Source organism: Sorex araneus, chromosome 3 (genome assembly GCF_027595985.1).
Source record: "Sorex araneus isolate mSorAra2 chromosome 3, mSorAra2.pri, whole genome shotgun sequence".
Classification (NCBI taxonomy): Eukaryota; Metazoa; Chordata; class Mammalia; order Eulipotyphla; family Soricidae; genus Sorex; species Sorex araneus.
The window spans coordinates 103,768,739-103,840,827 of NC_073304.1; the positions used below are offsets into that span (position 1 = coordinate 103,768,739).

Genomic DNA, 72,089 nt, shown 5'->3' on the forward strand with positions numbered 1-72,089 from the left:
CGGGCACTGCTCCTGCTATTGCCCTGTCAGATACCCCCACTCCACTGACAGGGCACCTGGCACCTTTGGTCTCTGCCCACTCAGCAGAAACTCAAGTTCAGTCTGAGCCTGGCTCTCTCTCAAACGACCCACTTCCTGTTCAGTCCTCCGGAACATCTCGTGCCCCAGCCCAATCTGTTCTGGGTCACCTAAGTGGCTTCTGTCATTAGCTTTGTGGCTCTGGGCAACCACAGCACCAAGACAAGTTCCCACAGGATCACGGCCTCCGAGATTCAGTCTGTGGGGCCTAAGCCTGACACCAACATGCGCTCAGCCCTGCCCATCATGAAAGAGAAAGAACAACTCCACACCCCCACCCCCACCCCCAGGAAACATTCATCTCCCAAGGATGACCGTGTTTTCCAAACTCACCCAGAGAGTATTTTTTTTTTAATTAAGGGAACATCTAGATACAGTGTTTCAATGTCACTTGAAGAAAAATGATGAGGCAAATCAAGTAGTTTCTTCTCTGTGCACATTTCCCAGCCCTTTTCATTGTCTTTTGCAATTTCAACTCTCCTGTGGAAACCAGAAATATATTTTTCCTCCAAGGGTTGGAAAGTCCAGAAAAACAACAACAACTGAAGTTTTATTCCTTCGGGCAAAGAGTAGACAGGAACTGAAAGCGCACGCATTGAGGGTTTGTATGAGACAGAAGTGGGGCTCACAATCCCATATTTTTGTGTCCATGATTGGCAAGACCCACATCTTAGCTAGTTTGGCCACCGGTGACTCTGACATCCTCTCAAAGGCCAAGCCTTCCCCATCTTTGGGAAAGTCTCTTCAAGAACTATCTGTGAGAAAGAGTATCATATACAGCCTTTTGCAATTTCAACACAGCTGTGGAAACCATTCTGCAAGGGTTGGAAAGTCTATCAGGCCCATCGAGAAGAGCAAGTGATGCAACCTACTTCTGCCATCATTATCACTCCAGTGTGTCGTCACTATCCCTTGACTTGAGGGTGAGGAAACCAAGAAGATCCTGGGAAGGACAAAACTTGATACTTGCCCAGGCACTTGGGACTGGGCAGAAGAGCAAGATGCCTTCTCAGACTTTCCCACCCAGAGTTAATGAAGGAACTTGACCTAGGAGAGAGTCTTGAAAGTCAGGAAGTCAACCCACATGGCTACCCAAGTTTAATGGCAAATAAACAGGAGAGTGTTGGTTCAGCTCCACTGGAACACATCCAGTGTAAAACTGGGCTCGAAATAGAAGGGAACATTCTGTGATGGAAAAGGAAGCAATTTTATTGCTAGCTTGAACTAGGGTCCAAGTCCACACTGACACAGTGGCTTCAAGACAAGGACCCCAACTCTAGTTTCAGAGAGCATTATATACCATATGCTCACAAAAGCCACTTACTCTTTGCGGTTAACAAAAGACTATTATGGCACATGGTGACTGAGCCCACTTGCTGGGCCCAGGGACTTTCCAAGTGGGGTCTTGGTTAGCTAGTTTTGCATTGTTTAATTTCTGAGAAACCAAAACTGCTTCAGTTCCAGGAACTGAATCTGAGGCCTAGCTACTTTTTCTCATTTCTGCCACCTGTCATGGTGCTGCCATTGCTTAATATGTGGTTCATCCATTCACCAGAAAGAGAAAAATTTAGAATGAAATCTTTCAGGGACAAAAGACCATGAGTTACGTAGAAGTCAAAGAGAACACAGTTGTGGTGGTCACCAAAGTGGCCATAAAACAGGTCAAAAGTTAGAATGCCCTGGCTTGGGATATCATCTTGGGTCCGAGTGTTCAGATCAGGTCCCAAAACACTAATCAGAAACTGAGTTCTGTTCCTTCAAGGTTCAAAAATGATGTCTTAATATCAACAAAGTCTGCAGCTGCACAAGATCCAAATGAGCCATATCTTTCAGTAAAAGTTTCTAGTAAATTCAAACTCCAAACAAATGGACATCCAGATCAAAATTCGCAGTGCCATGCCATCAAATCAGTCCCCAAAGAATCTCATATAGAAGTGTTTCTTCAAGACATTGCAACAAGTGTTTTGCTCCAACACAAACTGACATGTGGAGGAGGATGAGAAAACTGTTTGTAAGAGCGATGTGGCAACATTTGATAAAAGGGGGGATGACAGAAGGGCCCAGGCAGGCATAAAGACAGTTTCTACGATTGAAGGTTCCCCAAACAAGTGAGAAGTGCCCCACTATCCCACTGAGGGAAAGAGGAGACACTCAGCAGGAAATTCTTCCTGCTATAGCTAGAAAATAAGTTTAATGTGGCAGGTGGCAACTTGAGAGAAAGCCCTTTCTGCATTGTCTTAATTTGAATAAAATGGGTCAAGTACTGGAAGACGTAGGTCAAAACTAGTCAAAACGTCAAGTCTGTATCAGTAGCTGCAGCTCATAGAATTGCAACAGTTGGTCTAATACTGGTGCTGAAATTGGGGCTTCAGCACGAAGTCTGTGCCTCAGAGGCAAACCAAGCAAATATTCACTGTATCACTGTCATCCTGTTGTTCATCGATTTGCTCGAGGGAGCACCAGTAATGTCTCCATTGTGAGATTTGTTGTAACTGTTTTTGGCATATGAGTATGTCACATGTAGCTTGCCAGCCTTTGCCGTGCAGGCGGGATACTCTCAGTAGCTTGCCGGGCTCTCCAAGAGGGGCGGAGGAATCGAACCCGGATCAGCTGTGTGCAAGAGTAGCCCAACAAGTGGTATAGAAATCGGGGCTTCAGCAAAGTCAGTGCCTCAGACAATCAAAACTGTCAGACCCCACCCAGCAGTCAGTTCTTATAGTCAAACAGGACCGCACCAAAAAAACTTGAGCAGAGATATGCTCTATCATCAGCAGGTCCCTCCTCAGAGCCACAAAAATATTACCAACAACAATTGTGCCAAAGATGGGGTCTGCTGACTCAGGAGTTAAGTGTTCACAGACAGACCCAGCCTGCAAATGACCAGTGTTTCCTGAATCTCTGATCAGAGTCACAACCTCCCAGTAAGGGGTCTTAGAAAAAGTATCTGATTTGGTCAACAGAGAACATCCTCCTCCCATTTGGGTCAACAGGAAGCTATTCCCAAGAAGAAATTCAGTACATGCAGGGAAAAGCAGTATATTCCATGTTAATACACCTCCCCTGTTCTAAAAGTCATCCCAGAATACTGCTACCCAAAATAAACTTGGTTTGTTGTGTTTAGCTTTGGTTTATTTTTTTAATTATTTATTTTATTGAATCACATGTGGAAAGTCACAAAGTTCTTAGGCTTATGGCTCAGTTATACAGTGCTCAAAAAATCAGTCCCTTCACCAGTGCCCATATTCCACCACCAAAAACCCTCCCACCCGCCACTCCCCCACCCCCGACTGCGTAACTGATAAATTTCACTTCATTTTCTCTTTACCTTGATTACATTCCATATTTTAACACAAAACTCACTATTGTTGTTGGAGTTTTACCCCCCCCCCAAAAAAAAACAGCCCTAATGACAAGGAAGCATTTGATAATTAGTTTTCCATTGCTGAGAATGAAGAGATATGCAGTCTCTAAAACTGGCCGCGCGGTTTAAGATTTCTGTATTTTAGTATTTTAGTAATTAAGTCCAGGGAGATTTATGTTAGAAATTACATCATTTCCCTTCCTGGGGCAGTATGGGGCAATGGCTGGGACCAAAAGTAGTCTAGCTGGCCTCCAGATCGTGGACGATCAGCAGCAAAGAGGCCGCACAAAAGTGTGGTCACCTGGTTGAATCTCGGCGGAGCGCCAGCTGGTATCGGCCCTGGCCCGAGACTGCCCAAGAGTCCCACTATTTCAAGTTCATAACACTTTTTATTTTTCTCCTCCCCGTGCCACCAAGTTCATACCTGTTTAACAGTCCTCATAATATGGTGGACGCCACGCCGCTTCTCCCCAAAAAGGGGGAAAAAAGAACGAGAAAGAAGGATATTTCCCCTCCTCAGCCGGTGTGGGGCAATGGCTTAGTTCACAGTCTAGAAACATGGCTGCATAGCTTTGGTTTCTTTGTGAGAGATGTGGCCTTTGTCTTTTCCTTCCCAGCCACCTTTCTGGAACTTCAAGTGTCTCGGGATCAATTCACATGTACTCCATCTTCGGCTATAGCTCCATAGCTGGGTGTTTGGTTCTGGTTCTGTTCTGTTGAAATTTAAATGTGATTTGGTTTCTATTAGTTTGTACATGTGTTTGACATTTGGCTTTTGTTATGCTTGAAATATAGTTTGTTATATTTGATTCAGTAATGCTGCCTGGTCTGTGCATGTTTTAGAATGTGAAAAGAGGTGGCTATAACACAAGCTCCTAGGTGCTCTGCTCTCTCTCACTGCCTGCTCTGGTGTCCTTGTAGCTTGTAGCTGAAAGGTATCAGTTGCCACCCTCCCCACTTCCTCAGGGCAAATGAGAACCAGGAATGGGAAAGTCTTATGTCTTATGCTGTCTTATGCTGGTTATAGTTTTTGAAGGTCAGAAGTTAATCATTTTAGAGTTAAACATTTTAAATGCTTTATGTCTGAAGAGTATTAGGAGAAACATATTTTTGTGGTTAAAAGGAACTTAAGATTTAACACAGTTTGGTAGAAAGTTCTGACTTGAGGGAAAATTGGTTTTAGATTAAAAAAAAACATGAGGCAGAGAACTAGAAGGACTATTTGACCTTCAAATTAAGGTAAACATGAATAATCTAAAATTCGGTCCCTTTTCTCTATACCATGTTATTTTTATAGATGCATATCACTTGTATCACTTTTATCACTTGTCATCCCACTGATCTTCAATTTGCTCGAGCAGGCACCAGTAACGTCTCCATTCGTCCCTGTCATGTGCTAGTGTAGCACAATGATATCTGCTTGCTCCAGGAACAGGAAGAGCCTCAAACCATTCATTCAGGGTTTTGATGAAGAAGTCTGACCATCTAGTTGGTGGGCAGCCAGGAATTCTTTTGACATCCCATGGAATCCAGTCGGTAACAGCTCTAGTCCAGCGATCGTCTCTGAATTGTATTATGTGACCCGCCCATCTGATTTTTGATGCCTTGGAAAATGAGACAGCATCCCTGATTCTTAACCGTAGATGGAGGTCGAAACTCTGGATTCCTTCTCTCACTTGAGTGAAATGTGATACTCCAAGCATAGCTCTTTCGATTTCTCTTTAGGATACCCGAACAGCATTCTCATCCTTCTTAACACTGCCATATTGGGGGCTCTTTTGGTGTCAGGCAAATTATTACTGTTTTTGGCATATAGAATACGCCACGGGTAGCTTGCCAGGCTCTGCCGTGTGGGCAGGGTACTCTTGGTAGCTTGCTGGGCTCTCTGAGAGAGATGGAGGCTTTTAGGGTTGCCTCCAATTGCCCTTACATAGATGCATATATGTTTCAAATATACACACCTAACTAGTGTATAAGACTATCTTAGCTGTGTAGTAGAAGGGAAAAATTGAGATTAACTATTTTAAATATGAGAGCCAACCTATTCAACAACAAATTTTATTGTTGGGCTTGTTTTGAAGACTTCCCTTCAGCTGTGTTCTCCTCAGAAAGGTCTGTTGAAATTCCAGGTACTGCTCCCGGGACTCTCGGACCATAGGCCAAAGTGTGCCCAGTTCCTGCCTCGCAGTACCCAGATTGTGCAGTGGGTATTAGAGGCAGCCCTACATGGTGTCCACTTTAATTCTTAAGACAAAGGCAAATGGGTCACAGGTTTTCTTTCAGGGGAGAGCAGCTTGAATCCGTTGAAACTTGAAGCCATGATACGCAGGTTATTATCATTGTTACACCTGTATTCAGAGCATCTAGTCCATGTCCTAGAGTGATGCAGACAGGCCCTCCCTGCAGCTAGCTGCCTTTGCAAAGGGACAAGCCAGCAGTGGCACTTAGAAGGCCAGCAAAGACATTCTACATGTCCAGCAAGCCTTTATCCCTTATGTAGAGAGAAGCCAGCTTCTTTTATTTTTTCATTTTTATAAAAAGCATATCAGAAGCATCCATCAAGGACCTGATGGTGCAAGTGCAGAAGATCAAGTACGACATCATTGGTCTGACCTAAATGAAAAGACATCAATCACGTCACGCCATTTTCGACATTGGAGAAGAATTGTTCCTCGGAACATGCGACAACAGAGGTGTCCGCTGTGTTGGTGTCCTTGTCAACACGAACTTGGCCATGAGCATTGATTCATTCAAATGCCTAACAATCCGAATCGGACGATTACGCTTGAATAGATGTGGCTCACTACCTGCAGTTTCTATCTTCGTTGTCTACGCACCAACTTCCAACTATGATGAAGAAGAAATTGAGAGGTTCTACATGGAACTGTATAAGTTTTATAAAGAAGACCACACCTTCTACAAGATCATTGTTGGTGATTTTAATGCCAAGATAGGTCCAAGAAGGTCGCCTGAAGAACTCCATATTGGGACCCATGACATAAAATGGAACGATCAGGGTGAGAAATTGTCTGAATTCATCATGTCGACCAAGACCATCCATGGTAACTCATAGTTCCAGAAGGCCAAATCTGGACATGGGAGTCTCCCAGTGGACAGTTCTACAATGAAATTGACCGCATCATACTCAATCAAAGGTTTTGCCTGACTGATGTCGCTGTTGTCCCAAAATTCCAAATGGGATTGGACCACTGTCTCCTTCATGCAAAATTCTACTTCACAGAGTGGGGAGAAAGGTATGCAAAATTTAAGTCTAAGACAGCAACTCCCAGAATGATCACCAACTGGGAGCTCTTTGGCACTATTGCAGCAATGTGGGAAGATGCCGTCCTTGACAACATAGACGAGGAATACGATCGACTGGTTCAGCACCTCCATGACTGTGCGAAGAATGCCGAAAGTGAGAAAGCCACAAACAGACGTCTGTCTTTAGAAACTCAAGCTCACTCGTCAACGTGGTTTGGCAACCACAAGCTAACGTCCGAGCTCGCAAAGCTGTGCAGAGATGCGATAAAGGAAGACCTCAAAGAGGGAAGAGCAGCAGTCTTGGCCGATGCAGCAGAAGCCAGGAAAAGTATTCGCAACACTCGCTTATCCTTTGCCAACTACAAGACCAAGATGACTGCCCTCCAATGTCCTGATGGATCTATCACATCTTCCAGAAGGGCAATGGAGAGGATTATTCATGACTTCTACTCAGATCTCTTTGACAGCCATGTCCACCTGCCCACATACCAAATTCTGCAGGATGAATATGTCATTCCTAACATCCTCCCTTCCAAAATCTGATATGCCATTTCCTTGGTAAAGACGCATACAGCACCTGGTCCAGACAAGGTCAGACACGAACACCTGAAGAATCTGCCACCAGTACTCATCAATACACTGGCTCAGCTCTTTACATGCCACCTGTCTGAATGCAAGGTTCTGTCTCAGTGGAAAACCAGTAGGACCATTCTGTTGTACAAGAAGGGAGACATCCACAATATCGGCAACTATCACCCAATCTGCCTGCTGTCTGTCATCTACAAGTTGTTCACTCGTGTCATCCTGAATAGTATGTGGGCAGAACACTAGACGAAGGACAACCATGTGAGCAAGCCGGGTTCTGAAGTGGATTCAGCACAATAGACCATATTCACTCAGTGAAGTTTCGTGAGAGTTCAAGATGCCACTCTGTCTAACGTTCATCGACTTAAAGAAGGCCTTCGATTCTGTTGAGACTGAAGCGGTCATCGAAGCCCTAGCCAAACAAGGTGTTCAAACTCAGTATATCAAAATCCTCTGCGAGCTGTACTGTGGATTCACCACCAGGATCTCACCATTCTACAAGGAAGTGATCACTGATGTCAAGAGAGGGGTGCGGCAGGGTGATACTATTTCATCGAAACTCTTCAGTGCCACCCTGAAGAACATCATGAGACGACTGGAATGGGAAGGAATGGGAGTGAAGATAGATGGTTGGCAATTACACCACCTCCACTTCGCTAATGACATGGTTCTCATGATGCCAAACATTAGCCAAGCGGCACAAATGCTGGCTGACTTCGGCCATAAGTGTGGAAAGGTCAGATTGTAACTGAATCTCAACAATACAATGCTCATGAAAAACGAACTAGTCCCTGAAGCTCCGTTTGCTCTCAATGGAACGAACATCTCTGAATGCAGCAGCTATGTGTTCCTGGGTCGAGAAATCAACATGAGGAATGACTTGGTGCCAGAACTGCAAGGAGCAAGAGAGCAGCATGGAATGCCTTCAAGAGTGTCGAAGTGGTTAAGAGGACAAAGAACCTCTGACTCCGGGCACATCTGTTCGATTCCACCATTCTTCCTGCACTAATATATGCCTCAGAGACCTGGGCCCTACGCAAACAGGATGAGAACACTATTCGGGTATCCCAAAGAGGAATCGAAAGAGCTATGCTAAGAGTATCACATCTCACTCAAGTGAGAGAAGGAATCCGGAGTTCTGACCTCCGTCAACGGTCCAGAATCAGGGACGCTGTCTCGTTTGCCAAGGCATCAAAAATCAGATGGGCCGGTCATGTAATGCGATTCAGAGACAACCGCTGGACTAGAGCTGTTACCGACTGGATTCCACAGGACGTCAAAAGACCACGTTGGCCGCCGACCAACTAGATGGTCAGATTTCTTTGTCAAATCCCTGAATGAATGATTTGAGGCTCTTCCTGTTCCTGGAGCAAGCAGATATCATTGGGCTGCACTAGCACGTGACAGGGACAAATGGAGATGTTACTGGCGCCCGCTCGAGCAAATCGAAGATCAACGGGACGACAAGTGATACAAGTGATTTTTAATTTTTTTACAGTTGCAAATATATCTTTAATATTTTACAAAATTCTTTTTTTCAGTTTTTATTTTTTTTAAATGAAAATTCACTAAAATTATGAACTTTAAAATTGGAGGACAGGGTGTTTCTTTCTCCTTTCTTTACTTGAACTAAGGTTAGATCACTGCAAATTTACTCTAAGTATCTTTCATTTTTCTTTTGCAAGGGTAAGATGTTATCTCCAAAGTGGTGCTCAATGGCCATTCCCAGTGATACTCAGCCAAGTATCAATGACGAAAGGTCTTAATATGTGGTTTGGACCACCAGGACGACACTTGGTGATCTAGAGAGGCCTTTAGGGCTGAATCCAATGATGCTTAAGTGGCCATGTGGTACTGGGAAACCTCACTCAGGCCAATTGCATACATTGCCATTCTCTCTGTCCACTGCCCTGTCTCTCAGTCCTCACTCTGGGTATCTTAATTATGGGTGTTTCTCAAGGAAAGAATTAGGATGTTTTACTCTATTGGGACACTACTCTGCTTTGTTCCAATGTAAACATTCTTTACAATTGAGAGGGAAAGAAGAAGAAGAAATCCTTAAGGCCTCACTTCATGGTGTTCATCCAATTTTCTAGGCTTTACACTGTCCCTGTTGTATACCAGAAGACAATGTAAAAGATTCACATTTCACAGAAAGGTCTCTGAGATTTGGCTGTGACTCTGACCCTCCTTCTCGGTCCCACCCCATCCACAAAGGTCTATAGGGCCCAGTAGCCATGATTCACACTGAAGTAAAAATACCTGAGTAATGATTTCTAAGTGTTCATGCACATGTTGTTTTTGCCATTGCTCATATGTGTTTTGTGGGTATTGATTGTGAGGATGTGATTGCATATGTTTTTGTGGATCTGCATTTGTGTGTGTGTATATTTCTAGCCAGCATCTTTTACTTGAAAATTCTTTCTCTCTGTTGGGTACAGCAGATCTCATTGGGTGGTGGTTTTTTGGTTGTCATTTGTTTTCATGATAGTTGTGAATCAAAGGCAGCAGAAGCATTTTTTTTTTCTCCGCGCCCGCACCCCCAGAATGACTGACGAAGAGGATGGAGCTGCTTGGGACACCGGCAGCCCACCAGCAACCTGCAGTATGTGACTTGAGAGTCTCCGCCAGGTCCCCCGTGCGGAAATCTCTCTCTCTCTCCTTCAACTTTTTCCCTGGACTTTAGACAGAAACCCAGAACCGCGCGGCCACTGCCGCACGACCTAATGTCATCTTAGTATCAGCAGTATGTAATGGTTCCTTCTTAATGGGTCGGACTTTTGTGGGTGATCCTAACAAGAATAGTAAGTATTTTGTTGAAATATTGAAGGCAATCAAAATGGTAGCCATCTCTCTAGACTGAACTAAGCTATATCCCCACGCCGGCTGAGAAGAAATATCCTTCTTTCTCGGGAAGAAACGTGGCGTGGTGTCAAACATAGTGTGATGTCCATTAAGCAAACAAACCTGGTGGCGTGGGAATGGGAAATAAGGGGAAAAATTAGGTACATGGACCAGCGGGACGCTGGTGGTATCTCGAGCTGGAGCCGATATCAGCGCAAGAGCTTTGGTTCCAGAAACTGCTTCCAGACACTCTACTAGACTATCAACTAAGCCAGAGCCCCACGCCGGCTGATGACGGGAAATAACCATCCTCTTCGGTTTTTTTCCCTTTGTCAGACAGCGTGGCGATTACTAAACAGGCGTGAACTCGGTGGCGCGGGGCAAGGGGGAAAAAGAAAAGTTATGTAACAAACAGCAGGACTTAATATCTCTATATGCTTAGTAATGGAGAATTATCAAATGCCTCATTGGCAATAGGACTGTCTTTTTCTTTTTGGGGGGAAACCCCAGCAACGGTAGTGAGTTGTGTGTTGAAACATGGGATGTAATCGAGATAAGCGCAAATGAAGTGAAACTTATCACGTACAAGGGTGGGGACTAGGGAGGTGGGAGGGGGCGGCAGATATACTGGGGGGGTTGGGGATGGAAGATGGGCACTGGTGAAGGGAGGGGTGTTTGAATATTGTATAACTGACATAATCCTGAGAACTTTGTAACCCTCCACTTGGTGATTCAATAAAAAAAAATAAAAAATTAAAAAAAAAAAAGGCAGCAGAAGCCCGGCCCTTCCTGAGCACTCAGGTGTGCTTGCATGGGGCTCTCCTGTCCACTGCCCTGCTGCCAAGACATGGCATGGTTGTGTGTGCATTTCCCTCAGTCAAACCAGTAACTGTTTCCAGACAGTCTGACTGTCTGCTAAGCTAAAAAAAGATCGGGACAAATATCTGTATTTCAGAGTTGTGTAGAATAGGAATACAATAAAAATATTAGTCTTCTTAAAGATACAAACTGCAGACAATTATTCTTAGCTTTTAGATCTCATTATATGTCAAAGAGTCGATAAGCAATGATGGGAAAATGTAGTGAAATAAAATATTTGGGGAGAATACAAAGAACAAATGTGCTGTTTGCACGGGAAAAGTGAAAGGAACTTGGTAGGTTGAGAATATGGAATTTTGTGAAAATAGGCCTTGTCAGGGCTGAAGCAATAGCACAGCAGGTAGGTTGTTTACCTTGCATGCTGCCGACCTGAGTTCGATTCCTCTGCCCCTCTCAGAGAGCCCGGCAAGCTACCGAGAGTATTTCCCCCGCACGACAAAGCCTGGCAAGCTACCCGTGACGTATTTGATATGATAAAAATAGTAACAACAAGTCTCACAATTTGTTGTGAGACGTTACTGGTGCCCACTCAAATCGATGAACAATGGGAGGACAGTGCAGTGCTACAGTGCAGGCCTTGTCAAGGAGAGTGATCTTTTAAAAACTGGGGACTTTTATGTGGGTAAGCAAAATAATGAACTGCTTTCAGAATTTTAAAATAAAAGAAGAAATTCAGGATAATCTGTGTCAGAATAGCTTCATGGATTTACATCAAGATGATTTGATTTTCAAATTTAATCTCATTTGCAATGTTCAATTTTGTACTGCTTTGGGCAGCTGTATCACTGATTGCATATGTTATTCAGCAGTCATTGCTGACAGTCCTAACTTATACGGAACTTGCAAGGCTTATGAAAAACTGGCAAATACAGTAACTGATTAAATCTTAAGAATTATTGGCAAAGATTTTTTTGCATAAGAATGAATAAACTATTGGAGATGAATATAATTTGGTTTCAGACCATTCCATATGTTTGTTTTATGCATAAGAGAATCAAGAGACTTGAGTCTTTAAGCTGAAACAATGTGGAAGAGACTGCAACATGAGGTAAGTGAAATATTTGCTTTTCTCCCTGCTTTTTGCCTTTACTATATATTGGTTTCATGACAATGTCTTGTTTACATAGACAAAGGAACACAGACAATTCTGTCTTTGTAATAAATAATTTGAGAGTAATTATTAAAAATGTATTATAAATTAATTTATTGTATTTTATTTTCCCCCAAACTCTTTTTTGGCAGAGACTGTAAAAACATTTATAGTACATCGATCAAACCTACTTCTGGCAAAGTAGTTCCGAGTACACACAAACACATATGCACTGACACATGCACACACATGTGTACACATGCACAGAGCTCCAAGTGCTCCTTTTAGAATAGCCTGCAGCCCATTTGGAGCCAAGGGAGCTCAGCTATTCCTGCCTTCTCCATGGACAGTACCACAATCTTTGGAATTTTCTGCAAATAAACAAGGTATCATCTCATAACACATACCTTTACACCAGCACGAAGATGGCCCTTTATATTTCTGCCTATTAAAAAAGTGGTTACGGCTGGAGCGATAGCATAGCGGGTAGGGCGTTTGCCTTGCATGCAGCCGACCTGGGTTCAATCCCCAGCATTCCATATAGTCCCCTGAGCACCGCCAGGAGTAATTCATGAGTGTACAACCAGGAGTAAACCCTGTGCATTGCCAGGTGTGACCCAAAAAGCAAAAAAAAAAAAAAGTGGTTAAAAAATCCAAGCCGCTGGGGCTGGAGCAATAGCATAGCAGGTAGGGCATTTGCCTTGCATGCGGCTGACCCAGGTTCGATTCCCAGCATCCCATATGGTCCCCTGAGCACCACCAGGAGTAATTCCTGAGTGCAGAGCCAGGAGTAAACCCTGTGGATTGCCAGGTGTGACCCAAAAAGAAAAAAAAAATTCAAGCCATCCCACGATCATTTGTCTCCAGCACTGATATAAAAAATACTTATTCGGTTGAGGATAATTAAGGCAAGTTCAGGGCGTTGCAATTGTACTGTGGGTCTCCTTTATTGCTACATGTTCTCTATAATTTAGATCTCATCAAAGCCAAAAACTCTGGGTAAACACAAAGCTCTATTAAAGTGCCAAGGACAAGGAGAGAGGCGGTCATACTTCAACCCTCTCACAGCTCTGGAGAACTCCTGGGCCTGTCCTCAAACTGTCTGTATCATTAGGGACCCCACCAGGATCCCTGCAATCTCTCAGAATGCACAAAAATATGGATAGAAATCAATGAAATAATTATGAAAAAAGTGCCTGGCCTCACCTTGGCACCAATGCCTGCCAATCTGCTACATTGATTTGTTATTTAAATTGTTTCATGATTTAGAGTTTTTGATGTATATTATGATATCATCAGCAAAAAGTGAGAGCTTAACTTCTTTTCTATTTGAATAATTTTGATTTCTTTATCTTACTGCTTGCTATGGTGAGGCTTCCACGACTCTATTGAGTAACAGTACAAAAAATGGAAATCTTTGCATTATGTAACAATTTCAGAGGAAAGGCTTTCAATTTTTGGGTTATATTATGTATTTCCCATAAATGGACATTGCTGAATGCATGTAAGGGGAGCAAGAAAAGTCAGAGAGGAAGTAACAGGATTAGGGGTTAAGTTCCTTGAGCTCATTTGTTGTGTAGAGGTGTGGTACAGGCATATACATAGACACATGAAGTTTTATATACATATATAAAACTACAAAGACTGCAATACTGTGAACACAAATCTAAACTAAACTAAAATAGTCAATCTTGGAAACATGTCACCAAAAAGATGGACTTGCAGGTGAAAAGGAATCTGGGGATACTTATGGAGGGACTAGGGCTGAAACAACTGTAGTCATGAAACTCAACTGTGAGTAACTACATAAACTATGGTTCCTTAATATATGACAAGAAAATAAGTCCAAAAAGAATAAGTACAGTTAAATTGAAAGAAAGAAATAAAATAATGTTTACTTAGTTAAATGAAATGGCATTTATAAGTTAATTACTGAAAATAAATTACTATAAAATATAAGAAAGAAATCCAAACTGAAACACTGGAATTGACATCTACAGAAGCTGAAATAAAACATCTGTAAAGGTTTAAAGGCACATTTGATAGCAGAAAATAGTAAGCCTAAAGATGGGTTAATACGACTATAATCTGAAGAACAAGTAAAGAATCAAAAAATGAACATCCCCCAGGCATAAGTACATAAATATATTTAGACGGAAAGTTTCAGGAGCAAAGGAGAACAGAAGAAGAAACGTATTATAGAAGTAATGGTTGAAGTCTTCCCAAAGATGAAAAACTTGAATCTACAAATTCTAACCACTTAGTAAAATAAAAACAAAGATATATACTCTTAGACATAACTTAAATACATTCAAACGGAAGAAAAACAAATGAAGGATATTAAGTCATGGATAAGAGAATTGAAGTAGGATCAAATAGTGATTTTAAGACACAAACGTTGGAATGAAGGCAGTGGGATGGATATTCAAAGACCTAAAAGAGAAAGTTCATAAACCAAGACTTCAATGTCTAGCAAATCTTCCAAAATGATGGCGAAATGTATTTTCAGATAAATTTAGATTAGCTTCCAGCAGTAAATCCAATTAACAAGAATAAAATCAGTGTTTTACTATGAAATACTGGACTGTTATATTGAAAATACTGAATTGTTAATGAGTTTACAGCTGTAAAAAGTTTAGAGACTTTAGAAACAAAAATACTATAAAATTAGGAAAAAATTATTCATAATTTTAGCAAGTCCAATTTGTTTTATACTTTATATTGATAAATTATAAATATTAATTTTTAATATAAGTTTCTCTGAAAATACAGGTTGGAGTCTAGTGAAATGTATTTTTCAACATTTCAAAATGCAGAATACCTAAAAATATTTGAATCGTAGATAATATAACAAAGTTCAGTAGGGCACATAAATCTATATCATATATCAGGGTTTCTGGGTTTCTGAAAAGCAAAACATCCTTTTTGGGAAAGTTGGAGGTAAAAACAAAGTGCAGTCTGAGGGAAACGTTTCCTGAGAAATTAAAAAAAAAGGTTCAACTTTAGGTCTTTCAGAGTATGAAATTGGCATACTTCAAATAGTGATCACATAAACCAGAGAATAACCAGTTCCAGGTGGAATAAATAAGAAATGACCTTAGATCTTTCTGGCACTGAGAAGGTAGTGCAGGAAAGACAGAGAGGGTGCACGAGCAAAGGGAGGGGCTGTGACTATCCACCTCCTCTTGCTGCAGTCACTGTTGCTGGCAGGTGTCCTTTGTGACAGGTCACAGGACAGTGATGAAGGTCTGAGATTTTACTGCCCAAACTGAAGCCCAAGGCTCATTTGTCTAATGGTAGTCATTTGATTCAGAGAATTTTTTCTCTACTCTGAAAAGCATTATTCTTGATTGCTTAAATTCAAAACCAACTAACTGGGTGACTAACGCAATCTTTCCCATATATTGTGCAGCGCTATCTTTTTTGTAATGTGGCCTTTATCCAGAGGAATCCATCCATACACCTGAATCACCTAGAAACATCCATGAATTAAGAAACCATAGAAAACAGACAACCCAAGAAAACAAATTTCTCTCTTCCCTTATGTTATTTCTGCTTTTCTGAACCAACTGGAGACATACCTGGGGTTGGGAAGACGAAAACAGCTGTTCTCAGGAAAGAATAAACCTGATCCTCTAGAGAGAAGCCATTATAGGCAGTCTAGAATTTCTATCCAAAGATTAAACAGTGGGTGTCCTGAGAGGCTCCTGGGAATGGTCCCAAATTTAGTGATCAGCAACCAATAACAGGAGAAGTTAGAGTTGGGGTGTCTGGGAGAACCCCAAACCCATGGAGTCTGACCCCAGCATTTCTCCAGTGGTGGCCGACAGAGGTCACTGATAAGAGTCCCTGACTACTGGCCCCATAAAGCAGATCCTCGCTGACAGGTCTAAGCACCCAGAAGACTGAAAACATATGTGTTTCTTGAGCAGCAGAGCAGGGAGGAAAGGAATACATGGAGGGAAGAATCCAAGGAAGAATCCAAGGGAGGGAAGAACCCAAGGAATCTCATAGAGAGCCTCCCCTGGGTGTTTCTTCTCTAGACATAAGTGAAGGGAAGAAAACCACAGAGCTCCTGAATTAGTGAAGACCCATGTTGTTCATGAATACTGAGGGTCTGTAGCTAGTACAGAGAGACAGCTGAGAGAATGAGTCCCAGGGCCTGTCTTTATTGCCTTTTCAGGATTCAACAGAGTCCTATAAAAGGAATAAGAGAAAAAACCTGGGAAATCATCAAAGGTAAGATGCTGCCATAGCCAGAACTTGGGATCATCTTCCCCTGGAGTTTGACTTCTGGCCCAAAAAGGTGGTCAAATACAGAGTCCTCCCTAAGGAAACACAGCACTAGGATGATTCCCAGATAGAAAAATAAGCCTTGACACATCCCTGATTTCCAAACTCAGAACCAGGCCCTGAGCAGCCTGGAAATAATGCTGCCCAGTGGGGTGCATGGCTGGAGTGGACCCATACTTCTGGCCAAGGAGTTTGGACACAGTTCTACTGGGAACAAGTTGATTAGCTCTCCTCAAACTCCTGGGGGGTAGAGGGCTGCCTCTGCCCTTTGTCCCCACAGGATAAAATCCTCATGAAAATGAATTATGGAAGCAGTTCTTAAGTGACAATGCACCCTCATAAAATGGCCCAACACCTACAAGGCCATGGGGCCTTGGACACTGACCACTGGGTCTCCAGAGTCAGATCCCATGTAGAGCCATGTTCATGTTCAGAGTCTTCTTCATCAGGTTCACTCAGGAGGTACAGGATAATATTGGTGAATTTCACTTTAAATGTGAGTCCAGCTTGCTAATTTGTGAATGTTGGGTAGGGCTTTTTTTCTCTGTCTCCCTGGGTTCAGAATGCCACTTCTGATCTTCCCCCATCCCTCCTTCCTCTTATGTTCACAATTATCCAAGCTGAAATCCTGTTCAATCCCTCCACAAAGTATTCTAAACTCTGCTGTTTCCTGTGCTCTTGTCCAACGGATAACAATCTTTCTTCTCCATCCCTTGCTCCTCTCAAAACCCAAGCACTCTGCAGTATGACACTCTCCTTGACCCTCTTTCTTTGTGGCTTCCTGACAGACCCTCTTCCCTTCTCCAGGAGCATTTTCCAGGCCACACAATCATTGGCTCTGGTAGATCCCCACATCCTTGCAGCAACTTCTCTCCTGGGAACAAGCTACCCAAGCCGTTTCTCTACTGAAAATACTACAGTCATGGCTTTGGATTTCTTAGTTCACATCTCATCAGTTCTCCTGCCAAAACATCAAGCACATTCCTTCATTCCTTTCTCATTTTTTTGAAAGTAAGCTTTTCTGTTTGTCCCTCTATACAGACCCCTTTGTGATCTAGAGCTCGGTAGGCTGTGGGCTGCTCTCTGGCAAGTCTATAGAAAGTTTTTTGAGGGCAGCTTTAGGAGAACTGGACTTCCTGAGCTTGAAAAATAAAACCTGTATGCCGGCTCCTGAGGGTGGGTGGAAAGCTCAAGTGGTGTGCCAAACTGTCGTGTAGTGCAAAGGCATGTGCGACACTCTCAGGAAGCTGCTCGTAGACACCTGCCCTAAGTTCCTGCTGGGCCTGCTGGATGCAGGGAAGGCAGAACTCCAGAGGCAAGGTGAGATCACCTTCCCTGGAGGTACAGGATTGTGCTGGGGAATTCCACAATGTAAGTCCCAGTAAGGACTAGAGATGGCACCATGTGCTGGGCCAGAACTGTGCTTGGTGCTGCCCCAAGCACATACAATCCTTGCCTGCACAGAGAGGTGAAGCACAGTGTAAATTCACAAAGTAATCCTCGGGGGCTGCTGCTGCTGCTGCTGGACACGTGTGTGCATTCGGTGACCCTCAGCCGCCTCCCCGCATCCCCAGGGCTCCCCAACAGAGACACAGAGAGGCAGATGGGGAGACAGGGAGGCTGGGGACCACAGTCTGATGGCAAAACTGGCCCTTTTAATGCAGAGTTGCTAGCATACTTATAGAACATCTAAGGGGGCTTGAAGGAAGGACAAGTGTGATTGGTCACTTACATAGATAAACATTTGGCAGAGGAAATACTCTTAGGGAGATCCACTCAAGAAGACACTCTGTCTCCCAGGGACAACTACACTGCTTTTATGTTTAATTATATAAGTTATCAATACTTGCAGTTGTTTGGATAAACACAGTAAGAGACAAAGATCCCAACACTTAGTTCTCTGGGCTGAGAGCAAGCAAGGCTTTTAACACTTAGTTGGGCTCTGAGAGCAAGCAAAGCTTTTACCGTAAATCCCAGACTAAGTCCTCAGGCCAGTTCAGCTAGTCCTTCCCCATGGGGGTCCTGTCTCTTAGGTTGTAACAATTTGCATCAAGACCATGCATTTATGCTTTCTAGAATGCCTCATTTAGATGCCGGGTAGTTTTGCCACTTGCATCCATCCCAGTCCCACGGCTGGACCTCCCTCTTGGGATGTTAGGAACTACAGAAACTGAAGCTTGAGTCAAGTAGTTATGACCAAGCAATTATGCCCAGGAGTAGATATATTATAGTGTCAATCAACTCCCAAATATTAGGACCATAGCATTAATGGTCTTTCTGTGTTTAACCAAAGAACACTGCCATATAGTAAAATATAAAAAGGCTACAGGGGAAATAGAAAAGCAGGTACAAACATATAACACTTCAACTACAAAGCAGTACAAATACAAGTTCAGAATTACCAGAAAGTTTTGGCTTACAAGTAATCAAGACTGACTTGTGGAACTGTGACAATGAGAGGTAAAATACAAGGGAAAGGTTAAAGATAAACTTTAACTAAGTTAGGGATGCTAGCAAGGGCATGCTAAGCTTCTCTGGGAGGAGGAAAGGGGTAATTCACCGGTGAAGTCTAAAACACTTAGGGTTGATTTCCAACACACAGTGAGGCTGACCCCAAATTTCCTCCTGATAAAGTCCCAAGAATAAGAAGCAGCAGTAAATCATGATTTAAAAAGGAGTGAAAGGGTTCCCAATAAAACTCAGAGGTGTCTGAAGGTCTTCATGAAAATCAGTACCTGACACTTGTCACTTCCTTTCGAGTGAGGCCTGAGTCCTGGCTGTCCCCTGGCCCCTGGACCTGGCTGCTTTCTGCTCGTGTGCCACGTATCAGGATTCTACCCCAGGACCCTCTGGGCCATGTGAGTGCAAGGGGAACAGGAGCAGCCAGGAACTCAGCGAGGGAACACCCTGCCCAACGTTGATGGCATGTGGTATCTCCGGGTGACTATGGATGTGGCAGTCAAGGAGGCAGCTGGTCTGGCCTGCAGAGTGAAGCACAGCGGTCTGGGAGGACAGGACATCGTCCTCCACTGGGATAAGACGCCTGGGTCCCACTGGAAAACGGTCTGTCCTGACCTCCCTCTGGCCCAGGGCTGTGGGGGTGGAGCTTATCAGGGGCAAGAAAAGAGGGGGCAAAGGGGAGGAGTGGAGAGGCATGGGGAAAGAGTGGGAAGAGGATAAAGAAAAAGAGAGGAGGAAAGCAGGAAGAGAAGCGAGAGAGTGACAGATGAAGAGGGAAGAGAGAGGGCTTGTAAGTGGAGGAAAGACGGGTAGCCAGAAGAACTAAGAGAGAGAAAAGGGAAGGGGGGAAGAGACAGAGAGAGTGGGAGGAAGCAAGGAAGAGAGGGAGGTGACAGAGGGCAAGAAAAAGGGTGGAAAGGGAGACAGAATAAAAAGTGGGTGACCAGGATGGGAGAATAGATTATTTCTGGGACTCGGGTGGCAATAGGACTAAAAGCAAAGGCCTTAAGGTGCGAAGTCACAGTGTCAAGGACCAATAGGCAGGTGAGTGATCACGGCGCACCTGAGCCCTCTGCTGGCATGGATGTGAGAGGTGAGGAGTGCTAGGCTACCCAACGTGAGTGGAAGGCCATCTGAGGTAGCATCCTCGTGTACTTCCGGTTCCAGGATGTCCCCCGTCCACCAGCTGGGTGGTCTGGGCCTTGTTGGTGCCTGCCTTGGCCCTTCTCTTATGCCTCACCTTGTGGGTTTTGAAGCGCAGGTGAGTCTTTGTTCTTAATCTTTGTCCACCCTCCCACTTTCCACCATTCATGTTTATATCCCTTTAGTCTCTTTTCCTACCACATGACCATAGCCAGTTTAAGGTGTGCAGAGAGGAGGCTGTATTAAGCACACATTTCCACACAAGGAGTCTAGAATTCCTTTCCTCTTGTTCAGCCCCAGACTTTGACAACCACTGTTTAACTCCCCACTCCCCACCTACCTTGTTGTGCTTCTATTTGCTTTGGGGTTATGGTGCTGGGGATACATCTCTAAGCCTCAAACAAACTGAATCACCTCCAGGCCCCTTTCCTCTTTTTCAATATGAGTGCTCTAGGGATATCCCCTCAGGCATAGTTCTTTCTCTAAAGGACTGAGCACACAGACCATAATGAATGTGCTCAGATGCTGGTGTGCTGGAGCAGGTATCAGAGTTCCCTGCATCTGTAATGCTGATAGCACCTTCTGGGTAGACAGAGCACTTTAAGTTCAGCTGCTCTGCCAAAGGGCCCTCCAGTTGATTCCTCCTATACGTTGTTACAAATAACAGACTGAAGTGCAAACGTGGTTCTGCAGCCTCCTAGGTAAACTGATTGCTTTCTTCTTGACAGGGCTTATCAGATTATCCCCTGAGCTCTCAGCCGAGCTGGTTCCAGAGCTAGGAGTAAGTTCATAGAGATCACCCCTTGTTAGGATCCTCATGTTCACTGGGTAATTTTCATAAGTGCCCAACTGAGAGTCCCTGAAGGATGTGAGCTGGTATGACTCAGGTGGCAATGCATCATCAGAGCTGTGTTCATTCTGCAAGGCACCCCAAAGTCTGCAGAGGGGAGAGGTGTGGAAGAAACACATTCTCAAAATCAATGAAATATGGTGTCTTCCCTTTGGTTTCCTGTGTGAAGCTTTTTTTTATTGTTGTAACAAACATCATTTAATTAATTTTATTGTTTAAAAAATTGAAAAAACAAGGTGTTTTCATTAATGGTTTAACGTCAATGGATCGCAACTAAACAATTACCTAAAACTTACATCCAGAGTAGGGGTACAGATCACTTTATATAACAGTATTTCTGGAAAATACAACACCTTGTGGGACAAAAAGAAGGAGTTTCTTACTGGGTTGCTTTGCCACAATTCACTGGGTGGGAAGGGTACAAAGCAGGACACTTGTTGCTAGGAATCAGACCCACAGTACCTGTGAGGCTCCGGGAGAGAGGACATGTCAGCTGGACCTCACAGGTCAGATATTGTCCATACAGCAAACAGAAATGGCATAGCAGAAATGGCATAGCAGGCCAGCATCTGCCTACCCAAATGACCACAGCAGCTTCTTTGACAAATGGTATTTCAGCAGAAGTAGGAAAATGTAATGTGTGAAGTTTAAATTGCAGTTTTTCCTCTCCATTTCTGTGAACTTCCTTGCATCTGCAAAATTCTTTTGACTTAAGCAATGCCTTATCTGATGCATCGGGGTAGTAGTGGGAAACTTAGGAAGGAGGCAGATAGCTAAGGGCCGTTCCTCTGAGTGACCCATTCTAGGAACCGGAATGAATAGATCAGAAATCATAAAGAGCAATGGATCGTAAATCATAGGTTGGAGATGAATAAGTCATAAGACATAAAGCCAACCCAAACAGAACAGAAAGTCCGGGTCAACTTGATTACCTAGGCAGACAGAGCCACAGAAACAATTAGTAAATATCTATATGCGACTGAAAGTAGAATGTGTTAACCACAAAGATTCCTATCACTCTAACACCCAAACATGTGATCTTAAAAATAAGTTTACACACGGGGCACCCCAGGGGGGGGGCAGGTGAGACCCCTCCCCGCCCCAAGGGACCCAGCTCTGGCAGCCAAAAACCTCTAGAACTCAACCACTGACCTGCTCACAGCCACTCTCCACAAGCTTGAACCAAGCCTCACCCAAGAGTGTGCCTTTTCCTGGACCTTTTCTGCAGTGAACGTGGCTGCAAGACATTTCATAGAACACACCATACCCATACTCCTCCAAGAGCACTGCACCACACTTGATAGGGATTCAAAGTAGGAGGCAACCAATCTTAAAGGGATATATAATATTATTTTGGTTCTGCTTTGGGGCAGGGGTTGGGGTTCAGGATGAAAACACCCAAAATATGGTGGTGGCAAGGTGTATTGGTGGTGGGATTGGTGTTTGAATATTAAATATAATCAAATATTGTGAACTACTTTAAAACTTTTTTTAAATTAAAAAAGGTTTATTCTGGTTTGCAGTACAGATAATGAGAAATTATCATATTTGTTCCTTAATATGTTTTTATCACTCATTTTTTATCCAAAGTGATCATTTCCAACTATCTTTGTCATAGTGGTCCCTTCTCTATCCCAAATGCCATCCCCCCAACAATTGAGGTAAGCTTCCAACAGTGGAACAATCCTCTTGTCCCTTGTTTTCTACTGTCCTTGAGTCTCATATGATGCTTTTTTTTTTTACTATTTATTTATTTATTTATTTATTTTTAATTAGAGAATCACCGTGAGGGTACAGTTACAGATTTATACACTTTTGTGCTTATACTTCCCTCATACAAAGTTTGGGAACCCATCCCTTCACCAGTGCCCATTCTCCACCACCCGTAAACCCAGTGTCCCTCCCACCCTCCACAATCCCATCTCCCCCCCACCCCACCCTGCCACTGTGGCAAGGCATTCCCTTCTGTTTTCTCTCTCTAATTAGCTGTTGTGGTTTGCAATAAAGGTGTTGAGTGGCCGCTGTGCTCAGTCTCTAGCCCTCATTCAGCCCGCAACTCCCTTCCCCCACATGGCCTTCGACTACAATGTAGTTGGTGATCGCTTCTCTGAGTTGACCTTTCCCCGGAACGTGAGGCCAGCCTCGAAGCCATGGAGTCAACCTCCTGGTACTTATTTCTACAGTTCTTGGGTGTTAGTCTCCCACTCTGTTATTCTATATACCATAGATGAGTGCAATCTTCCTATGTCTGTCTCTCTCTTTCTGACTCATTTCACTCAGCATGAAACTTTTCATGCCCATCCACTTAACTACAAAATTCTTGACCTCCTTTTTTCTAACAGCTGCATAGTATTCCATTGTATAGATGTACCAAAGTTTCCTCAACCAGTCATCTGTTCTGGGGCATTCGGGTTTTTTCCAGATTCTGGCTATTGTAAACAGTGCTGCGATGAACATACATGTGCAGATGTTGTTTCAATTGTACTTTTTTGCCTCTCTGGGATATATTCCCAGCAGTGGTATTGCTGGGTCAAATGGGAATTCAATATCTAATTTTTTGAGAGTCGTCCAAATTGTTTTCCAGAAGGGCTGAACCAGTCGGCATTCCCACCAGCAGTGAAGAAGGGTCCCTTTCTCCCCACATCCTCTCCAACAGCGGTTGCTTTTGTTCTTTTGGATGTGTGCTAGTCTCTGTGGTGTGAGGTGGTATCTCAAGGTTGTTTTGATCTGCTATGATGCTTTTTTTCTATCCCACCAAAGAGTCCAATCATTCTATGTCTATCCCTCTCCTTCTGACTCATTTCACTTAGCATGATACTCCACATGTCTATCCATTTATAAGTGAATTTCATAACTTCATTTTCCTAACAGCTGCATAATATACTAGTCTGTAACTTTGAATCTCGTGGTGACTTAATTAAAAAATAAAAAAATAAAAATTTATTGTAAAGACAAGTTTTATTGACTCATAAGTTATCTGCAAAATTTAGTTTATATTGAGTGTGTGCATCAAAATCCTTTTCGACAGGAACATACAAACATTACATCAATAATCAAACACATCTCGCCCGTGTGGAGAAGCTCTCCCATCCCACCCACCCGCTGTCTGGGGCTCTGAAGCCCCCAGACCCCGCCTCGCGCCTCTCAGTCACCTCACTGCCCGCCCTGACCCCCTCCTCCTCTTGCTCAGGTTGTTAGGGGCATGTCCTCACGTCAGGGGGCATGGCCGCAAAGGGGGGCGTGGCCTCCTTCTGGAGAGGCCGCAGTTATTTCTCCCATCCCTTGCATTGTGCTTTGGCCACAATAGATACAATCTATTCCTCTGAAGAATACCCTGGTCATCTTAGTCACTATATGTTAATAGTCAACTAGCCTATCCTATCCCAATTTCACATAAACTGTCAGTGAACACATCAAGCTGCACATAGAGTCCTTTGTAAAAAGTCATAGCCCCACATCTTCAATTGAGGACCCTCTCAAGCTAAGGAGAGCGCCTGACAGTAAAGCCCATAACAACATAAAGAAACAGCGAAAATCCCCACCACCAGGAGAGATGGAAGAGAGGATCTCAGAAACTTCAGCAGGGACTTCCCAGAAATACAACCTCCTCTCAGATAAAGACTTCAGAGAGGAAATCAGAAAGATGGTTGACGAACTCAAACCAACTATGGAACGAACATCCAATAAATGAAGGGAGGATATGGATGCAGCATTGGAACGGTCCACCAAGATAGTCCAGGAAGAAATGAGAGTAGAAATTTCAAAGCTATGAACAGAAGTCACACAATTAAAAGAATCGGTAGATGAAATAAAAAAAAAACTCGGTAGGAGCCCTCAAAAGTAGAATGACTACAGCAGAAGAAAGAATCAGTGAGCTTGAAGATGAGCTGCAGAAAGCATATAGACAACAAAAAATAATGGCAAAAGACCTCAAAATGGATCTAGAGCAAATTAGAGTCCTAGAGAATGACCTCAAGAGAAACAACATAAGAATCATTGGAGTACCAGAAGCACAGGGAACCAATCCCAATGAAAAAAAACACAATTAAAGACATCATTGCTAAGAAATTCCCAGAGCTAAAGAATGCAGGCATCCAGATTCAAGGAGTCCAAAGGGTGCCAGCTAAAAGGGACCCAAATAAAAATCCCCAAGGCATATCATAGTCAGAATGATGGATGCCGTGGATAGAGACACAATACCGCAAGCAGCAAGATCAAAGAAGGAATTCATATACACAGGAGCACCCCTTAGATTCACAGCAGACCTATCAGAAGAAACCGTCCAAGCCCGAAGACAATGGTGGGATATAGTGAAAAAACTTAATGAAATGAACACCTCACCAAGAATATTTTACCAGGCTAAACTCTCAGTTAAACTTGAAGGAACCATACACTATTTCACGGAGAAGCAACAGCTCAGAAACTTTATAGACACAAGACCAAACTTAAAAGAAGGACTGAAAGGGCTACTATAAGACAAGGGGAAAAAACCTACAAGAACAACAAACTCTACAGAAAGATGGCACAAAATTCCATGACAATAATTTCTCTTAATGTTAACGGTTTAAATGCACCAATCAAGAGGCACAGAGTGGCAAAATGGATTCGGAAACTAAATGAAACTTTCTGCTGCCTACAAGGAACACATCTGAATAGTCAGAACACACACAGACTCAAAATCAAAGAATGGAAAACAATCCTGCAAGCAAACAACTCCCTCAAAAATGCTGGGGTGGCCATACAAGTATCCGACAACATAGATTTCAGGCTAAAAAAGATCAGAAGGGACAGTGAAGGTCATTTTCTATTCATCAAGGGATATGTACAACAGGAAGAAATCACATTCTTAAACGTATACGCATCTAATGAACGAACAGCTAAATACTTAGAACTCCTAACAGAATTTAAGGAGGACATAACTAGCACCACAATAGTAGTTGGAGATTTCAACACTGCCTTATCACCTCTGGATAGATCGACAAGAAAAACACTCAGCAAAGAAACAATGGCTCTGAAGGAAGAAATGGAGGAGACAGGGCTAATGGCCCTACACAGGGCTATACACCCCCAAAAGAAAGAATACACATTCTTTTCCAGCGCCCATGGAACATTTTCCAAAATAGACCACATTCTGGGTCACAAATTATACCTTAATAGAATTGGGAAGATAGAAATTGTATCAACTATCTTCTCAGACCATGATGCACTGAAGATGGAAGTTAATCACACACAGACGCGGAGAACCAAATCAAACACTTGGAAATTAAACAACTCACTATTGAACAATGAGTGGGTCACGAAGGAAATCAAGAAAGAAATCAAAAAATACCTCGAAACAAATGAGAATGAAGACACAAGCTACCAGAACCTATGGGATGCAGCGAAAGCTGTGTTAATGGGAAAATTTATAGCTCTGCAAGCTTTCCTCCGGAAGGAAGAAAAGGCCTATATAGATAGCTTGACTTCGCAGCTCAAGATCTTAGAAGAGGACCAGCAAAAGGAACCCAAACCAGATCAAAGGAAAGAAATAATAAAATTTAGGGCAGAAATTAACAATATGGAAACCCGAAAAACAATCCGAAAGATCAATGAAACCAAGAGCTGGTTCTTCGAGAAAATAAATAAGATTGATAAACCACTAGCAAGACTCACAAAGAAAGAGAGAGGGAAAACCCTAATAAACTGAATCAGAAATGAAAAAGGGGACATCAAAACAGAAACCAAGGAGATTCAAAAGATCATCAGAGACTACTTTGAAAATCTGTATGCCACAAAACAAGAGAACCTAAAAGAAATGGACGAATTCCTTGATTCCCACAATCTCCCAAGGTTGAACAAGAAGACTTAAAATACATGAATAGGCCCATAAAAATCAAAACTGTAATCAAAAGTCTCCCCAAAAAACAAAAGCCCAGTTCCAGACAGATTCACTGGCGACTTCTTCCAAACATTTAAAGACCTGTTGCCAGTTCTCCTCAAGCTTTTCCAAGAAATTGAAAATACAGGAACCCACCCGAACAGTTTCTATGAGGCACATATGTCCCTAATACCAAAAGCAAATAAAGACACCACTAACAAAGAAAATTATAGACCAATATCCCTGATGAACACCGATGCGAAGATCCTCAACAAAATACTAGCAAACAGAATCCAATAACTTATCCAAAAGATTATACACCATGACCAAGTGGGATTCATCCCGGGATACAAGGATGGTTTAACAATCGGAAATCAATCAACATAATCCATCATATCAACAAAAATAAAGATAAAAACCCTATGATCATATCAATAGATGCAGATTAAGCATTTGACAAGATACAACATCCGTTCATGATAAAAACTCTCACCAAAATGGGTTTTGGAGGAACTTTTCTCAAGATAGTCAAAGTCATCTACCGCAAACCTATGACAAGCATTATCATCAATGGGGAAAAACTAAGGGCCTTTCCTCTAAGATCGGGAACAAGACTAGGATGCCCACTCTCACCATTTTTCTTCAACATAGTACTGGAAGTACTAGCAATAGCCATTAGGCAAGAAAAAGATATTAAGGGCATTCAGATAGGAAAGGAAGAAATCAAACTCTCACTATTCACAGATGATATGATACTATATCTAGAGAAGCCTAAAATCTCTAATAAGAAACTCTTAGAAACAATTGACATGTACAGTAAAGTCGCAGGCTATAAAATCAATACCCAAAAATCCATGGCCTTTCTATATGCAAACAATGAGACAGAGGAAAGGGACATGAAAAAAGCAATCCCGTTCACAATTGTGCCCCAGAAAATCAAATACCTTGCAATTAGCTTAACTAAAGAAGTAAAGGACCTCTACAAAGAAAACTATAAAACGCTACTCCATGAAATAAAAGAGGACACGAGGAAATGGAAACATATACCCTGCTCATGGATAGGGAGAATCAATGTCGTCAAAATGGCAATACTCCCCAAAGCATTATACAAGTTTAACGCTATCCCTATAAAGATACCCATGACAGTCTTCAAAGAAATGGATCAAGCAATCCTGAAATTCATATGGAACAATAAACGTCCACGGATAGCTAAAAATATCTTGGGAAAAAGATGATGGGAGGCAACACCCTCCCCAACCTCAAACTTTACTACAAAGTGGAAATAATCAAAACAGCATGGTACTGGAACAAAGGCAGAGCCGCAGACCAATGGAACAGAGTGGAATATCCCTACACACAACCCCAAATATATGATCATCTAATCTTTACTAAGTGAGAAAGAAATGTGAAGTGGAACAAGGAAAGTCTCTTCAACAAATGGTGCTGGCACAACTGGACAACCACATGCAAAAGAATGGGCTTAGACCTCGACCTCACACCATGCACAAAAATCAGATCAAAATGGATTAAAGACCTCAACATCAGATTACAATCCATAAGTACATCAAAGACAAAGTCGGAAAACCCCTTCACGATATTGAAGCTAAAGGTATCTTCAAAGATGACACAGAACTAAGCAATGAAGTAGAATCAGAGATCAACAAATGGGACTACATTAAACTAAAAAGCTTCTGCACCGCAAAAGATACAGTGACCAGAATTCAAAGGCAATCTACAGAATGGGAAAGGATATTCACCCAATACCCATCCAATAAAGGGTTGATATCAAGGGTATATAAAGTACTGGTTGAACTCTAGAAGAAGAAAACATCTAACCGCATCAGAAAATGGGCCGAAGAAATGAACAGAAACTTTTCCACGAAAGAGATACGAATGGCCAAAAGGCACAAAAAGAATGCTCTGCATAATTAATCATCATGGAGGTGCAAATCAAAACAACCATGAGATACCACCTCATACCACAGAGAATGGCACACATCCAAAAGAACAAAAGCAACCGCTGTTGGAGAGGATGTTGGGAGAAAGGGACCCTTCTACACTGCTGGTGGGAATGCCGACTGGTCCAGCCCCTTTGGAAAACAATATGAATGCTTCTCAAAAAATTAGAAATTGAGCTTCCATTTTATCCAGCAATACCACTTCTGGGAATATATCCTGGAGAAAAAAAAGGTATAGTCGAAATGACATCTGCACTTATATGTTCATCGCAGCACTGTTTACAATAGCCAGAATCTGGAAAAATCCCAAGTGTCCGAGAACAGATGACTGGTTAAAGAAACTTTGGTACATCTATACAATGTAATACTATGCAGCTGTTAGAAAGTATGAAGTCATGAATTTTTCATATACATGGATCAACATGGAAGGTATCATGCCAAGTAAAATGAGCCATAAAGAGAGGGACAGACATAGAAAGATTGCACTCATCTGTGGAATATAAAACAACAGAGTAGGAGACTAATACCCAAGAATAATAGTATATAATACCAGGAGGTTTGATCCATAGCATGGAAGCTGGCCTCACACCTTGGGGGAAAGTCATCCCAGATAGAGAAATGAACACCAAGTAATATTGATTAGAGATCTTGCGCGGGAAGGGAGATGCGTGCTGATAGTAGACTAGAGACTGAACAGGATGACCACTCAATACCCCTATTGCAAACCACAACACCCAAGAGTAGAGAGATATATCAAATTGGAATGCCCCTCCACAGAGGCGGAGTGGGTTCGGAGGGTTGGGATTGGGGGGTGGGAGGGATACTGGTTTCATTGGTGGTGGAGAATGGACACTGGTGGAGGGATGGGCTCTCAAACATTGCATGAGGGAAAAAACAAGCACGAAAATGTGTGAATCTGTAACTGTACCCTCACTGTAACTCACTAATTAAAAAATAAATAAATTTTAAAAATTATATCAGAATAAGTCAACCATTTAAAATTCTACTATCTACATGATCTGATCACTACCATTTGTATTCGTTTATTTAGTACAACTATCAAAATTCCCCTTTAATGTAATTTGAGTCCATCAGATATAATGAGATATAAAGAGATTGGGCTTTTGACAATGTGATAAATGACACCATAGAAATTTTAATATTTTTTCCAATTCTCCAACATAATTGCCTAAATACAGTTGCTTTCGATGGTTAATGTTCATTATGTAGAGGATTCAGATTTGTTCATAGGTTTTTTGAAGCCAAAGCCAGTTTTATAATCCTACTCAGATATTATGTGACTTTTCAACTTACCATATAGAGTAGTGTTCGGACAAAACTGCCATTATCTAAACACATATTAAGGTGTTGACATTAAACTGTACTCAGTCTCAATATTCTTCACTGACCCACCATTTTTTCATTCATCAAAGTTTGTACTTTATAAAACAGAGTTATTATTGATGAGTTTTTAAAAAAAGAAAAAAAAGAGAAAACAAAGGCACAAACATATGCCATGTAATTTTTTGCATGTTATATGGATATGAATATGTTTGGAAATGTATATAATAAAGTGCTTTAAATAACAAAAAAAGAATCAAACACATCTCTTTCTTCTAAGAGTGAAACATCTACTTCTCGCCAGGGAAATTGGAAGGCACTATTAGAAAAGACTTTGAAGGTGGGGGCTGTAGGTAACTGCTCAGGAGGAGAGGGGAGATCAGCATGTTGGCAGAGTAGTTCAGTGCCAGGAATCTTGCTGTGGGTCCTGGGGCAAGCTGTCTTTATATGTTCACATAAATAGCATAGGCTTTACCTAAAGGAAAATTTGCTCGAAAAGATGGAAAGAACATTTGAGGAAAAATGGTCATAAACTCTGAAACTAAACATTGGAGTAAAAGAACTCAAACTTATCAACTTCCTGGAAGTCTGGCTCACTTGGAAACCTAAACAATTGGTGGATGGGTGAATGAGGCTCTGAGAGAAAAGGACAACCGTAGAATCTCTGAAACTATGGGACTTGGCACATTTCCTTTCCACTTTTGTCGGTATCTAGGACAGGTGATATTTATTTGTTTATTTATTTGTTTGTTTGTTTATTTATTTACTTGCAGTGCCCGGATAAAATCTAGGGCCATACACAGGCAATCTCTGCACTCTGTTGTTGAAAAGCCGATTCCTCAGCACTGAGATTTCATAACATGAAACATTTGTGCAGTCATAGTTTGTAGTTATAGTAGAGATTGGATCATTTTATAGATATTAGTATTTTATTAAGTAGGCATTATTTAGATTACTATCATAAAATTGTCAGTCAGATTTCTTTAGAGGAAATACAAGGAGGTAACTGACAATCACAATCTTAATAAAAGTCGCACATTCAGGCCTAGAGAGAAAGCATAGCAGGCGGCATTTGCCTCACACACAGCCAACCCGGTGTCAGTCCCCAGCAACTTCTATGGTCTCTCAACCCCTTCCACGAGTGTTCCCTGGTCAGAGAGCCAGAGTGAACCCTGAGCAGTGATGGTTGTGATCCCAAAACAAAACAAAACAAAACAAAATCTCACATAATGTGCTCAAAATACAATTTAACATCATTTTAGGTGATTTCCTTCTTGTCACTTTCTTACAAAGCCACAGCTTGCAACATATTTCCTGTGAATTTTTCAGTGTTGATGAGGTTAACAAAAGGGGATCTTGAAGAGTGAGTGTGGGAGGGTCCCAAGAAAAGCATAGCATGGTGATTTCCTCTTACAGACTGTGCAACCAATGAGGCGATCCTGTTCTCTGTCCTGTGGGGCTTGATGTGAAATGGTTGCAGACAGCAAGCAGACTCTCCCAGAGTGTAGCAGCCTGTGGTTCTCATAAGCTCTATCAAGACAGCCCTCTGAAGACAGTCTCTGCTGTGGATGTCCCTATTTTCTCTCATGCTGGTCCCAACCTCAGGCTCCAAACAGGTATATGGGTATGTGTAGGTTGGGGTGGGGGTAGGGAGGCCTCTGGAAAACCCCAGGGCACAGTGGCCAGAGTCCCCATTGGCCAAGTCATGTTCATCCACAGTAAACTGTGAACATGTGATTGAGACTCTGCACCAGGCCAACATCAGGTTCCCTGGTCACAGAAGATCCACAGCTTCAAGAAATGAAGACGTACCAAATTCAACATGGATGAGTTTGAAGATATTGTGGGTGAGAAGCAGCTCATCCCAAATGACTGTGGGAACAAATATGTCCCAAATCCTGGGTCTCTGGACAAATGGGGGACACCGCAATCTTGAGAGCCTTGGAGCTCCCCATCCTAGCCCTCACCAATCCATCCCACCCCACAACAATAAATCTTGCTTCTTAACAGAGAAATAAAAAGAGTCCTGACCACATACATATTGAAAAGTGGTGAATCTGCTGATGAAGCTTTGTCAAGCAAGGAGAAAACAATGATACACATTATGTATTAAAACTCAAGTAAGCATTAGACTATCTTTTTTACAGTGTATTTTCAATATGATTTTTAATTTAGGAGGATTCTCATCAATGATTTTTTGATTATTTAGAATTATTTTTATATTATTATAGATATACATACATGCCTTTCTTTGATCAGTTCTTTCCTTTGACTTGTGGGTCTGGTACACTGAAGAGTGAGCAGTGATGTGGGGTTATTTTAACCAATCTGAAAGCAAAATTGCTTGTGGAATAATATAATTTACTTCTAAAACTTATTTTTTATTTTTATTTAGTAAAAAATTCTATAACTGGATAAAATTATGTTGAATTCTACTATGAATTTACTATACTTTCAGCTCTAGAATTTCCATTTACCCTTTTACTCTATTTGTTATTTTTATGAATAAGGCCTGAGTTTACAGTCCTTGGCACTGTACTCCCTCTCCCAGCTCAGAACTGCAGCTATGTCCTTGAGCCATCATGCTATCTGCAGACTTACTATTGGGTCCTAGGCACTGCCATCTCAGAAGTGTCTCATCTGTTTGCTTTGTATTGTTTTTGATAATGCCTCTGGGTTTGGGTTTACATTTTGCCTATTCCTCCATGAATCACATGGGCACCTTTGGCGACAAGGTCATGGTTTTCATGACTCTCCCTGCCCAGGTAGAATAGCACTGAATGTCCTGGAATGAAAGGTTGGGTAAGCAAAAGCTTTGCTATTGCTCTCACCTGGGATCATTGTGTCTTCTAGAACATAAACCTTCAATTTGTCACATGCCTTTAATCCATTTCCAAGGTCTTGACACAGTTTTTAAAATATGATATAGTTTTATTGCTATTTTATGGGAGAAGATGAACGAATTCCTCACTCAACCGTTCTGGAGCTAGTAGATAACCAGAGAGTCTGAGTTTCTGTCCCACTCTCTGTTTGGTCTGAGGGTGCACCTTGCTAGTTCCACTTACAAATGACTCAGTGCCTCATACAGACTCAGAACACCTGGAAAGGGGCCTGGTGGTGTGTTGGAGGAAGCTGGGAGTCTTGTGAGTTCTGCTGTGGCGTATATGACTTGCACATGTTCTAGCACCTGTTGGTTTAGCACGGTGGGAAAGAAAGACCCTGATGCTACCCAGAGCTCACCTCAGAGGCTGCATTTGGAAATCACACATGAGCATGGCACCACCACACGCTGATAGAGCAGTGAGCACAAGCACACTCGTCACGGAGTGGGGGATCTGCAGGTGCTGGGCATTTTACAAGTATGTTATCAGAGCATCGACCTCCTGAATACATTAGTTGCAGGTAAACCTGATGTGACTTTGTTTAAAATAGAGTATACTATTGAACTCAAAATGACTTTGTTTACTTCTTCAAGACCCAAGAACTGTAGAAATAAGTACCAGGAGGTTGACCCCATGGCTTCGAGGCTGGCCTCACGTTCCGGGGAAAGGGCAACTCAGAGAAGCGATCACCAACTACATTGTAGTCGAAGGCCATGTGGGGGAAGGGAGTTGCGGGCTGAATGAGGGCTAGAGACTGAGCACAGCGGCCACTCAACACCTTTATTGCAAACCACAACAGCTAGAGAGAGAGAACAGAAGGGAATGCCCTGCCACAGTGGCAGGGTGGGTTGGGGGGGAGATGGGATTGGGGAGGGTGGGAGGGACGCTGGGTTTACGGGTGGTGGAGAATGGGCACTGGTGAAGGAATGGGTTCCCGAACTTTGTTTGAGGGAAGTATAAGCACAAAAGTGTATAAATCTGTAACTGTACCCTCACGGTGATTCTCTAATTAAAAATAAATAAATTATTAAAAAAAAAGAAAAAAAGAAAAGATGTTTAAAACAGAGAAGTAGACCTTTGTGACATATGAGAAGTTAAGGTTGTAAAATACCTGTGTGTTTTTCAGTTCCTCAGGTGGCCCTCAAGTTACCAGGCCTATGGGGTGCTGCTTCTCCTTTACATATGACCTCCTCCCCCAGAGTGACTGTCTGGGAATGCAGCCTCCTCTCCCTGATGGCCCATTCCTCTTACTAAGCATTAGCATTGCCCAATACACTCCCCAATAAAGTTTATTTGTGTATAAATTTGTATGAATCCTTTTATTTACACTACACTCTGCTGTGAGTTGTGGGTGCACCTCCTTACTCTTAGTCAACTTTGCCATTCTAGTCTCTTAGTAAAAGGTCCAACACATAGTTAGTACTCAAAGAATATTTACTTGATGAGTGAAACAATGACTAAGAGGACAAACCCCACGAGATCTGAATATTTTGTAAGACACAAATATATGTATTAAACATAACTGCAAAACACAAATTCAAAAGTGATGGACATGTTTGTAGACGTCCAGACTTGTGTAGCTCATGCTGGGTGGACCTGTGGAGATTCTAAACACCCAAATGCTCTTGCTAGAGTCTCAATTTCAGAATGTCACAGACAGAACGTGGTCTCCATATCCTCACTCCCCATCCCAGTCTGTCTCTCCCTCTGTGGATCATGTGTCTTCATCTCTGTATAGCAGAGCCTCTGATGAGCTTGTCATTGCCTACTTTTTTGGTCCCTCACCCATCCTTACTGCTGCCTTTGCTCAAATTACTAAAGTCATGTTTTGCATGATCTCCTTGCTCGCTGATAATGTGATTCTTTTAGGAGTTAAAAGTAGATGAATGGCGACACTGGGCCGTGAGGTTGGAGGTAGAACATTATAAAAAACTATTGTAAACAACTATGTAAATAATATCTAAATACATTTTTTTAAGTTAAAGAAAATATTTGAACTTGAACTTGGAGGAGAACTAAGAGGTTGTTACTGAATATACAATGCTTTTCTGCACAAACAACGCAATTTTTCCCTTTGGAGCAATAACACAGTGGGTAGGGCATTTGCCTTGCACTGCAGCTGACCTGGGTTTGATTTTTCTGTCCCTCTTGGAGAGCCCAAAAAGCTACCAAGAGTATCCCGCCACACGGCAGAGCCTGGAAAGCTACCCGTGGCGTATTCGATATGCCAAAAACAGTAACAACAAATCTCACAGTGGAGATGTAACTGGTGCCCGCTTGAGCAAATCAATGAACAACGGGACGACAGTGCTACAGTGCCTCAGCAAAATACAAAGTGGGCACTGCTGGGAGTTCACTTGCCTCATTACCTGATCTGCCTCTCATAATGGCCCATACCTAGTTTCATAGTGGTCTACCTGCCAGAAAATATATCAAAAGAATCTGGCAGTAACACTGGTTTTAAAAATAATTCTGTAAATAATTGTCACTACCAGTCTTAAACAAAAGCAATCAATTATTTCAACAAAAGCAAAGTTGATTCAGAAACCAACATAACAAGAGTGCATGTTTATGACAAGATGGAAATGCACATCCTCAGAATTCAAGGTAACCCTAAAGCCTAATTTTTAGGATCCTTTGAGGACCCCTCAAGTCTTCAAAATGTAGGCAGCTTTGCCCGAGGACCTTCGAGTCTGCGGACATGGATGGCTCTGCTTTTCTGGGGACAGCAGGCCTATCAGCTGTGACTGGCAGCTTTGCATGTGTGGGCACTCTCCTTGCATCCAGAACTCATGCAAATAGAGTTGTGAATATCAACTTCCATTCTGACTCAATTCACAGTATCCCTAACCACCACATATTTGTGAGATTTTTCTGATGTGTATTTTGGCTATTTGCTCTGCTTTTCTCTCCAAAGCTCTTGGGAGCTTATCCTCAACCCTTGGAGCCTTTCGTTGTTTCTCACCATGGCAACAACAGGCTAACCTTTTGAAGCACCCAGTTTTATATATTTTAAGTATTTAAGAAATATGGGCTAATATTTGGACTAATAATCAATAATATATAACTTGAAATAAACCTACTTCTGCATTTCTTTCATCTGTCTCCAAGTTTTGATTACTTCATTCTTTAGTATTACTTTTTCTGTAAAATTTAATGTGTTTACTTTTATAATAACATTAAATTGGTTATTACTATTATGAAATGACATTGTATCAGTGTTTCTTGCATCATTCCCTTATAAGCACACACCCATCAGTATGTACAGAAGCTGCTCCCTAAAAGTCCCCTCCAATAAGGGCAACCCCAATGGTCAGTGTTACCCTTATTGACCTGGCACACACTTTTTTGAATTGGGCATTCAAGAAATTAGTTTCTCAGGGGTGGGGCGATAGCACAGTGGGTAGGGCATTTTCCTTGCATGCGGCTGACCTGGGTTTGATTCCCAGCATCCCATATGATCCCTAGAGCACTGCCAGGAGTAATTCCTGAATGCAGAGCCAGGAGTAACCCCTGAGCATCTCTGGGTGTGATCCAAAAAGCCAAAAAAGAAAAGAAAAGAAAAAAATAAATTAGTTTCTTAAATAACTCAGATAATTTGTTTCATAAAGAGAGCTATTTGGTATATTCTTTGAGCTTTGCAGTGTTCCAATGCAAATGCATTTGCTTTTAACAGAGTCAAAATTTTCCTGAATAAAATCAACCTAGGTCTTCTCTCTCACCTTTCAGGTTTCTGAAATGTTCCCCAGACAATTTGGGCTATAGTCTACTTTCAGGTTGGAGCTATAATTCAGATACAAAACCATCTGGACCAGAGTAACAGTTCTCATCAAATCCTGTGAGTCCTGCCCTTTAGACCTGGGTTCGGTCCCACTTTCCCTCTGGGCTCTAACTAAATGCCAGTGCCAAGGCTGCCCCAGGGCCCGTGAGGGGTGACTACTTGTCAACCTGGGGGCTGTGAGAGGGCAGTTTCCCACCTTTCTCAGAACTAGAGAACCAGTGAGCTCACTTGGACAGGGTGAGTTCTAAGGGCTCTGTTTGTTTAGACCAGATCTATGCAAAGAGCGTGAGAGGAGAGTAGCCCATGCCACTGACCACTACAGCCTGGGCCCTTCCATGGTGGCAAGTGCCTGATGGAGTCCCCGAGTGCCAAAGCCTTTGCTCTAACCTTTCTGCACCCTGTTCTGACAACACTCCTCCTCCTCCACATGCTTCACAAACAGCTTTGAAGTGATGTAACGAAGGGCAGACTGAACATTAGCAAAGCGGCAGGCACCAAGCAAAGGAAAGACAGGGGTTAGGCAGTAGTGGGCTTAGAGGAAGGACAAAGGGATGAGTCCGCAAAAGCAGGAAGGAGACTGCATAAAATGTGGGGTGGTGGTTGGGGGTGTGAGGGTAAGTGCAGGAAGGCTCGCACTTGAAGCCACCCTCATGTCACATTGAAACATCTACCACAGCAAACACATTGAGAACTGACATGTCCCTAAACTCTGGTGCTCCCCACAAACCTCTAGTCCTTGGTGGGACTTTGGACGTCTTGTGTGTTTGCTCTGTGGCCACATCTGGTGGTTCTCAGGCGCTGCTCCTGGGTGAGTGCTCTTAGTGGTGCTGGGAGACAATGCAGGGCCAGAATCACACCTGGCTTTCCCACATGGAAAGCCTGTACATGTCCCATTGGGATATCTCTCTGGCCCCTGAGAGCTTTGTAAGAAACTGATCACAGGGATGCTGTGTGTAAGGCAAGAAGCCTGGAGTTAGAGCAGGGTGGGGTGGAGGAGGTACAGAGAAAGCCTGAACTGGGGGCAGGAGCCCTACAGGAGGGAAGTGGCCAAGGAGGGGTGTGTGTATGTGTGTGTGTGTGTGTGTGTGTGTGTGTGTGTGTGTGTGAGTGAGTGTGTAGGAAGTCAGAGGAGGAGCAGGCAGGAAGGCGGTGAGCATCTCCCTGGGCAGTCACTGCTGAGGCACCTTCATCACCAAGCTCAATGGTGCGCCTGCAGGCCCTGCTTCTTACAGGTTTTCTCTGCTGTGAGGCAAACCCAACAGGTAAGGAGAGTCCAGGTGGAAAGAGCTGCGGTGGGCACTGTAGGGAAGAAGTCCTGGGAGGGACTGGAATGGGGACTACTGCACCCTCAGGACGTCTGGCAAGTGTGTGCAGCTCCCAGAAATTGCCTTGGTCTCCTCTGATTGGGGAGAGAGGAAACTGGTTCAGGGGGTCTTGGGACAGTGCCCTTCTGTGTGGGACCGTCCTTTCACTTTGTCACACTCTGCCTCTTGTATCAGGGCCCCAGATGCCAGAAACAGATCCTGTGGCCAGTGAAGAGTCGTCCTCGTTCCGCCTACTCAAGGTCTTGTCCTTCCCCAACCACACCTGGGCATCCAGCCAGGGCTCAGGGTGGCTGGGAGAGCTGCAGACTCATGCCTGGGACAGTTCCCTAGGCACTGTTCACTTTCTGCTGCCCTGATCCCACGGAAACTTCAGCAAGCAGAAGCTGAAGAACTTCCAGGCTCTTCTGCGGCTCTATTTCCATGGCTTTACCCACACAGTGCGGACTTTTGCCACCCAGATGCAGTTTGAATGTGAGTTGCTTGGGATGAGATTATTCCCAAAGACTATAGGCAGAATACCACTTTCCAAAGCAGAGCATATTGCTTGGGCTCTAACCTGGACCCCCAGTGTCAGTCCCAATCCTACCACCTTCCCACTGACACCCTAGCCCTGCCAACCCACATTTGCAGCTAACCTGTGTGTGACTTTTCTTCACACCTGAACATGCAGTGGTGTTCTAGTTGCAGAGCAGTTGTCCCATCTAGACTCCTGCCCACCAGCTGTGCTCTCAGTCTTCCCAAACAGACTCTGTCTTACAGCTCATTTCACCTGTCAGATCCCAGATGGGATTCTCCTGACCCATCTCCTAGCTTCCTGGTGGCCTTCTTACCTAGGCTTCCACATTATTTAAAAATGTCTTATTTTCTTTGAATTTTTTGTTCCCTTCTTGTTCCCTCCTCAACTCTGGTCTCCAGGTGACCTCCCCAACTCCCCACAAAGGCACATGTCTTCCTTCCCTGCACCCTTAACTCCTAGGTTATTGATGCTCCCTCATTGTGGCATTTATCCCTACCAATTCTCCCTTCCATGTCCATCTCAGACCCCTTTGAGCTCCAGATATCACTTGGATGCAGGATGCACACTGATGAGACCTGGGAAAGCTTTCTGAATGGGGCATATGATGGATCAGACCTCTTGAGCTTCCAAGGAGGTTCCTGGAGGGCAACCCCTGAAGCAGGAACTCGGGCTCAGAAGGTCTGTGAGGTGCTCAATCGCTACCAAGATATCAAAGAAATCCTGCTATACTTGACCAAAACATGCCCACGGTTCCTCGGTGGCCTCCTCGAAGGAGGAAAGTCTCAGCTGGAGCGCCAAGGTAGGCAGCAATCTTCCCTCTGCCAGGTCTAAGGCAGGTTGGAGAAAACTCTATTGGAGTTTTCTGTATGAGCATCTCTTTGAACACGAAGAATTCTTCCTTCAATCCAATCATGAGCAGCTTTGTAAGGGTCTGCCTCATAGTGATTCAATTAAAAAGTTTTAAAAAAGAATTCTTCTTTCAAAAGTCCGTTTCCCTCATCTTCTCCTCCCCAGTGAGGCCTGAGGCCTGTCTGTCCCCTGGCCCCAGCCCTGGACCTGGCCACCTGTTGCTTGTGTGCCACGTGTCAGGATTCTACCCCAGGATCCTCTGGACCATGTGGGTGCGAGGGGATCAGGAGCAGCCAGAAACTCAGCAAGGGGACACCCTGCCCAACACTGATGGCACGTGGTATCTCCGGGTGACTCTGGACGTGGTGGTCAAGGAGGCAGCTGGTCTGGCCCGCAGAGTGAAGCACAGGAGTCTGGGAGGACAGGACATCATCCTCCACTGGGGTAAGATGCCTGGGTCCCACTGTAAAATGGTCTCTTGGCCTCCTGCTGACCCAGAGATGTAAGGGAGTTGCTGGGGAATAGGTATCGCTGCTGGACACTGGAGAATCCAGAGGGAGAAATGAGCAACAGGGTCACAGAGCAGCTCAGAGCAGGCACGGGACAGTGAAGAGGAGAGAAGGCGAGAGGAGAAAAAAGGAAGAGAAAAGAAGGACAAAGGAGAAAAGTAAAGAAGAGATTAGAAAAGAAAGAAGAGAAGTAAAGGAGGGTGAAGAGAGAGAATAAAGGAGGATCTAGTGAGTCAGTGAGGGTGGGGCAGAGGGAGGAAGAACTGGAGGGAGCTGATTGCAGGACACTGGGAGACCCACCCACTGATAGACAAGCACTGAGAAAGGAGGGCCTGCTCTGACTGCCTGCCTTATCCCTGCCAGATAAGCACATCTGACTTCTGCTTCTCGTTTGTTTGCCTGTGGCAGTTGCTCTCACCATGCTGGTGGTCATTCACACATGGTTCCCAAAGCATGAGTAAGCCCGTTCTGCTCTGTAGCCTTCCTAGCGATGCCTTCTTTCCACTCTCCTTCCTTCCTTCTCACTTTCTGATTTCTCAATTTTGATACCAAGATATCTTTTTTTCTCCTACAGATTGACAAGAAATGTCCTCTCCCTTCATGCCCCCACGTCTGTCTTTGTCACAGTGGTTAGCAGCCCCAGCCTCAGGAGTTCAGAACATCATCCATATGGGACACAGCCACTGAAGGTCAAGAACGGGTTCTTGGAGAAATGCAAAGAAAAATCTTGCACCAACTTTGGTGAGGTTAGTTTAAAATTCTCCTTCCATTTACAGTAGCTGTAAAGCATGTCCAGGCCAGACAGCTTGTGCTCATAAAGATCCCATCTCTTTTGTTCTCGCCATCCCCCACCCGGTACCCCTCAACCTGGGCCTTCACTGTGTTTGATGGTGAACAAATAGAGTGGAAACAATCAAATGTGAGTTTGGAAAAGAAAATGGAAAGATATCGGTTGATAAACTTCCCTGGGAATGATGTTGCTTATTGGAAGGGGCCTGAAAACCCAAATATCAGTCACACTTGGCTTGTTGGCCATCCAGGCCAGGGCCATCCAACACCTGGCAGTTAATTCAAGAATATGGTGACAGGGGAAAACTGAGCTAATCAGACAATAGAAAAGGAATAATGACCATACCTCTGAGTGCATCATTTGCAGGTAAGGGAAGTATTTTGACAGCATTGATCTAGAGTTGTTCAAAAAGAACATGCTATGGAAAGCATGGGGAGCTTCTAGTTATTCTCAGAAGAAACTTTCTTCTAAGGAATTATGAACTAGTTCATAATTCTTAATAATAGGACTGATATTTAAAACAATTCTGTTTGTAACATATAGTTTATATTATTACTTTGTCAATTCCACATAACCTTTGGAATATGGCCTTTGGAAGTTTGATAATCGAAAGTTAGGCCTTGATAGAGTGCTGTTTCCCTTTTTCCACAAGCATGAAGGAACCATTATTTCCTGTCTTATGTACATTATTAAAATAAACTAAAATTACATCCATTAAAAGACAGAAACATCACTTGAAAACAAAAGTACAAACAAAATGAGAATATACCATGGGTGCCCCAAAACACACAGTAGAAAACACCATCATCACTCCTGTGTTCATTGAAGCACTATTCACCATACCCAGAATCTGGAAACAACCTGAGTGCCCAAGAACAGACAAATAGATAAAGAAACTATGGCACATCTACACAGTGGAATACTAAGCAGAAAAAATGAAGTCATGAAATTTGCCAAAAATTAGATGGACAATGGAAAGTATCATGCTGAGTGAAATGAGTCAGAAAGAGAAAGACATATAGAATGACTGCATTCATTTGTGGTATATGCAATATATATATAGTAGAAGACTAATATCCATGTCCAGGGAAAATAAGAGCCAGGAGGACTGGTCAATGATTAGAACTAACCACAGGTGTGTGTGGGGCTGAGGATAGGTAAGATAGAGAAGAGACCTCTATGACAATAATAGCTGGGAATAATCATGCTGGACAAGACCTGAGGGTTAAAAGTAGGTAAGAAATATTTTTGACCGGGGCTGGAGCAATAGCACAGCGGGAAGAGCGTTTGCCTTGCACACGGCTGACCCAGGTTCGATTCCCAGCATCCCATATGGTCCCCTGAGCACTGCCAGGAGTAACTCCTGAGTGCAGAGTCAGGAGTAACCCCTGTGCATTGCTGGGTGTGACACAAAAAGAAAAAAAAAGAAATATTCTTGACCACCACCATCATCATCCCATCGATCGTCAAATTTCTTGAGCAGTCTCAGTAACGTCTCCATTAGACCTAGCCCTGAGATTTTAGAAGCCTCTCTTTGATATTCTTTGATAATCGCCTTTGATATTCTTGATAACCTTTCAATATCAATGTTGCAAGCCACAAGACCCAAAATGAGAGAGAGAAAAAGAGAGAGAGAAGAAACGCATCTGCCATAGAGGCAGGCAGTGGGTGGGGGTTGGGGAGTGATGGGAGGGAACCTGAGGACAATGGTGCTGGGAAATGTACACTGGTGAAGGGATGGGGGTTGGAATACCATATGACTGAAATCCCATCATGAACAGCTTTGTAATGGTCTATCTCACAGTGATTCAATTAAAAAGTTTTAAAAAATAAAATAAAATAAAATAAATATAAATATAATAAAATCAAGAATTACATTTAATATATTAAACTCTAAAGTTTTGGTAATATTAGCTAGTATTTTGTTATTGGATAACCCATCTCGTAGGTATTAGAAATTTGTTCCTTAGTGAATGTTCATTTCAAATCATTTCACCTTTCCCCACCTCCCTTATTTCTACTATTTTACTTTCAAACTGAACATTTGGGTGTCAAGGGAGGGGTTCTTATGACTATTTACCCAACAAATCTAATTGTCTCACATGATTATAACTTCTTTCTTTGTTCATCTTCTTACTAATCATCCGTGTCCATAAACTCAATTTGTTTCTGATATTTTTTCCAGTTTTTATGGAACCATTTAAGTGAATAACTGTTTTGCAGAAGATGCCCCATTTCTTTTGATGCTATTTCTATACCCCACCAGGAGAACAGTTTTGAGTGTTTTTATTATGCTCATTTTGATTACTATGACTTCCCTTTAAAATATATCCTATTTTCTCATTTCTGCCAAGTTGAGCATCAGGCATTAAATAATATAGCATGGAAATTAACGTGTACCTTTCTTGGAATAGAGAAAAGAGTGAGGTAGCAGTGGTCCTAGTTTGGGGACTCATTGCCCACAGAGAGTTTGGATTCAGAGAGAAACTTGTATTTGCTCCTCTCATGGCCTCCCTGTGGGCTCATTTCTTTATGTGACCTTGGTGGCCACAGGCATTCCCAGAACTCTTCTCAGTGCAGTCTTCACCTCCTGGTTTCTCAGACTGTAGACCAGAGGATTAAGCAGGGGAGTGACCACCGTGTAGGTCACTGCCACCAACTGATCCTTATCTGAAGCCGATTTGGATTTGGGCCGAAGGTAGACAATGGAGGCACAGCCATAGTGGACAAAGACAACTGTGAGGTGGGAGGCACAGGTGGCAAAGGCTTTCCTTTTGCCCTCAGCTGAGGGGATCTTCAGGATGGTATTCACAATGAAGCCGTAGGAAATGAGGATCAGCACAAAGGGCACCATGATGACCAGGATGCTGAGGCTGAAGAGAGCCAGCTCTTTCACATGGGTGTCTGTGCACGCCAGCTTGATGACAGGCGCCATGTCACAGAAATAGTGGTTGACCCTATTGGGGCCACAGAAAGGCATCTCACAAATGAGGTTGGTGGCCACCAAAGCAATGAAGAAGCCTGTGACTGCTGACAGAGAAACCAACCCCAAGCCCAAAGACTTATTCATTATGAGTGTGTAGCGCAGTGGGTGGCAAATTGCCACATAGCGATCATAGCCCATCACAGCAATAAGGAAGCAGTTGGTGCAGGCAAAGCCCAGGAAGAAAAAGAGCTGTGTGGCACAGGCAGTGAAGGAGATAGTCTTGGTTGCTGATAACAGGTGCACTAGCAGTTGAGGAATGATGACAAAGGTGTAGCAGGACTCGGAAAAGGAAAGGATGAAGAGGAACCCATACATGGGTGTGTGCAGAGTGCGGCTGAGGCGGATGACTGCCATTATGGTTGCATTGGCCACCAGGATTGTCAAGTACAGTAGCAGAAAGAGGGCAAAAAGTAGCAGCTGGAATTCCTTCAGACTGGAGAAGCCCACCAGAATGAAGTGTGTAACCACAGAGCTCCCATTGAAATTCTGTATCTGGGCAGTCTCCTTCTGTGAGTATGGGAGGGACAGATGATAATGATCAATGCAGCAAAAGAATGTCCATTCACCCTCCATTTAATGTTATTCTTTCAGGCTCAATGTCCTGTGATATTCTGTTTATTTATTAATTCATAGCTATTCCTTTTAATTATTTAATAAGACATTATATATTTATGGTAAGATAACAATTAACTATATTGTAGAAATATAGAAAAAGATTAAAAATGAATAGCCATCTGATGTTTTCAAAGACCATATGTGGACATGAGACAATTCTCTCAGTACAATAAGAGAAAGAGCAAGACGATTTTCCATAGTTATAAGATTATAAAGAATTTTGTTTTTGTTATAAAGAATGTACTTTTCTATTTCCAATAAGCATGCTTTAATTTAATAAACTTAAATGTACTTAATTTTGATGCAATTCACTAAGCATTATCCTTTTTACATTGTTCAACAATAAGACTGGTTTGTTGCTTCCAAAAATGATGCTATCATTTCTCCCAAAATAAAAATTAAAAATTACTTTTGGAATATTTACATATCAGATTTGTGCATACCATTTATATTGTCTTTGGTGAAGATGTTTCTGGAATTCCTGGTATCAATATCTGTCTTCTGATCACTGGGGTTACCGGTGCCTGGTGGCTGAATTGAGGGCAAGATCCATAGGTGGTCAAAGATAGTCACAGATAGCTACATGATAAAAGCAAACATAAACATTAGTTTTAAGTTCCTCTCTGAGGACAGTAAGAGAATCCATCTCCATTTATTGTTCAGCAGTAGAAGGGGTGGGCAAGGTTCAGCATGGTGCTGAGGAAAAAGAGATGTGATGAGTAAGGCTTTTTCATTAATCCTTTTTGAATGGGACTTCAGAGACAGAGCAACTATATACTGAGTCCTGGTTTACCTTGTGTCATGAACCAGCTCTTCAATCCTATTTTCACATCACACCCTTGGGCATTTTTATGCTACTGTTTAGGTCAGTAAAAACAGGTCTGAATGCCTCTTAAAAGAAAATTTCACATAAATAATTTTTAAGCATTTTATTCCCTTAAATTTTGCTCTGTACTCCCTGCCAGTAGTTCTCAGAGAATCAAGGAACCTGTCCCAGAGATACTCAGCCAACTGAATAACCAGATTAAAATGCTCAGACTCAGCAATGCAGTGCTGTTCAGTCCCAGAGAGGCCAGGGCCATCAAGATCACAACTAGCAGTGCTCAAAAAGCCAGGAATGCCTGGGATGAAACTCAGATCCTTTAACTTGCAAGGCATTATCCCAGACCTCTAAACTATGTCCCTAGCCTCATGTTTCCCTTAATTTTATGTAGTAGCATTTTATCTATACTTTCATTTAGAACTTGTTACTGTTTTAAGTCATTTTATTTCGGTACATGTTAAAAACAACATAAATAGCAACTACTTCATAATAACATTCAGATATCTAATTATTTTTGTGTTCAGAAGTAAATTTTGGAATTCAAAACAGGTGGTAATATTCACAATCGTCCAATATGCACACCACTCAACATTCCGAATTTTGCTTCATGAGTGGCCACAATACATGCATCATGATAATGCCACAATAAGGCATTGTTCATGATTGTGGCTCACCATCTGGATCATAGTCCCTTTGCTTAGGTAGCAAGCTCTGAGCTTCAGCCATGAAAACCCTTTTCTTTGTTCTGCATGGAACTGGGTTATTTCATTAGCCACCTCATTTTAACACAACATGGTAAACAGAAAAATCACCTTTGTGTCACAGGTAAGGTGAATACCAGCTCCTGAGCAGGTAATGTTTCCTTGTATTTGCACTAATAGGCCTCCTGTTAATTCACTTACTTCTATATCTCTTTTTTGTTTGCTTTGTTTTATTTGGGGGAATCACATCTGATGGTTCTCAGGGCATACTCCCAGCTTGGGGGTACCACAAGGGATGCTGTGGATTGGACCTGAGCAAGCCACATGAAATGCAAGTGCCCTACCTTTTGTACTATCACTCCAGGCCATACTTTTGTGTATCTTATCTTAGGCTCCTTGTACATTGTTCCCAGGGGTTGGGCCACAGCAAACATATCCAAAATTACCTAGAGTCCTCACTAGAGGGAAGGGGGCATAAAAGAGTCCACACGTAAATGCAACAAATAATGGATTAGTTTAACTCTCCTTTGCTTCTAAATATTTTCATACTACAATTTTTTTCTAAATTATTTTTGCTCTTCAACTATAATGCATATAATTCTTACCATTGTATCTTTTTCAAAAACACCTTAAGAAAGATGAATTTTTGATGGAGAATCTTTCTACCTACCCCTAGTTATTTTTCATTACTTGATTTCTCAGCATTTTTATTTCATAGGAGTCATGATGTGTGTGCATATGCTTTTCTTTACCTGCACACTCAAATAGAATGGAAGCTTCTTTCACTTCAGGGGAAAACAAACAACATTTTACTGACACATTCTCACTATTATACAAATGCTTTTGAGTTTTAAGTCCTTAGTAAAAGAAGAAAGAAACTCAGTACACTCACCCCTTCTGCCCATGTGGTGAGGGAGCTGACAAGAAACTTCCAGGGGCATGTCACAGTCGGCTAGGTGTTTTGAATGTGGCAAGAGGCAGCAGTGTGAGGCCACATGTAAAGACAGTGGCATTTGTCCCAAAAGATTAAATAATCAGGTAGAAATGAAACAGGTATCACAGAAGAGATGTATGGTTAGTTCCCCAAACCTCTTTTATATTTTATTACATTTATTAAAATATCCTGGTCTGCACTAACAAATGGATTCAGGCTCTATAATTAGGCTAGAGGGTTTCTCAGTCTCTTGGGGTTCTCAGGACGAGGGGCCCTTGGAGACAGAAGAGCTGAAGCCCAGTGGAAAACAAATAACTAAGCTTGGACAAGAACATCTCTCTTAATATCAGAAGAGGAAGTCCAGATAGTAAAACACTTTCCATTTTGTTTGACACTAGCGATGGAGAATAGAAATCTTTTAACTAAGGGGAATCTGGTTTCTTTCATACATGGTTACCAAGCACAGATGTCAAGAGAAGCCAAGAGAAACAACCTGAGATTTGCCTGAACACTGATTTGATGGAGTAATAGGAGAAAGGTGGGCATAGGACATACAGAGTTTGTTGGTGGTTTGTGGTGCATTGGGGCTATCAGAGGCCTTGACACCTGAAACAGCTGTATTCATATTTCCCTGGGGAATTATTGTCAGGAATAACTTAATCAGTATGCTTCATCAAAGACTTCCATTTAGAAATCACTGCACTCAGCACAGGGTAGCTCTCATAATAAGAGTTTGACTGTCCACCAGGAGGATTTGACCACACAGCTGCATGTGATAAGAGGCATTCTGAGTCTTACACTAAGGGACAGGAAGTCCACTAGAGAGATGAGAAGCATGAAGAATACTCTTGCAACATAGCAGACATGAGATTCACATTGACTTCATCAACAAAAGTTGGGGGATATAAAGACTTAGAGGATATTAGTAGGTGGTTAGTACCTAGGGCATTCAGAAAACACACCAAGAGATGGAAGATAGCAATCTTCTCTTTCTGGCAGTGACTTTGTTGGCTATTTGAGCAACCACCTTTGTTTTGGTTTGAGGATCTTACCTGGCAATACTACACTTGGCTCCATGCTTAGAGGTCACTCCTGACAGTGCTAAAAATATCATGCTGTACCAATGGTTGAGTGTGAGGTTCCCACAAGCAAAACCTGTGACAAATCTTTCTAAAATCATGAAAACTGGTGAGGACATGCCTTGTAAATTCTCATCATCTGAAAATTCTTAGACCTCAAAATATATCTTTTCTGTAGGTGCCACATAGATTAGTTGTAAAGACATACATTTCTTCACTCTCCCCTTTCGGTGCATGAAGTGATGTCAGTCAGTCGGAGGCGCAGAGATAAGACACATGAGAGGAATGGAGAAGCATGGAGGGCCAAGGCTTGCTTAGGCTCGCGGCAAAGAGCAGACTTCAGTGGTCTCTTTTTATTCTATTTTCTATCAACTGCATCTCAATGACTTCACCATGGCAGAAGAAATCATTAACAGAGAATGTTAGGGCACCGACTAAACATATCTCACAAGGACACCAAAGCACACATTGTCCCGCCATGTCCATGAACCAAATAGCTACAGTCTCTGGAGAGGAATGGCTCCATAGTCATGATTTCCTCGCTGCTGGGGTGATAAGTGGGAGGAGAAAATGTTTGCATGTAAAAGATAAGCTAGATCTAAGATATGTGGGAAGGTGAAGACTGCTTCTTTGTATTGCCAGGAGTTAAAGTAAGGCCAAGGCAGATGAAGGAAGACTTGTTAACCATTTCCAGATCAATCGGACTCACAAGCTTTAGTTTGCCCACATAATTCAAAGTGGGGTCCTGGTTCAGCTTCCTGCTTTCAGGGCAGTGTCCAAGGACTCATCCTAATAATCTGGCTAGGCACCAACACCCTCTTATGACTGAACAGACCAGGTCTTCACCAGGAGGCAAGTGTGAGCACTGTAGGAGCCTTCATAACTCAGTATCAGCAAATTCCTCCACTAGGAGGAATAAGTTTTTAATTCTGAGTGTCTGTGTTACTGACTAGAATACATGGATGACAATATAAATTACTCAGAGATGCTCTAAAGTATAAATACGGAGGCCAGGGTGATAGCTCAGAAGTCTGATATAAAGCATGGGAATCCTAGTTCAAACCCCAGCACCACATGGCCCTCCAATTCTTCTGGATGTAGCCCTACTGGCCCCCAACACCTCAGGGCCCAGTGGCACTGCAACATCAAATTTGAATATTAGCTGTATACAGAACAGTTGGTTATTATTGCCATGAATAGCCCTGGGATGGCAGGGCTTCTGGGTATTTATTATGAATCTCCTGCCCCCCAAAATTACAAATTGAGTAAAATACAGTATTGCAGTAGCATACAATGAAGGTTTGGACAATTAGCATACCAGCCTGATTCATATTGGGATTATCACTCCATTTCTCTTTTATTCAGCAACTTGACTACACTACACTTGATCTTAGCCAAAAGTTCGAGAAGCGAAGATAAGTGAGGAGTAGGAAGGGGGTCACCTCCCTATATGCCACCCGCACAGCAGAGCCTGGCAAGCTACCCATGGAGTATTTTTGGCGTATGCCAAAAACAGTAACAACAATGGGCCTCATTCCCCTGACCCTGGAAGAGCCCCCAATAAGGCTGCATTGAGAAGAAAGAGCAAGGAGAGGCTGCTAAAATCTCGGGGCCGAACTAGGCTGCCCAAATGAAGAAGGACTAAACTAACTGCACTTTTAATGCACAATCACTGGTATTGGAAGCATCTATAGAGGAGATGATGGTGCAAGCACAGAAGATCAAGTATGATGTCATTGGATTGACCAAGACAAGAAGGCACTGAACATATCACGCCATTTTTGACACTGGAGAGAAACTGTTCCTTGGAACATGTGACAGTAGAGGCGTCGGTGGTGTTGGTGTCCTTGTCAACATGAACTTGGCCATGAGCATTGATTCATTCGAATGCCTAACAACCCAAATCGAATGATTATGCTTGAGTAGATGTGGCTCACTGCTGGCAGTTTCTATCTTCGTTGTCTACACACCAACATCCAACTACGACGAAGAAGAAATTGAGAAGTTCTACACGGAGCTGAAGAAGTTCTATAAAGAAGACCACATCTTCTACAAGGTTATTGTCAGTGATTTTAACGCCAAGATAGGACCGAGAAGGTCACCCGAAGAACTCCACATTGGGACCCACGGCCTAGAATGGAACAAACAGGGTGAGAGACTGAGTTCATCATGTTGACCAAGACCATCCACGGTAACTCACAGTTCCAGAAGGCGGGATCTAAACATTGGACATGGGAGTCTTCTGGTGGAAAGTTCCACAATGAAATTAACCACATAATATTCAATAGACAGTTTTGCCTGACCGATGTTGTTGTTGCCCCAAAATTCCAAATGGAGTCAGACCACCATCTCCTTCATGTGAAATTATACTTCACGGAGTGGGGAGAAAGGGCTGCAAAGTTTAAGAAGAGAACTCCCAGAATGACCACCAACTGGAAACTCTTTGGCACTATTGCAGCAATACGGGAAGATGCTGCCGTTGGCAACATCGATGAGGAATACGATTGACTGGTTCAGCACCTCCATGATTGTGTGAGGAATGCTGAGAGAGAGAGAGCCACAAAAAATACACCTGTTTTCAAACTCTCGAGCTCATTTGCCAACGTGGTTTGGCGCAAGCCTCAGGCAATCACAAGCTAATGTCTGAGCTTGCAAAGCTGTTCTGAGAAGCAATAAAGGAAGACCTCAAAGATAGAAGAGCAGCAGTGTTGGACAATAATGTGGCAGAGGCCCAGAAAATATTCGCAATGCCTGCCTGTCCTTCACCAACTATAAGACCAAGATGACTGCCCTCTGATGTCCTGATTTATCACTTCTTCCAGAAGGGCAATGAAAAAGGTTATCCATGACTTCTAGTCAGATCTCTTCAATAGCCACATCTACCTGCCCACATACCAAATTCCACAGGATGGATATGTTGTTCCCAGCGTTCGCCCTTCCAAAATCTGACATGCCATTTCGTCAGTAAAGAAGCATACAGCACCCAGTCCGGACAAGGTCAGACCCAAACACCTGAAGAATCTGCCACCAGTACTTGTCAATACACTGACTCGGCTCTTCACACACTACCTGTCTGAATGCAAGGTTCTGTCCCAATGGAAAACCAGCAGGACTGTCCTATTGTACAATAAAGGAGACATCCACAACATTGGCAACTATAGCCCAATCTACCTGTTGTCCATTATCTACAAGTTGTTCACTCGAGTCATCCTGAATAGGATCGGCAGAACACTAGATGTAGGACAACCATGCAAGCAAGCCGGGTTCCAAAAAGGATTCAACACGATTGACCATATCCACATGGTGACCAAGCTCATTGAGATTTCACGAGACTTCAAGATGCCGCTCTGTCTGACGTTGATTGATTTAAAGAAGGCTTTTGATTCTGTTGAGACTGAAGCGGTCATCGAAGCCCTAGACAAACAGGGCATTCAAACTCAATATATCAGGATTCTCCATGAGATGCATTATGGATTCGCCTCCAGGATCTCACCATTCTACACGGAAGTGATCATCAACATAAAGAGAGGGTTTTGGCAGGGTGACACCCTTTCATGAAAACACTTCAGTGCCACCCTTGAGAATGTCATGTGATGATGGAATGGGAAGGAATGGGAATGAAGATAGACAGTCAGCAACTACACCACCTCCACTTCGTTGATGACATCATTCTAATAACACCAAACATTAGCCAAGCGTCATGAATGCTGGCCGATGTCAACCATGAGTATGGAAAAGTCGGACTATAGCTGAATCTCAGGAAAACAATCTTCATGAGAAATGAACTAGTCCCTGATGTTCCATTTGCTCTCAATGTAACGAACCGAATGCAGCAGTTATGTGTACCTAGGTCAAGAACTCAACATGACGAACAACCTGGCACCTGAGCTGTGCAGGAGGAAGAGAGCAGTGTGGAATGCCTTCAAGAGCATCAAAGAAATATCTAAGAGGACGAGAACCTCCGGCTCTGGGCACATCTTTTCGACTCTACCTTTCTTCCTGCACTAGCATACTGGGGCCCTATGAAAACAGGATAAGAATGCTATTTGGGTCTCCCAAAGAGAAATCAAAAAAACTATGCTTGGAGTATCATGTTCCATTCAAGGGAGAGAAGAAATCTGAAGTTCTGACCTCTGTCAATAATCGAGAATCAGGAACGTTGTCTCATTTGCCAAGGCATCAAAAATCAGATGAGTCAGACATTTAATGCGATTTGGAGATGACTGATGGACTAGAGCTGTTACCGACTGGGTTCCACGGGACATCAAAAGAACGCATGGCTGCTCACCTATGAGATAGTCAGACTTCTTTGTCAAGACCCTGAATGAGCAGTTTGAGGCTCTTCATGTTCCTGGAGCGAGCAGACACCATTGGGGTATACTATCATGCGACAGGGACGAATGGAGACGTTACTGGCCCCCACTCGAGAAAATTGATGAGCAATGGGATTACTTTCTTAGGTCTCAAAATACGTCTTTTCTGTAGATGTCATATGGCTCAACATCTAGTGTGAAGAGGAGAATTTCTGCATCTCCCCTTTTAAGGCTGGAAAGTCTTCACCAGGAGGTAAACTCACCAAGCCCCAGACCTCAAAATACAGACAAATATGGTCTGTAGCTTTGGTAGAGAAGCAGCACACAGTGAAAGCAGAATCTCCTCCCCTCAGGCCATAGCCTACAGATGTACACACACACCCCATTGGTGTGAGATCAGAGGAAGACCAGAGCAGTGTTCAGAAGTGAGGCAGTTCAAAGGGCAGAGAAGGAAAGGGGAAGCTCCTTGGGTGAGAATCAGGGCTCAGTGCTGCAGGCACAAGAGACAGTTCTGGTCAGGGCACACGAGCAGAGCCAGGTTGGCCTGCAGACAGGCTCCTGCTCCTTACAGAGAACTCTGTTTGGTGGATGTTGATGAAATGCGGTCAAGCTTAGCCTGCTTTTCTTGGCCACGCTGTATGATTTAGTCTTCCAGGCTTATATCTGCAAGGCATGTCATTGGCTTAACACCAGTTAAAATTGATACTGACTAAAATTTACCAGTGATACAAAAATCAGTTTCAATCCATTGAAACAATAGGAATTGACATGAGAAGCTTTTCTTGCTTAAACATTAGCTGGGTGTGCCTATTGTAAAAGACACTAGGAGATGTATTTTATAAAAAATTTTGCCACACTCAAAAAATTATGGTCACAGTCAGTGGGAAGCTCAAGATGGAAAAAAATCCAGAAAGGAAGCCCAAACACCTATGGTCTCTTTTGTCCCTCCACAGAGTTAGGGTGTGCATCTCCCACAGGGTACTGACTCATCTGGCCGAGACAGACCTGGTCTCTCTTGGATTCTGAATAACTGAATCTATATGAAAACCATACATTATGTCTCCCCTAGATGACAGACCCTCAATGGACAATGATTCACATAATCAAGACAAAAGCTAAGTTTTCTGAATTTTATTTGTAAATAGAGGAGAGATAGTTTAAAAAATAGAGTTCAATTGTCTCATCATTTGTACCCTGGGAGTTTTTCTCTCTACTCCTTGTATTCCACTGCTTGGGACATAGCAGCATTTAGATCAGTGTTGTGGGAGGAAAAATTTTCTCCCCACAACCCTATGTAGAGCTGATTTAAATTCTTTATTCCTTAAGGTATAAATCATTGGATTAAACAATGGAGTGAGGATAGTGTAGGATACTGATATGAGAGCATCCTGACTTGAGGAGTAGCCAGACTTGGGCCTCAGGTAGATAAAGGAAGCACAGCCGTAATGGACGGTAACAACAATGAGGTGAGATGCACAGGTGGAGAAAGCTTTGTACCTGCCACCCGTGGAAGAAAACTGCAGTACGGCAGAGATGATGTGAATATAGGAAACCAATATCAATAAGAGGGGGATAACCAGGACCAATGCACAAAGCAAGAATATGACTATTTGACTGAGGTGGGTATGGTGAGAGGCCAGTTTGAGCACAGGAGAGATGTCACAGAAGAAGTGATGGAGTTCATTAGAGGAATGGAAGGGCAGGCGAAATACCAAGGAAGTGATCACCTGTGCAACTGTGAAGCCACAAGCACAGGCAGAGGCCACCAGCCCCCCACAAACCCCAGGCCCCATGATCACAGTGTAGCGTAGAGGGTTGCAGATGGCCACATAGCGGTCATAGCCCATGACTGCAAGTAGGAATGAGTGGGAGCAGCCGAGGAAGAGGAAGGTGAACATCTGGACAGCACAGCCCAAAAATGAGATGGTCTTCTTCTGGGCCAGCAGGTCAACCAGCATCTTGGGCACAATGACAAAGGTGTAGCAAGTCTCAGAGCAGGAGAGAATGGCTAGGAAGAAGTACATGGGAGTGTGGAGGGCTCTGTCCAGCACGATGGTGGAAATGATGATGGCATTGGTGCTCAGTGTGAACAGGTAGAGGAGCAGGAAAACCAAGAAGAGCAGCCGCTGCAGCCCAGCCAGAGAGGAGAAGCCAAGGAAAATAAACTCCGTCACTGCTGTCTCGTTGACTTGGCCCATGAGAGGTGCATCACAAGCAGAGCCTGGGAGAGGAAAGCCCAACTCTCAGAAGAATTGCAGAAAATCCAGTATCCTGGAGCAGCAGTTTTGGTTTTGAGTCTAAATGCTTTATTCCTCTTTCCTCTACTCTAAGATTGGAAGTCATCTAAAGGCAGGCAAAGTTTGCCTCCAACTTTGAGACAGTTTTTAATGTCAGTAATTCAAGTGCTTAAGGAAAATATTCTTGACATTTGTCTGATTCAGCTAGTCTCTTTACTTCCAAGATAAGGCTATTTTCAAACCTCAATTTCTTTATCTTAGTTCATTTTTGGCCCTCTGAACCCTCTGTCATCATATTTTTCCCACACCTTCAGGCACAAAGTCAACCATCTGCATTCACTCCATTTATGGTCTTTCACATGATTCTATATACATGCTTCCATGGCTTCTAGTCACTACACATCTAGACCAATTCTCCTACTCTGTTTGCTAGGCACCTGCATAGACTCTCTCTCTCTGCCTTCTGACACTCTCACCACACTTACCCTACTTCTACATCTATATCCTGGGGCCAGATCTGCAAGAAGTCTTCCAGGATAAACCACACTGTTGATCCTCTAGACTTTATTCAGCACTTTTCTCCTGCACAGAGAACATTTATCTTCCCCAGACCCCCGTCCACGTTATTCCTCCTCCATTTCTGCTAAGATCGCATGTGGCCCCATCACACCTCAGGTCTCCCCTGTCCCACTAAAGAAATCCACTGATTCCACCTTCAGAAATGTAAAATGAGTGATAGTGTATTATTCTACGTTCTGGTATACTGGTAAGACTCTTTATAGCTTTTTAGGTCTATCAGGGTCAAAACTGTATTTTCTGCCCACCGGAGCCTTCATGATGCGTCATTTTGTACAAATATATTGGCAGTTTCCTTGCCTTCATTTCTTGCTTAGTTTGTCACCAAACTAAGCAAAACTAAAAATGTTATATTTTTTCAAATAGTTTATTTTTATTCAGAGGCCTCAAATACATCTCCCTCTGGGGAAATCTCAAGTGTTTCCTCCTAAAAATTTGCATAAAGTATTGATTATCAATGTGATGCATATTTATGTAATTTTGAAAAGTTTCATTAAGTTTTTCTCAATTTTCTACTGGATTTTTTTATGTTTAAGGGGTGGGGTTGTATCAAATATGTCTTCACTTTAATTCTCTTTGTCTAGAGACATATTAGGCATCCAATATCTTCTAATAAACGCTGATCACATACAGGAAGATACAAACACATCCCTAGTTTTTTCTATTGTAATCTGAAGCTTCTCTTTTTGGATTGAAAAGGTGAGACCTGGTTTCATGTCATGCAGAAATCCTTAAATATTCTTAGTCTCAACCAGCCCTCATGCTCATCATGAGGCAACACTGAGACTCTCTCACTATGGTTCTGATGGAGGCTACAAGCCCATGAACGACCATAGAAACTCTATTTTATTTGTATAACCAGTGTTTATTACCAGTTGCCGGAATTTCTGCAGATATCAGTGAAAACTAAAATATAGACAAATGGAGGGCATATTACAACATAACTCAGTGCTATCACCTTTAAAAAGACAAGTTATCATGTACACCCATTTACCAACTTTCAACATTCAGTTTTAGTTGAGTTATTATTTCCAGTTGGTGTTGTCATAATGGACCCTACTCTATCTTAACTATAATGAAAGAGAGAAAGAGAAAGAGAGAGACAGAGAGATAGAGAGAGAGAGAAGAGAGGTGTCTGCCAAAGAGGCAGGCTAGGGTGGGGGTGGTTTGGAGGGTAGGAGGGAAATGGGGGGGACATTGGTGCTGGGAAATTACACTGGTGGAGGGATAGGTGTTCAAACACTGTATGACTGAAACCCAATCACGAACATCTTTGTAATGCTCTATCTCACAGTGACTCAATAAAAATAAATATTAAAAATGAAAAAAGACTATTATTCAAAATTATTACCTTAGTTCATATTATTTTTGTGTGTTTTTTATTAAATTATTCTTTTATTGAATCACCATGTGGAAAGTTACAAAGCTTTCAGGTTTAAGTCTCAGTCATACAATGCTCGAACATGCATCCATTCACCAGTGCACATATTCCACCACCAAGAGTCACAGTATACCCCCTCCCCCCACCTGCCCAGCCCCCTACCCCGCCTGTGTAACTGATAAATTTCACTTTCTTAGTTCATATTATTAATAATTAATGGGAATTACCTTAGTCCACAGTCACTGAATCAAGAATATCAGGTGCTATGCAGATTGATCCAAAAGCCAGGTGCTGGACTGGGTGTTAGGGAAACATGTGCAGATGGCTGTAAATTGTTCAGAGATCAAGAATGAAATGCTTCCTGATGAAGATATTATTCTCTAATTGTGTGGCAACTGAAATGATAGAAATATTGATGCAACTCTGAGAGCACTGAGGAGACAAACCTTCAATTTGAATATATGTTTATGTGTCTGTATATATATATGCAACATTTCTAAAACAATATAAAGGAATGCAGAAAAATATCTATATTTACATTTCTTTCTGGGTTTCTTTACATTGTTCTAGAAATGGTGTCTTAAAGCATTCTTGGAAGACATCCTAAGAGTGAGCAAGAGTGAATCTCCCCCATGTTAGTCCTGATAATGTAACCACTCAGGAACCACAGCTGCAATCAGGGTTTGGAGGAGTCCTGCCGAAGTTTGTGTAGGACTCTAACCCACAGAAAACACATTTCCGAGGCCCCACTCAGACTATAAAAGGGATGTTTGTGCTCAACCCCACTTCACTGTCTCATTTTTTATTAAATGTCTAAGAGAACTCTTACTGCCTAGAAGCTAGTCATTTAGCTGAGACTGACACTGTTTTCTTTCTAACCCCAGGTCCTACATTCTAAGGACTAAAATAGATTTTTCTATATATAATATCTAACTTTACCTTTACAAGTACTTCACATGTAAATTGAAAAAAATACAAATAAAGTGATTTTTCAACTGCCACCATGCTCGTGACCACTCTCCACAAGCTCAGAAGAGCCTCACCCATGAATAAATCTGCGGAAAAACCCAGGTATGCAGGACTTGTGACTGAACACTCCAGGCCTCCAGGCTCAACAGAACCTGGATCTCCCCGCACACGTCCCCCTATTTCCAGTAGCTTGGCAGTCAAACCCACAAGCCACCACTAGCGCCATATGATCTCATTAATGGCCATAATCCAGAGACATGGCCTATAATCAATACAAATCTCTCAGAAGAGAGCATAGAACGATATGCCATAGTTTTGCCATGAGACCTCACACTAGGCTGTTTCTGTCGTGGCAACCTGGACGGGGGCAGGTGAGGCCCCTCCCCGCCCCAATGGAGCCAGCCCCAGCAGCCAAAAACCTCCAGAACTTGACCGCCTCCATGCTCACGGCCACTCTCCACATGCTTGGATGAGTCTCACCCATGAGTGAATATAACTTCTGGACATCTTGTACTTGTACACCACCAATATGCCAAGAGTAGCACAACACATTTGATTTGGTTTAGAGTAGAAGACAACCAACTTTAGGGGAAAATACATGTATGCAGATATATATAAAGCACACAAATCCCAACCTTTAACAACATGTTACTACTCTCTTATAGGAGGGCTTAATAGCTCCTGGGTGAAATACAACATTCTTTACACACTTTCCTCTAAAAAACCTTTTTGTCTCATTTTTAGTAGATTATTCATAACAAGCAATACAAAATGAATTATTTTGGTTCTGCTTTGGGGGCAGGGTTTGGGATTCAGGGTGGAAATATGGCAGTAGGAAGGTGTAATGATGGTGGTATTGGCTTTTGAATATTAAATGTAATCAAATATTGTGAACAACTTTATAAAAATAAAAAACTTTAAATTAAAGAAATTTAAAAAGATAAATCTAAAGACAAAACAAAAAATTAAATAAAGTGATTTTGAACTTAGTGATTTTAATTCTAACTTGTTCTAGAAGATCATTAATCCTCTAAAACCTGATTTCGCATTTGTGTGGTGAGAAAAGTTAGAGTGAACATTAATTGAAATTACATAAATGAAAAGAAGGGTGTGATAAATAGTAAATGTCCAACTCTTCAGTGTCATGTGCTTTGGGGTCAGAATTGTACATGGAAGTTAGCTACAGAGGGCAGGAAGTAAAAGGGGTTTCCTGAATTTTCTATTTTAGGGAATATTTATGATAAGGTTAGAAGACAAAACTGTAGTTAATCTTTTACAAAAATGAATATAGAGTTGAGTTTCTCACTATGTAAGCTTAATAATTATCAGTGACACATAATTTATGCAATGTGTTAACTACCAAACTATTTTGTTAACTATTTGTACTTACATCAACTATCTTTTGAATATAAAAGTCTGTAAAAGATTAATCCAAATTCCCAGACTTTACAGTTTTTATATTGCTATCATGTCCAAGCATTGTGGCATAAGTAGGATGATGAACTATTCCCTCTTCAGAGAAAAAGAAACAATTAGTCATTATTCATGCACTTTGACGACAGGAAACAGAGACTTTCCCTTCTCAGGACTGGGGAAGGCATTGAACCTTTAGCTTGTCTCTCTTTTTTTTTCTTTTTTTTTTAAGTATGAAAAATATTTTTTATTATCAGTAAATATACTTCTACCAAAAAAATTGTACACAAATATTCATAGTAGTGTTATTTATAATATACAAAGATGGAAACAACTCAAATGTCCATAAACTGATAAATAACTAATACAGCCATATAGTGGAATGTATTTTGGGTTTTATTGTTGTTATTATTGTTGTTGTCATTGTTTTAGTGAATGTATTTTGAAAATAGAAAAGAATGAATTATTGGATATGTAGAAAATATTTTCTAAGTGAAAGCAGCTAGTCACAAAAGATCACATGTGATATAATTCCATTTATATGACATTGTTAAAGCTTGTCTCTCTTAACTGCAATTTAAAATGCTAGAACATAGGGGCTTGTGGTTGTCAGACATATTAAAAACGAGACGCTCTGGTTATCTGGGATCTTACATACCCACCTGGCTTCTCTTAGACAGATGGAGACTTTGATTTTCAGAAAGTTCAGAATAGTAGTGGATGTGTGGGCAACAGAGGTCCTTGCCTTTTGATGGATGTGACTGTCTGGTGCTGTGTGACTCTGGGATCCTATTCTGCAGAGTAATTTCCTGTCTGTGGCAGAGATGTCTCATACTTTTTTTCTGAGTGAACCTGATCTATAAGCTTGTCTCCGACACTGCTTCCAGAGGGCAGAGAGCTGATGTCTCATCTCTTACTGATACAACCTTTCCAGGTGACTATATGATAGATGCAGAATGTTACTTAGCCTGAGAAATAAAAACTGCCAGATTTAGCGATATAGAAGAACAGGAGGGCTTCACACAGTGGCATCAGACATCCACAGAATGGTAACACAACCTAAGACAGGTGCTAAAATAGGCAAACTCAGAGGAGCAGAGAGTAAAGGAGATTGAGAGGTGGGAGTGCTCAGTCTGCATCAATTTTTTGTTCAATGAGATTAGAGTTCTCTAGCGCCCCGGTGTTCAGTGCTGGTCCTGAGTTTAACCATCTATACTAAGGGCTTGAACTTGAATTAGGAGGGTAGAGTTCATGGGGAGTGTTCTTAGAACAATGACACAAGGTTTTTGTGATTAAAATGTTACTGAGTGCCCTATTGAACGGAACCAGAGCTAGAAAGATGTCTGTGGAAACCGAGAAAGAGCAGCAAGTCACTGAGGGTATGAGTGAAATGTATGTATAAAGCTTTGCAGGGATTCACTTCAAAGATGACACTATGGTGGTGAACATATTTTACTGTCCACATGCTTACCTGAGATATCCCTGCCCTACCTGCCGCTTCACCAGCATGGGTCACTGTCCTTCTCACCAGGTCCCTTAAGAGAAGAGTCTCACTGGCTGCACCATCCTGTATCCCAGCCTGGTCTGAACTGATGAGACAGACATCTGCTCTTCACATGTGTACTCCCATTTCCTCTCCAATCCCAAAGTGGAGAGTCCTGGAGGTGAAGGAGACAGAATACAGGCTAACTTGAAAGCAAATGCTGGAAGGAGTCTAAGCTCCAAGTCCCACTCAGAGCAGAGGCACTGGGCAGTTTGGGCACTTAGACCCAACCAGAAATGTCTTGTCTCCCACTGCTACTATATGCCAGCTGACCGCACCATAGTCACAGCTCCTAGTGGCCACAGAATAACTGGAATTTTCTGTGTTTATGGATGGTGGGTGGCTCCTATGTGTCTCCTGGTGCTGATCATTGCCATGGAGACATCACCATGGGCTTAATTAACAGATGAGTTGATTGTGGGAAATAGAGTCAAGTCACCAAATGCCAAATTACCCAAATTGGGCCTAGGCACCAGGGCTTGGGGAGCAGCCACTCTCAGATGCTGCAATTTTAGAAAACTTGGCTAATTTTAGTCAGTTTCTCAGTTTCACATGCTATCACAGGGCAAAAGGGAAATGTATACATAAAACTCATGATAGATATATTACAAATAGCGTTCCTTTAACAAGTTTCAGCTTAATAATTGGGGAGGAAGTTTCCTATTCCAGGAGGAGGAGAGCAAGTCACCATGTGAAGTGAAGACTTGGTCAGAAGGAGCGGAAGGACACTATTCTCACCCAAATCCCTTTTTCTTCTTCTTTCCATGACCCAAAGATAAGAACAGTTGATTTCTGTGTGTCAGAGACTTCACGTTTCACAAAACCTGTGGTATCTCAGCCAAATATATATAAAGCATCTAGAGAGGTGACCCATATGTGGTTCTTTTTATGTGTAATAAGGAAGAAGGTCATGAAAGGGCCTTTTCACCTAGAACTGCTGCATATTGATGCCAACTGTATGATATATCTCTCCAGTGGATGCCCCTTCACACAGCTTCAACAGTGAACAGAACCCCACTGAGAAAAAGAGAAAGGAAACTAAAGGGGGAGAGAGAACTATCACTCTCCATGTTACTATCATATGGCAGGGAGCTACCTCTGTCCACTCACTCATTTAGTTTTCATAAGTGACGGGACTTGGATACATGGTAATAATGGCTGAGAGACAAGTCAAACTTGGGCCATAGCATTTAGCTAAAAAGGATTCTAATAAAATTTAAACCTGAATTTTGTGACTCAAAAATTTTTTAAATTTTCATCAGCATATTAGACCTTGAAGTTCCTTCTCATTTACTCATCATCATCATCGCCATCATCATAATCATCATCATCATCATCCCGTTGATCATCGAATTTCTTGAGCCATCTCAGTAACGTCTCCATTCGTCCTAGCCCTGAGATTTTATTTTATTTTTTTTATTAGTTTATTTTAAATTAGAGAGTCATCGTGAGGGTACAGTTACAGATCCATACATCTTTGTGCTCATGCTTCCCCCATACAAAGTTCAATAACCCATCCCTTCACCAGTGCCCATTCTCCACCACTAGTAAACCCAACATCCCTCCCCCCCTCCCCAGACCCGTCTCCCCCCACCCCACCCTGCCACTATGGCAGGGAAAGCCCTGAGATTTTAGAAACCTCTCTTTACTTGTCCTTTCCAATGGTGCCACATTGAAGGCTCTTTCAGGGTCAGGGGAATGAGCCCCATCATTGTTACTGGTTTTGGCATAGGAATACGCCACAGGGAGCTTGCCAGGCTCTCCCGTGAGGGCAGGAAACTCTTGGTAGCTTTCGAGGTTCTCTCAGAGGGAGCACTAGGTTACAAGATGACACTCGGCTGCAAAGCGGCAGCGTGCTTCCAGGATCTGGGTCTTATAGTCTCTGGATGTTGGCCGTTGGTGGGATTACACGGCGCCGGGGGCAGTCACTGGGTGTGACTGCCTAGCTACTCGGAAATGGGGAATCTGGGTGGAAGAGGCCCAGTCCTGATTTGAGCAGGCTTGGAAGTCTCAGCCCCGGGTCCCACACACCTGGGTTCCTCTGCTGGTTCCTTCATGCATGAGGCTCATCCGAACATATGGAGAGGGGCCTTGAGCACAACTGTGGCTAGACTCTGGAGGTTTTAGGCCGCTGGAGCTCTGCTCGGGGTGGGGAGGTAAACTGAAGCCCACTCCCTCTAAGGGGCCCTGGGGAAGACAGCCAGGCATGGGGTCTTATAAACTCAAATTCCTCAGAAATATATTATTTTGTATTTGTTAAATGAAATACTGTTTTTCTCCTTCTCTTCTCTGCACAGTTTATTTAAGAACAATGTCCTTTCTATAGACACAGGAAGACAGCGAATGCTATGCTTCTGGAACTTGCAAGTTAATGGACTCCAAAGAATATTCACTCCTGGGCAACTGTTTTCTTAACTTAAGCCTCAGTTGCCATTAGTTTTTAGCACCTCAAAAGCAGGGTCCCGACGAGAAACTGGATAGACCTAAGGCAAGCTGTGAGCTACCCTGGCATCGAAACGGGCCAGGACAAAAGCCATAATCCTTAACTATGAGAGCACAATCCTGTACAAATTCTGTCACGATCCAAAGAGTAACAACTGGATGACAATCCTGCTAGGGTTAGGAAAGACTAAACTGGGATCTACAGCAAGATATCCCCAGGAGAACACCCTACAAGATTAATGTGTCTTTGTGTCCATACAAACTGATGAGAAAGATTATATAGCAAGTAAATCTAAAATGGTTGTTGGACTAAGAAGAGGAGAAACACACCCCAAGGTGGTATTCTGCCCTTGAGAGGATCTCCTGACTGTAGAAGATCTTTGTCTTAACTTAGAAGAGTTCCCTGGGAAGGAAGGACCTTCTTATGTTGATTGTGCGACCTCACCTGGGTGTAGTTGCTACCAGGAATGCTTGTAGGATGGGCACAGACCTAGGCTGCAAGTGTAGAGAGACTATCATGGGGGGTAGAGGAGACAGGAATGAGGGGCAGGGTGAGACTGGAATGGGGAGTTTAGTGATACTAGAATATGCACGTGGGGAGAATGGAATAAACGGCAACTGATCACCAACCAGCCTGGTGGCCCTGTTCCCTCCATTGTGCGTCTGTTGTTTGTGGCTGCAGGCAAGGATGGGAAAAGCAGCCCATGGCCACCAAAAGCATGTGGCAGGCAAGAGACCAAGCCACTGCCACTGCAGCTCACTTACAGTATACTTACACAACTTACAGCTGTGAACTTACACAACTCACCAGCACCCACTCCTCTCTTCCCTGGCCTCAGTGGTCCTCCTTCCAGTGAGATCACCGCAGGTTTCACCCCAGAATGCCCGAAGCCCCACAGGCACATCTGCATGAGCCTACATCCACATTCACTCCTGTTGTGAAGGAATGTATTTGAAAACTTCGCAGTGTGCTGTATAGGAAAACTACCCTAAAATCCAGGTGTTTGCTATACATTAGCATGTGAACTGTGTCTCACAGTTGGAGCTTCTGGAGTGAGTGTACTTTTTAAAGATGAGTATTATACCTTGTGGGCCAAGGTGGTGACAGAGTAGAAAAGGTGCTCACCTTGCACTTCGCTGACCCAGGTTTGATACCCGAGCACCCGAGATGGGCTCCTGACCCTTGGGAGAACTGATTCCTGAGCTCAGAGCCAGGAGTCAGCCACAAACCCCGCAGGGTGGGGCCCCCAAATACTGCAACAACAAATGGTAACTAATGAAGAAATCAAAACCAAAAATAAATTCATGTGCAAAGACAAATTCTACAATGAAACATGTAAAGGATTGAACAGTGGGTCCTTAAATCCTGGGGTTTTTTTTTTTTGGATTTTTTATATGCTGCAGAAGCCCATGTTTTATCCTGAATACTTATTCTTTTTTTCTCTGCTCTCAAATCATGGGGTTGTGTGTCTGTGTTTATGTGTGCGTGCGTGTTTCGTTTTTGGGCAACAACCAGCAGTGTTCAGGGATTATTCCTAGCTCTGGGATGAAGGATGAGTCCTGGTAGGGATCGAGGACCATATGAGATGCCAGATGTATAGAGAACCTGTTTGGCCACTTGAAAGGCAAGTGCCCTACTTGTTGTACTCTTTTTCTGACCCTTTCTAATAAATTATTTTCAGCACGCCAGGAGCGAGCCCTAGTCAAAGCTCCTATCCACTCACCAACACCTCCAAAACAAATATATTCCTTCAAATATTTTACTTTACCATTTACATTTACTCATAAATAAATTTATTTCTGGATGTGCGTGTGGGGATGGGGGGAAGATGGCCCTTGGCTTCCCACACAGTGCTCAGGGCACCCAGGGGCCAACAAGGAGATACTTGGTTATCCAGACTGGATGATTCAATTCTCAAGATTTGAGCTTCTGTGCGACAAAACAATCAGGTACCTCGAGGTCAGCTTAACTAAGGAGGTAAAGAACTTGTTCAAAGAAAACTACAAAACGCAACTTCAGGAAATAAAAGAGGACACGAGGAAATGGAAAGATATCTCCTGCTCATGAATTGGAAGAATTAACATTGTCAAAATGGCAATACTCCCTAAAGCGTTATACAGATTCAATGCTATCCCTATAAGAATACCCATGACATTCTTCAAAGAAATGAAGCAAACACTCCTGAAATTCATATGGAACAATAAGCTCCCATGAATAGCTAAAGCAATTCTTGGGAAAAAGAAAATGGGAGGAATCAAACTCCCCAACTTGAAACTCTACTACAAAGCGGTAATAATTAAAACAGCATGATACTGGAACAAAGGCAGAGCCACAGACAAATGGAACAGGGTTAAATATTCTGACACCCCTCCCCAAATATATGATCATCTAATCTTTGATAAGGGAGGAAGAAATGTGAAGTGGAGCAAGGAAAGCCTTTTCAACAAATGGTGCTGGCAAAACTGGACAGATACATGCAAAAAAAAAAAAAACAGACTCAGACCTCTACCTAACACCATGCACAAAAGTCAAATCAAAATGGATTAAAGACCTCACATCAGACCAGAATCTGCAAAGTGCATTGAAGAAAAGGTCGGCAAAACTCCCCATGATATTGAAGCTAACAGAATCTCAAAGATGACATGCCATTGACCATGCAAGTGAAAACAGAGATAAACAAATCTAAGAAGCTTCTGCACCTCAAAAGAAACAGGGATCAAAATACAAAGACAGTCTACAGAATGGGAAAGGATATTCACCCAATACCCATCTGATAAGGGGTTGATATCAAGGATATATAAGGCACTGGTTGAACTGCACAAGAAGAAAACACCCCATCAAAAATGGGGTGCTGAAATGAACAAAAACTTTCTCAAAGAAGAAATCTGAATGGCTAAAAGGCACATGAGAAAATGCTCTTCATCACTAATCACCGGGCAGATGGAGATCAAAACCACAAAGAGGTAACATCTCACACCATTGTGTAAACACAAAAAAGGGGCAGCAGTGCTCTATCTTTCCCACTGCCCACGTTCAGTGGTTCACGCCGCTTCCCCCACCCTGGGGAGGTTGATGGTGATGGGCAGGCAAAGGAAAGAATGGGAGCCAGGCTGGCTGGTCTCAACTGCCATTTATTCCATTCCCATCTCCATTCTCTTCTGATTCTCCTCCTGCTTCTCACTCCCCCATGCTATTTCATTCTCCTTCTCGCTCTCTCATCAATCTCCTTCTCCTCCTGGCTCTGGCTCTGGCTCTGGATCCCCTGATCTAGCACCCCCAGCCCACTCTTACAGTCTAATTAAACCCCCAAGCATGAGGGGTTGGGGCTTACACATAGATGTGGTCACAATCAATAGGGGTAAAGTTCTTTCCCTCAGGGTATGCTTTTTCTAGGACAGATTCTCTTTCAGCAGAATGACCCACGCAAGGGAAGAATGCCATGGGTGTGTTTCTCCTCTCCTTCATAATGTTAATCATTTTATATGGACACAGTAAGAGATATATTAAGCTTATAGAATTGCTCTCCTGGGGTCATCTCGATCTCAGGCTACAGTGCTCAGAACAGATTAGTTTTTCTATCCCAAGCAGGGTCCTAGTCTCGTCGTTACTTTTAGGTGATGACAGCATTTGTCCATGATCAAGCTCTTAACTTATAGTTAAGAATCGTGGCACTTTGGCCTGGCCCATTTTAATGCCAGGGTAGCTCACAACTTGCCCTGTATCCTTTCAGTCCCCCGTCGGGACTCTGCTTTTGGGGTGCTAGGAACTAAGGGCAACTGAGGCTTAAGTCAAGAAAGCAGATGCTATACTATACTTTTTTGCTTATCTGGGATATATTCCCAGCAGTGGTATTGCTGGGTCAAATAGGAGCTCAGTATCTAATTTTTTGAGAAGAGTCCATATTGTTTTCCAAAAGGGCTGAACAAGTCAGCATTCCCACCAGCAGTAAGCAAAAAAGTATATTCCCACCCAGATAAGCAAAAAAGTATAGTCGAAATGACATCTGCCCTTATCTGTTCATCACAGCACTATTTACAATAGCCAGAATCTGAAAAAAACCCAAGTGCCCGAGAAGAGATGACTGGTTGAAGAAAATTTGGTACATCTATACAATGGAATACTATGCAGCATTAGAAAAAATGAGGTAATGTACTTTACATATAAATGGATCAGCATGGAAAGTACCATGCTAAGTAAAATGAGTCAGAAAGAGAGAGACAGGGGGCTGGAGTGATAGCACAGCGAGTAGGGCGTTTGCCTTGCACGCGGTCGACCCGGGTTCGATTCCCAGCATCCCATATGGTCCCCTGAGCACCGCCAGGGGTAATTCCTGAGTGCAGAGCCAGGAGTGACCCCTGTGCATCACCGGGTGTGACTCAAAAAGCAAAAAAAAAAAAGAAAGAGAGAGACAGACAGAAATATTGCACTCATCTGTGGAATATAGAATAACAGAATAGGAGACTAACACCCAAAAATAGTAGAAATAAGTACCAGGAGGTTGACTCCTTGGTTTGGAAGCTGGCCTCACATGCTGGAGAGAGGGCAGCTCAGATAGAGAAGTGACCACCACCAAGTTAAATGTGGTGGAGGCCACGCAGGGGAAGGGTGATGCGTGCTGAATGTAGACTAGAGATTGAACACAATGGCCACTCAACACCCCTATTGCAAACCACAACACCTAATTAGAGAGAGAGAACATAAGGGAATAGCCTGCCACAGTGGCAGGAGGGTGGGAGGGATGCTGGGTTTATTTGTGGTGGAGAATGGGCACTGGTGAAAGGATGGGTTCTTGAACTTTGTATGAGGGAAACATGAGCACAGAAATGTATAAATCTGTAACTGTACCCTCACGGTGATTCACTAATTAAAAAATAACTAAATTAAACAATTAAAGGAAAAAAAGATTTGAGCTTCTTGGGACTGCCAGGACCACGCAGAGTATGCTTCCGGCTATCAAAACCAGAGCTGGTAGTGGTGCTCAGGGTCCTTCAGTGATATGCCTGTCGATGTCCAGGGACCACGTGGTGCTGAGGAACAAACTTGGGTCCCAGTGTCTATGATAATTTAAATATCTCCCTGGCCGTGATAAGTTAAGCCTCATTGTTTTTTCTATAAAGTAATGAATTTATTGTAAATATTTCTTAAGATGTTTCAAAATTATAAAAAAGCACTTAGACAATATCAGATAAAAATAATATCAAAGTGGCAGTTTTAGATCTGAGGAAAACTAAATTTCAATGAATAAATTACATGGTTTGATTTCCCTAAAGTCTCCACATTCACAGAAAATTCTGGTAACCATACAATAGAATGGGAATAGAGTACGTATAGGCTGAACACAAAGACTTTAACATAAGAAGATGACAGTTACTTGAAGTTATAACATCTGTATTTGGCAAGGAGACCAGGAACTGGGGAGAGTTATGTCAATTGAATTGAAATTCTATCCAGGATACATCCTTTAGAAAGAAAACTTTCCACAGGGCATCACACAGTCTTGGGAAGTGAGTACCTGCTGAGTACCTTTCTTAGTGCCACCTTCACTTCCTTGTTTCTTAGCGTGTAGACCAGGGGGTTTAGGAGGGGGGTAATAACTGTATAGGTCACTGCCACCAGCAAGTCCTTGTCTGAGGAGTACAGTGATGTGGGCCGCAAGTAGATGAAAGAGGCACAGCCATAGTGGACGATGACCACAGTTAGGTGGGAGGCACAGGTAGCGAAGGCCTTCCGTTGTCCCTCTGCAGAGGAGATCTTGAGGATGGTAGACACAATGAAGACATAGGAGATGAAGATGAGCACAAAGGGGACCAGCAGAACCAGGATGCTGAGGAAAAATATAACCATCTCCTTCAGGTGTGTATCTGTGCAGCCCAGTTTGAGGACAGGGGAAATGTCACAGAAGAAGTGGTTGATACGATTGGAAGAACAGAAGGGGACACTGAACACCAGCACGTTGACAACCACGGAGATCAAGAAACCACAAAGACTGGAAGCCAAGACCAGCAGCATGCAGGTTGTCCTGCTGACAATGAGCATGTAGTTGAGGGGGTTGCAGATAGCCACATAGCGATCATAGCCCATCACAGCAATAAGGAAGCAGTTGGTACAGGCCAAGCCCACAAAGAAATAGAGCTGGGCGGCACAGCCAGAGAAAGATATAGTTGGGCTTGTAGAAAGCAAGTTAGCCAGCATATTTGGTATGATGACTAAGGTGTAGCATGTTTCAGAGCAGGAGAGGACAAAGAGAAAGAAGTACATAGGGGTGTGTAATGCCCGGTCTAGGCGGATTACAGTCATGATTGTGGCATTGGCAGTTAGCGTGGTCAAGTATACCAGAAGGAAAATAAAGAACAGGAGGATCTGCATTTCCCCCAGGTTTGAGAAGCCAACGAGGATGAACTCGGTGATCATGCTCTGGTTCTGCCTCTTCATTGGTCAGAGGGAAATAGAGCTAGACTTTCTGGAACAAAGAACAAAAATAATTTGACAATACTGGAATGTGTTTCTGCACAAGATTGTTATTAGTGGTAAGAGAAAATGGGTAACAATGAATGGCACTGTTCAGAGAGTGAGAGAGGCAGATACATGAGGAGAAGGTGCAGAAGAAATTCCCCAATCCAAAGATATCTGAGGAAATTTTTTTTTGTGTAAGCTGCTTCTATTCGTTGTATTCTTAAATAGTTTGGACATCAAGAATACTTGTATGTCAAGCACTAAATCAAGACTTGACAGCCCCTCCTCATCTAATCCTGTCACTTAGTCTTAGTCCTCAGAAATAACTTATGTTCAAAGTTATCTTGTGAAAACATACTGTAGAAAAATGAAATAAGTGAAGAGTTATCTGTTCAGAACTGTGTTATTTTACTCAAATTATGCATGTATTGACTAACATCATGTTCTTGCCTATTTGGAAGTACTGAGTCTGGTTAAGCCAACATGAGCTACAATGGAGAGTGATTTGAAGGATTCTACATATCAGTTTCCCTTGTCATGGGTACATGAAATTTGGGGGCTAAGAAATAGTGGAAACTTAGGTTGTACTTCCACCACTATATGGTATGGGCTCAGACTTCCACTGATTGCTTCTGCAATATCTTCACAACTGGAACATTATCATAGAGGAATCTGAGGATTATTCAGAAACCACAAGATTCTGAAATATTTGTCAAGCCTAGAGCTATCTTTGCATTATGAGAAAAGCTCAGGAATGCCCCAGTCCTAAAGGTGTCAATCCACTATGTAAATCCACAGATTTAAAGAGTCTCTTTTAACCCTCTTTAGTAGATTATTCAGTGCAAGTTGTTCTCCCACTAGATATATTAGTGGCTAGAACATTCTTGGTCTGACATAAACTCTGTCCCTTGAACTTCACCTGTTTTTTCTGACATATCCTCTTCAACTACTCATTAAGAATTTCATTCTTATGAAATTAGCCCTCTGCAAATTGGAATAAAACTAGCATCATTTGGGGGTTTTTATTTTCCCCCTAAAATTTTTAGCTCTCTCTGGTGTTCTCATAGCATGGTTGTAGAACTCTCTATCCTAATTGGCAACTCTACTGTTTCAGTTTTGAATATCAAGTAAGCTTCCTCTCTTGAGTAATAAAATAGGTGTCTTTTTATTCGTACACCTCAAATTTTGTTTCCTGCTATTTTATCTCTCAAAACTAACATTTAGTCCTGACAATACTTTAGTTTAACATGTATCTTCTGAATGGCTTTCCTTGGTAGTTCTGAGACTATGATTACTGTATGTAGCCAGTATTTTATGGGACATTTCTCAGAATGGAGACACATAAGTATAAGACAGGTGGCAACAGGTCCTCAAGTTAGCTGGCCAGCTTACAGCTGTGAAAATCACTTCTTTCGCCTTGGGTTTACATATACAACAACAATTATATTAGCAGAATTTTTCTAACTCACAGAAAGTATTCTAGGAGTGTTAGACAAGCAACTGGTCTAGCTCCTAATGTTACAAATAAATTGGAGATCCAGAGAAGTGAAATGTGAAGTCCTGAGCTGCTTCCCATTTTATAGCATAGGTGAGCCCAACTTCTAATATGCTTCATTCCCCATCCAAGGCTATTTTTGATTGACTGGGATGTTTTATTTTTATTTACTCTTCACACTGTGTCCCTCCCATGAGCACACTGCTGCCATTCTGTCGCACTCCTCCTTCTTTATCCAGTTTAGACAGTGTCCATCTGCAACAGAGATGGGAGCCTGCTATTCAGCGGTTTCCTCCTCATTTCTACATTTACCACGTACAAATGTTTTGATGCTTTTCTCTCTGGATCCAACCCTGCTCTGATCTGTCCTTCTCTGAGAGCAGGACTTGGCAGGCTCATGCCGGCCTCCTGGGAGGGTTTCATTCTCCTTGTTTCTTTTTGTGACCCTAGATGCAATGACCCACTTCACTGTTTCACTGTTCTGAAACTCTTCTTGGTACTTAGAGCCTTATGGAATGAATTATCAATGGCACTTCTAAGAGATCAGATTGGTCCTACAACTGTGGTTCATAGAAAACACTCACCTTAAAGGCAGATTTCCAGCACAAGTACAGCTTTCATTTCCTTATATCCCATCAAAAAGTGGAAGGACAGAGAAATGAACAAACTTTGGGAGAACATAAGATAGTACTGTTTCCAGACTGATCTAGGAAAAGTCAAGAGCCTTTAAAGATGGGAGAAAGCTTTGCTTGCCAGCCGAATTGCAGATCACAAAGACGGCGTCTCTTGTTTGCAATCTCTGTGCAGACACTCCAGCTGGTCCTGGGTCTTATGGAGCTGGAAGAGCTCCTGGGGATTGAAACCTGTGGGAGGCCCTTCTTTGGATTCTAACATTTAAAAAACATAAATAAATAAATCTGATATAAATATAAATAAATAATGTCGAATTACCTATTTGACTTTAGGAATGTGGGAGACAAATGGATTTGAATATTATGATTTATCTCATGGGCCATTGATTTTTTTTTTGGTTCAAAATTCTATCTGTTAAAATTTCATCAATAAAGCAATGAATTATTTAAATAAATTATTTATGAATTATCCTATGGATTCTCTATAGGGTTGATTTGCTCTGAGAAGTGAATGGTATTCTTAGCAAATTTTATAAGCAACCCCTTCTCTTTTAATCTAGGCAGGAGATTATTCTAGCCAGGAATTTGATAGTATTGAATCAATTTGGGAATGTTTTGTGTGTATCCTGATTTATACATCATAGATATACACGCATGCATTCTAAGGGACACATATCTAAAGTTTTCATATTTTTTTACTTTACTCCATGAGATTAATTTGAAATATAAAAATTTCACTGTCACTGTCATCCCGTTGCTCATCGATTTGTTTGAGTGGGCACCAGTAACGTCTCTCATTGTGAGATATTGTTACTGCTTTTGGCTTATCCAATACCCATG

The 72,089-nt window shown here is 42.5% G+C and overlaps 4 protein-coding genes and 1 pseudogene across 4 annotated transcripts; 2 read left to right on the plus strand and 3 right to left on the minus strand.

The window, feature by feature from the left end:
• Positions 1-12,035: 12,035 nt before the first annotated feature.
• Positions 12,036-37,019, plus strand: LOC101541617 (T-cell surface glycoprotein CD1b-like; annotated as a pseudogene).
• An 848-nt stretch (positions 37,020-37,867) lies between these two features.
• On the plus strand, positions 37,868-40,951 carry LOC101541353 (T-cell surface glycoprotein CD1e, membrane-associated). Its single transcript, XM_055132119.1, is given in 5 exon segments — positions 37,868-37,928; positions 38,166-38,462; positions 39,032-39,307; positions 39,523-39,822; positions 40,881-40,951. Coding segments are annotated over 5 exon segments (1,005 nt in total).
• A 2,235-nt stretch (positions 40,952-43,186) lies between these two features.
• LOC101541093 (olfactory receptor 10T2) lies at positions 43,187-44,215 on the minus strand. Its single transcript, XM_004611815.2, has one exon. It carries the CDS (start codon positions 44,213-44,215, stop codon positions 43,187-43,189), a length of 1,029 nt encoding a protein of 342 aa, XP_004611872.1.
• A 9,145-nt stretch (positions 44,216-53,360) lies between these two features.
• Positions 53,361-54,305, minus strand: LOC101540828 (olfactory receptor 10K2). Its single transcript, XM_004611814.2, has one exon. The coding sequence runs from the start codon at positions 54,303-54,305 to the stop codon at positions 53,361-53,363; it is 945 nt and encodes a 314-aa protein (XP_004611871.2).
• Positions 54,306-68,156: 13,851 nt separating this feature from the next.
• On the minus strand, positions 68,157-69,101 carry LOC101557804 (olfactory receptor 10T2-like). The gene has a single exon (XM_004611707.2). The coding sequence runs from the start codon at positions 69,099-69,101 to the stop codon at positions 68,157-68,159; it is 945 nt and encodes a 314-aa protein (XP_004611764.1).
• Between the last annotated feature and the right edge of the window lie 2,988 nt (positions 69,102-72,089).

Coding starts and splice junctions, on each gene's coding strand:
- LOC101541093 (XM_004611815.2), bottom strand. CDS start 44,215: ATGGAGGGTGAATGGACATTCTTTTGCTGCATTGATCATTATCATCTG.
- LOC101540828 (XM_004611814.2), bottom strand. CDS start 54,305: ATGGGCCAAGTCAACGAGACAGCAGTGACGGAGTTTATTTTCCTTGGC.
- LOC101557804 (XM_004611707.2), bottom strand. CDS start 69,101: ATGAAGAGGCAGAACCAGAGCATGATCACCGAGTTCATCCTCGTTGGC.